The sequence below is a fragment of the Peromyscus eremicus genome, chromosome 1 (assembly GCF_949786415.1).
Source record: "Peromyscus eremicus chromosome 1, PerEre_H2_v1, whole genome shotgun sequence".
In the NCBI taxonomy this organism is placed as follows: Eukaryota; Metazoa; Chordata; class Mammalia; order Rodentia; family Cricetidae; genus Peromyscus; species Peromyscus eremicus.
In genome coordinates, this window is record NC_081416.1 from 78,512,629 (window position 1) to 78,584,717 (window position 72,089).

General features: G+C 43.9%; 1 protein-coding gene and 1 pseudogene across 1 annotated transcript; one reads left to right on the plus strand and one right to left on the minus strand.

Annotated features, from left to right (window-relative positions):
• Positions 1-8,651: 8,651 nt before the first annotated feature.
• On the minus strand, positions 8,652-33,340 carry Hs3st4 (heparan sulfate-glucosamine 3-sulfotransferase 4). The gene is made up of 4 exons (XM_059258514.1): positions 32,625-33,340; positions 11,117-11,217; positions 10,490-10,659; positions 8,652-8,705 (listed from the first exon to the last, which is right to left on the minus strand). Exons 1-4 carry the CDS (start codon positions 33,338-33,340, stop codon positions 8,652-8,654), a joined length of 1,041 nt encoding a protein of 346 aa, XP_059114497.1.
• Positions 33,341-67,332: 33,992 nt separating this feature from the next.
• LOC131903238 (U2 spliceosomal RNA) lies at positions 67,333-67,454 on the plus strand (annotated as a pseudogene).
• The last annotated feature ends 4,635 nt before the right edge of the window (positions 67,455-72,089 follow it).

Below are 72,089 nucleotides of genomic sequence, written 5' to 3' on the forward strand. Positions count from 1 at the left end.
ACTGAGAATAGAAGACAGAGATCTACAAAGCATCAAGAAGGGTTTTGTTTTTTTTTTTATGCATTTCTTCTTGGTGGCATTCATGGGAATTGTAAATGTCCAACATCTCCTGCAGAGCATGAAGCTTGAGATATCAACCTCTCTTGCAGGGCATGCAGCCTGGGATATCAACCTTTCCTGCAGGGCATGTGATCTGTGATATCAACCTCTCCTGCAGGGAATGTGGCATGGGTTATCAACCTTTCCTGCAGGGCATGTGGCCTGGGATATCAACCTCTCCTGCAGGGCATGTGGTCTGTGTGATGATATATTGTGCACCCCAATAAAACTTATCTAGGGATCAGAGGACAGAGCTAGCCACTAGATTAGACATAGAGGCCAGACAGTGATGGCACACACCCTTAATTCCATCACTTGGGAGACTCTGTGGGTTCAAGGCCACACTGGGAACAGAGCCAGGAGTGGTGGCACACACCATTAATTCCAACACTTGAGATCTCCTGCCTTTGTTTGTGAAGCACACACGCCTTTAATCCCAGGAAGTAAGATAGCAGGGCAGAAAAAAGTATATAAGGCATGAGGAAACAGGAAGTCCCTCTCTTTAGACTGAGGATTTCGTAGAAATAAGCTAGGGGCTAAAGCAGTTCAACTGAGACCCTCAGGGGTGAGGACTCAGAGGCTTTCAGTCTGGGGATTAATGGAAACAGGAGTTGGTGAGGTAAGGCTGGCTGTGGCTTGTTCTGCTTCTCTGATCTTTCAGCTTTCACCCCAATATCTGGCTGTGTTTTTTTTTTTTTTAATTAATAAGACCTTTGAAGATTCATGTTGGATTTCTGGGATATCAACCTCTCCTGCAGGGCATGTAACCTGGGATATCAACCTCTCCTGCAGAGCATGTGACCTGGGATATCACCCACTCCTGTAGGGCATATGACCTTGGATATTAACCTCTCCTGCAGGGCATATGACCTGGGATATCAATCTCTCCTGCAAGGCATGTAGCCTGAGCTATTAACACAGGGCTTTTAGACACAGTAGCAATTCTCATAGGAGATCAGGCAGAACACTGCTGAGTAATGCCAAAAATTCTCATTGTAACTGAGATTCTAAATTAACTAAAAGAACACAGTTTCTACATGTAAGAGCAAGGAGAACAGGACATCCCCAACTCACAACTGGCAAGAGTGAACAAATCTATACAAGCTTCCTGCAGAGAAATATAGTAAGATAAATCAAAAAGCCTTTAAATCATTTTGAATGTCCAAGTTTTGATTCTGTAATGTATGTCCAGGAAGTACAGGTGTTTATGTAGGGTTGGGTGTGCATGAGTATACGTGGGGGGAGAGGGAGCATGGTGGCACTGACTTGTGACTCCAACATTTGGAAACTTAAGAAAGAAGATCCTGAGTTCCAGGCCAGCCTGAACTCTGCAATGTGAAAACAAGGGAAAAAAAGGAGGAAGGGAGGGAGAGAGACCGAAAGAGAACGAGGAAAAGGGAGGAAATACACATACGTGTGTACATACATGAATAGGTGTGTTCTGTATGCGTTTGCTCACTGTAATGTTTGTTCTAACACTGAAAGCAATTCAAATGTCCATTTGCATGAAGCCAGTTAAATGCAGCCCACTAGACCCATATCATATTATAAACACGACACTGCCAATAAAATTCATGTGCTAATGGAGTAGTGTTCCAACTGTGGGTCACAAATCATTAGTGAGTCATAAAAGCAATTTAGAGAGTCATGGCCAGCTTTTTAAATAGAATAGAGAGTAAAATATTTAAGAATACACTGGATATAGTAAGAGTAAGTGGTTTCACGAAACTGTTTTATAAACACGTGTGCATTTATTCTAGGTAATTATACAAAGTACATTTTGTACCATTAGGGTATAGTAAAATAAATAAATAAAAGCTCCTGTAGTAATGGGAAATTCAGATACACAAGAATATGCAAATGGTCTGTTTAATTAGAAATAAACAGAGGTGGCTCAAGGGTGTAGTCAGTGGACTACCACTTGCCTGGTGCATATAAAACCCTGGGTTCAATGCCCAGCACAAGAAAGCAAAGTATCAGCATACACAGGGGCAGGAGCATAACTCAGTGTGGGCGAGATGATCCCCTGCTTCACACATACAAGATCCTAGGTTCAATCCCCAACACCAGATCAAAAACAAAGGAATTGTAAACTTTAATAAGACATAATCCCAAATTTGAGCTAACACGATCATCAAACACATATGAATGCACATGCTCAGAAAAAAAAAGGCCCTGGGGGCAGCAGGTGTAGAAAAATGCAATCTTTCTCTCTGTGTTTTAGCTGTTTTCTAAATTTCCTATCGTGAGTAATTATTACGTTAACAGCCAAAAGGGGGCTATTTTTCAAGGATGGTTGTGGTAAGTAAATCACAGTCTTAGACAATTCCTTAAAGCAGGTTGCTGATGACAGAACAGATAAATGCCAAGCTTGGGAAGCCATCCATTCCTCAGATGCCCTGCTAGGAAAGGTATCCTTAGGTAAGCTGCAGACCAGGACACTTAGGAGAGCAGCATGGGCCTATAAGATGGTGGATAAGGAAAACAAAATAGCTCAGAATTAAAAGTGTGCTGTGTCTCTTCTCATAATAACACCCACAGGTGATTGCTTCTATCAGAAAGAAAGAGGGAGAGACAGAACAAAACAGAGAAAGAGGAGATCACTCACAATGCAAAGTCCAAGGGGAACCCAGGGAAGCTTGCATTTGAGAGACAGTAGCAAAAGCCTGCTGAAGCAGCCATGCAGTGCAGCCACCAAAGCCTTCCGCAGTTATGTGAATTTTCAATGGCTGAGAATACGATGATAAACTCATGGCGTTCGCTCATAAAGAGCCAATGAGGTTACCAATGATTTGACCTCTTCGCAAAGCTGATGAGGATGTTTACACTCCAGCTCTACTTCAGGTTCAGGTGGTGGCTTTACACTCAGGAGAACATGTTATTTTCCTTTTGAAAAAGAATTTGGCAGATCCCATTCTCATATGGAAAACTAAGCAATGATGACTTCATTTAATCTGGCCCCACCTCCAGCAGTACCCCAGAGGGTTTGGCTGCTGGAGCTGCTCGGCAAAGACTAGTGTGACGCAACTTTGCTGTTTTCACTGTTCCTTGCCTCCCAGATCTTTCTCCACTGTCAATAGGATCGTGCTATCAAAAGGTTGGTGCTGTGCAAAGAGAGTCAAGGGCAGCTCCCGCTGTCTGTGTGGTGTGTGACTCAGAAAGAATTCCTGAAGAGAGAGTGCTCACTGGTGGGAAAGCCTGGGAGAATGCGAACCATCTGCTGTGAGGCAAGCCCATCAGAGACTCAAAAACGATTGATGGTAGCAGAATCTGACGACTCAGACAAACTAAGTCATTTCTTGGCTCTGGAAGAACTCCTGAGCCTCGTAAATAGTATGTCAGGGACAAGAGGTAACAAAAGGGAAAAAGGAGAGTTAAGAAAAGATCTTACTCATGTAGACAAACCATCCTTCTGGGTACTGCTGTGGAAGTCTGGGTTTAAACCAGGATGGTTTGAGAATGTGTGTGATTTCACTGGGGGTCCTCATCATGAATGTGACGTATGCACGCATTGCTCACTGTTCACAGACAATCACTCAAACAATCACCCAATATTAGTAAGTACAGCTCCCTAGCTGGAACCAGTGAGGGCTTGAGAAAAGATTATCTCCATGCCTAAGGAGCACAATGGGCAGAAACACCCTCCTGTCTGCACTCCTGCCTAGAGGTGGCTGGCTTCTCCTTTTTAAAAATGTCCACATCTCCTTCTCTGCCTTGCTAGTATTTATGTTCCAGAGCTTCCCATGTGTCACTCATTTGAACCTTGTAACCCCTTCATGAAGGATATAGTTAATTCCTTCATATTAGAAACAAGTAAACTGAGTCACACACAATTACCCAAGGCCACACAGCCAGCAGGTGGCACAGTAAATATTCAGAGTCAAGCAGTTGACTTAAGAGTCCATGTCATCTGACTGGCCCATAGTCTTAAGGACACAGGGAATATATCCTTAAGACAGAATCTCAGTCTCTCTCCCCAGAGCCACTTGAGTATGGTAAAACACTGTGACCTTCCTCTGGTCACTCTCTGCCCATATACCCTTGCCTTTTATTGTCTAAGAGATCAAGCCAGTTTCCCACAGGGCCAGCTTCATTTCTCACTGACTGAAAAGCAAAGTAAAATAAAAGAGAAGGAATGGGGGACTCTCCGGGCAAGTTGCGCATTGGATATATACAAATAAAATAGCTTTAATAAAGGAAGGGTGCGGGAGGACATATATCAGACACCTGGTGCCTTTGGTAAGCCAGCTAATCCTCTGCATGGAGTCCTAGGGATGGGGATGGCAGAACCCTAGATCCTGAGCTTTGTTTGAAGGCTGGGAATGAGAACAATTTGCCTTTTAAGGTGACCAAAGTAGCCAGTGACTTTTAGGACATAGTTAACATTGATTCTCCACAAAAGCCTGATTTTGCCAACCTACTTTCCGTAGAATCTCCCAGGGCGGTTATCTAATAAACTGGAATTTTAAATAAGCTGTATTCTGCTGCCACTCAACACTGTGAGGAAAGAATCACCCTTAGAACTGAAGAGAACGGAGCTCAGTGCAGAAGCCTGGCTGCAGAGGGGCTGTAAGTTCCTCCTGGTGTCCTTCTGCACTGCTAAGATTGGCCCCAGGACCCTGCACATGCTCGTCAGGCTCTCCATCTACCTGCCCTGGAGCTAGCTAGCCCCCTCCTCACATCTACCACGCCTTCCTGCTCCCTCGGTGAGTATGACAGTCAAAGTGACCATCGATCTGACAGGATCTAGAACCGTGTAGGAGACAAACCTCTGTGAGGGACTGTCTAGATTGAGTTCATGGAAGCGGGGAGATTCACCCCAAGTATAAGCAGCTGGAGCCCTGGACTGAGCAAAAAGGAGAAAATGAGCCGAGTGCCAGCATTCATCTCTTGCTGCTTCCTGACTACAGATAAAACGTGACCAGCCGCCTCATACTCCTGAGACCACAGCTACAGCAGGTCGGCCATTATGTCATCCCCCATCATGACGGACTGTACCCACAAACAGTGAGACAAAATAAAGTTTTCATATGTTGCTTTGGTCGGGTGTTTCATTAAGTTGCTTTGGTCATCACCGCAGTGAGAAAAGTAACAAATGCTGCCGATCTCCTTAAAAGACACCTCTAAGTATAAATATGCATTTAAATCATAAAACAAATGTACTCAGTGCTTCTCAAAAACAGAATGTCAGGACACATATCTGGGTAAATATACTCTGAAGTACTCTTCCACTTACTGGGGACAGTTACCCCCAAGTACACATAGGATGTCACTTGTCATTATGAACATGGAAGGAAAAATGACTGGACACCAGCCTCTCAAGACTGTCTACACTGTTTACACATGTAAACATCCTGATGGGCTCTGGTTTCCAAGGCAGGGGTCAGCAGGGGTCAACTCAGGGCACATCAAAGTCAAAGTGTGTCTGGTGACTTGAGAATGTTTGCTCACTTCAATGTGAGAAACAGCTTAGAGTGAAAGGGTATGTGGCTGTCACCTAGGCAGATGCCAACAAGGGAAAAAATAAGATTTTTTTAAGAAGCAAAAAGAGACCAAGGTTATTTGCCCTTTTTAAAGTTATGATTCAACATTACCCTCAACCAAGAATGTGTGGAATGCCCCACAAGCATCACCAAGGTTAGAGCTGAGTTACTGTGCTTCTACAGTTTGGATCGTAAACGTTCCCCAAAGACTCCAGTGCTGAAGCCTAGGTGTCCAGCCTGTGGTTCTGTAGATTATGCTTATTGTTAATTAAAAAAACCCTGATTGGCCAATAACAGGGCAAAAAGAGATTGGGAGAGACAGCCTGATGCAAAGAGAATGATGGGATGAAGAAGGGCAGAGTCAGGAGAGTCAGGAGTGATGCCAGCTAGCCACTGGGCAAGCAATGTGTATAAAAAATTATATAGCAAGCCATGAGCCATGTGGTGAAGCATAGATAAGAAATACGGGGTAGTTTAAGTGTAAGAGTTGGCTAGTAACAAGCCTGAGCTATTGGCCAAGCATTTATAATTCAAATTCATCCTCTGGGTCACTTATTTGAGACCAGGCAATCAGGACAGGAAATGTCCATTTACATTGTGGTACTTCTGGAGGAGGTGGAGCCTAGGAAGTTGTCACTTTTAAGCATGTTTCTGAAGGGGTACTAGGACTTCAGCTTCTCCTTCTCTCTCTCTCTCTCTCTCTCTCTCTCTCTCTCTCTCTCTCTCTCTCTCTCTGTCTTTCTTCCTTTCCTGGCTGTCCTGAGATAAGTTGTCTCCTCTGCCAAGGCAAGACTCCTGCCACCTCACAGCGGACCCAGACCAACAGGGCCAACTGACAATGATTTGGAAACTAAACTGTGAACCGAACACATCTTTTCTCTTTCAAGTTGATTTATCTCAGGCATTTCTTACAGCAATGGAAAGCTAATATTTCCCCAAGCTTCTTTTCAGGAATAAAGTTCACTGGGTACTTCAAAAAGAAGGGTGACTTTTATCTCACATGGAGAACACACATGTAGCACACTCTTTGCAAACATTACTCTTTTTGTGCCTGACATCTTTCCCATCTCCCCACCTACTCTTCATCTAAATGAAATGTATGTCCCTTCAGGTCCCTCGCTGCACAGAAGGCCACTTCCTTTAAGACACCATGGCCATACTGTCCCCTCCACCCAGTATGTTTTCCCCTCAGACTCCTGCTAACAGAACTGACCTTTTGTTTGGACACACAACAATGACTCAGACTGTTCTGATGGTCTGCTTTCCTTGGCAGCCTCTGAGTAGTCCAAGGGAAGACAGACACATATGTCCAACTGTCCTGTTGGAAATCTGATGAGCATCTCATGTCCTACATAGAAGTCTTGACCTCCAGTCTGATTTTTCTCAGTGTTCAGGATCTCCCTCCTCCAAGCTGCCCGGCCCTAAACCCAGGGCTCATCGTTGATTTCTCATTCTTTCTTACATCTCACAATCTGGATTTATGCAATTTTTACTGCCTATGCCCAACAATCAAGTCCAAATGATCAGCCCCTCTCTAGGAGCACTGCAGAAACCTCCTGAGTAATGTCCCTGCTTTCTTTGGTCCTTTTGCAACTGACTCTTCACCCTGACCAAACACACTAGTGCCCCCCCCCATCCACTTACAGGTCTTATATGGTCCAGCTCCCAGGTAGCTTGCTGACCTCATGTCTTAACCCTTCCCTATCTGTTTACAATGTCTCAGACTTGCCAATCACAGCCAGGAATGAAGTTTATTTCCTCTACCTAAAATATCCACCCAGGGGCTGGAAACCTGGCTTAACACTTAAGAGCCCTGGTTTGATTCCCAGCACCCATGCAGCAGCTCACAATGAGCTGTAACTACAGTTCCCAGGGGATCTAAAGCCCTCTTCTGGTCCATGAACACCAGGCACACACATGGTACACAGACTTAAATGCAGGCAAAACACCCATACATATAAAAAATTAATACCTTTAATCTTAAAATAAAGATAAAAATTCCACCCAAATCACTCACTCACTTCAGCATTTCAATCCAACTTGCATTCTCTAACTACCTTCTACTTATATCTGACTTACCTTCTCAAACTCTGTCACAATTGTTCTTTGACCACCTAATTCCTTTCACATGTTTAGGCTCTGCCACCCCCCAATTGGAACATAACTCTCATGATACTGTAAGTAACACTCACAGCTAGGACCCTTACCAAATCAGGCTCTAACCATTTTGTATGTGGGTATGTATCTGTATGTATGCACAGGTATATGCTGCCATACCCAGTGCTTTTACATGAGTGCTGGAAATCCAAACTCAGGTCCCCATGTGTATGAAGCCAGCACTTTAGCAAACAAACCATTTCCCAGGCCCCACTGTTTTTTGAACAGTGTCTCACTACGTTGCCCAAGCTAACCTTGAACTCCTAAGCTCAAGCTACCTTCTTACCTTGGCCTTGTTAGTAACTGAAACTATAGGTGGGCACCACTACTCTTGGCTTTCATATTAACTAGGAAGAGGGTTTCTCTTATACTCACTGCACTTACTTTATATCTGCAGTGGTGTCTAGAACACAGTGGTTTCTGATCAACAGATTTTATTTTTTTAATACACGGAAAATACAACAAATGGATACAACTAAGCCAGGTGTGGGGGGTCAAGGAAGTAAACTAGTATATTCTGAAATGAATATTTCTCTGTAAAATACTAAAGAGCAGACACCCTTTGCTACTCTCTCTTTGCCCTTCACATACTCTCATACGCATAAGAAGCTGAGACCTGCACCGGCCATCTCCACATCATGCTACAAGCTAGAGTCTAAACCCCGACAGGTGACATGACAGACTGGAAGGATATAAGCAGCCTGGCTCTGTCACACACTAGTAAGCCGCTAAATCTACTCCAGGACCACCTACCTGGATCTCTGGCTAAATGAATTCTAAATGTCCTAAGTCACTGTTCATTACGTTTTCTCTTGCTTACAGCCAGAAGGATCCAAAATGACACATTCCACATTTATTAACCTAAATTGTGCTTGTCATTTCCTTGTCTGTCATCTTACCTAGACTGAAGTTTCACAAGGTAGTGATGAACTCTTCGGAGCCCTTCCACTGCACTGAAGACAGCAGCTAAAGCATCATAAGATGTCTTAAATAGCAGCTAAAGGAGTGGTCCGTTTCCCCAAGTTCCTGAAACCTACACTAAACGTGGCCCTTGTGAGATGCTGCTGCAGTGGGATCTGGCATCTCAGCTCTCAGAACACTAAGATACAGCTTAAAAAGTCAACTCTTCCTCAAGCTGTATCTAAATCAAAGAGACTATTTTTAGACTTTGGTTTTAACATCTTCTAGTGACATTCAACACAATTCATCACTCCCTCCCTCCTTTTTAAAACTTAGTTCCATAAAAGTGCCTTTTTCTCATTTCCCTCCTGTATCTTTGCTTCCTTTACAAGTTAGACTTTCTAGATCCTCCAATTAGTTTCAACGCCCAATCCTAAACCCACTTCTCTTATTACAAAATAGTCTTTGCCTGGCCTTGATTGTACCTTTGTGCTGGATAACTCCTTGTGTTTCACCTCCACGCTTGCCTTCTATAAGCTCAGATACACACCTCCAGCAGCCAGTTTCATATCTATACATGGATATCCCAAAATCATCTGAAACTCGACACTTTGGGACTTAAACTTCTATTGTGCCTGGCTAATCTAAGGCCCAGTGAAAATGTCAGAAACCTACCCCCAAATTAGTTTAAAGCCCCAGAGAAAATACAGCAGCCTAAGTAGGTAGAAACAGAACTGGACTTGAGCATGCTTGGATTCTGGAACATAAGAACAAAGAAGGTTTTCACTCCATCTCTCATCTCTGCTTCTCTTCAACTAAGTCTTGGCTTTCCCAGGGCAAACCAGCTTTCTCGTGGCCAGGAACAGCCACAGCACCTCACCCTCGCAGTCCTCAACTCCAAAGGCAAGTCCTCTCACTCACCACAGGCCTGAGAGTCTGGGGAAGGAATCTATGAAAGCCAATCTTGTTGCCACACAGTGCGCAGCAGGTCAGAAGGAGCTCAGCAGGGAAATCTTAAACCACATGTGGCTGGGCTCTTACTTCTTCAGAGAGCATGCTGAACAGGCTGACTGAATAAAGGCCTCTACTCACCCCAAGCATCTCCCTCTCATGTTCTCTATGTTAGTGAAGAAAGCCAGCATACTCCCATACAGGCACACAAGCCAGAAACCTAGAATGTCCTGCTGACTTCCCTCTCTCCCATCCCCCAAGGCAACATCATGCCCTTTACACTTTACCTCCCAGGTGTCACTCAGAGTAACTGCCACCTTCCTAATCTAAGCCAGCAAAACCTCCTTCTGAACTACTGTGGGAATTTCCAGTGTGCGCCCTTGTCCCTCTAGTGCATTACACACGTAGCAACCAGGCTGGCCAACCTGAAACATACACCTGACCACATCACTCATCTGATGAAACTATTGAATTGCCCTTCATGGCTCCTAGAATGCACTCTCAAATCTGGGGCATGGCTTACAAATCCTTGCATGGCTCCCTCTCCAACTTCACATAATGGATTTCTCCCTCTTCTGTTCCTCTCCAGCACCATGCCCTTTTAGTTTTCCCAACATAATAATGCACATCCCAGCCATGATATCTTTGCAGCTGGGTTGCATGTGCACACACAGAGACATGTTCACCTATTCATCCTTAAGATCTCATTTCAAATGCTACTTTTTCAGTAGATGCTTCCCAAATCTTCCTTCCTGGAAAAGCCCTCATAGACACACCCAGAGGTGTGCTTCTACTGTGATTTTTAAGTCCTGTATCTATGAGTCCGTTGTATTCTCTGTCATACTCTCTTGTGGTTCTGGGTACTCTCCACCTATGCTTGTCATTTCAGCTTCACTTACCGTCTTCGACTCTTTCTTCCTACACTGGAAGACCCCAAGAGCAAGCACCCATTGGTTGTACTTGCCTTCCTCTTTCCAGAACCAATCACAGTGCCCGGCACAATAGGGAACGATCACACAGATGAAGCAGTAGATGTCAGAGTCATTCTGGGACAGATGGATATTAAAACCTGGTTTCAAACAGGTTAAATATAGGCTCATTTTTAGAGCACTGGCTTCACAGTGTTTTGTTTATAATCTTGGGTAAATCACTTGTAATTAATTCTCTTGTCTAAACTGTATCCTTCTTGAACTGCACACATATAAACTGTACTTTGATCACATTCCCTGTTATCCTCTCTTGTCCCCTTCCCCTTCCTATTGAACCCCTTCTCCCCAGTACCTCCCTCCTGCTTACATCTAGCTGTCTTTTGTTGTCTGTGTCACACTGCATTTAATTAGGGATGCCTACATTAACATGGACAACTTATTTGGCCAAGAACAACTTATCAGTGACTACACCACTAAGGAATATGATTCCACTCACCCAGCAACAATGGACTGCCACAGCTCCTCAGAGAGGGAGGAGCTCAGTCTTATAGCCTACTACAGGTACCCACAGCCTCTATGAGTCCATGGCTATATTACCCATGTCACGTCCAGAAGACAACTTTTCAAAGCACTCCTCCATCATCCAGCTTTCACGTTCTTTCTCCTTACACGTCCCCTTTTCTGCAATGTCCCTGAGTCTTGGAAGGAGCAATAATAGACTTAATAATAGAACAATAAGAGAGCTGAGCACTCGACAGTCACTGTCTCAGCAATGTGATGAGCTATGGGGCTTGGTGTTAACTCTCAGCCACTGCAAACAGCAGCTTCTCTGACCACTGCTATAAGTAGCGCTAATCTATGGGTATGAAACATTTCTATTGAGAAAGCAGTTTGACATTTTACTTGCACAGCAAAACAACAGTCACAGAGCCCCCCAAACCATACAAGCTCCTGCCATTGCTCTTGATTACCCACTAAAACTAGGTAATAACACCCTACTGTTCAAGATACCACAAAACAGAGAAATTAAGTGGTAATGGACCTGAGAGCTTCCTCCCCATGGCTAACTTTCACATTTCCAGAAGGTGCTATGCAGGCTCCTGGGACAGAAAACTCATCAAGTCTTACATAACTGTGAACCTATGTATGCGCTACAATACCAACCTGCCAGGAGAGATGTACCCACTGGTGACATAGTGGCATTCCTGTTATAGGGGTAACTAACTAAATTATAATTGGATTTTAGGCCAGATCCACAGGGAAAAAATCATGTCTAGTACTATAAATGTGGTCAAAAACCCATGGTTGGAGGGAAGAGGACATAGGCCCTTAGAGAAACCTACCATTGTTATTTTTGCTATCTGGACACAGTCCACTTGTTCTATACCTGTATCTTCATCCATAAAATGTAGATAATAACAAATGTTTTCCAGAGGGCTTCATAGGATGAGCTGCTAAAGCCTCAGCACAATGGTTGGAACAGAGAAGGCAGATGTATCTTCTCCAATTAGACTTAGCTAAGAGCAACTGAAAACCCAAAATAATACAGCTTAAGGAAAACAAAAATGTCTTCCTATCTTATCCAAAGGGCTCCCATTGGGCTCTTTCTGTCTTGCTGCCCCATAATTTTCAATATGTGGCTTTCTCTGTACAATGCCTCAAGACATTTCAAGGCTTAACCATCATATTCTCATTTTCACCAACAGCAAAGGAAACCACATCCTTGTAAGGCCAAGAAATTACACACAGCATCTATTGTTAAATCCCATTTGTCCAAACTCAACCTCATTAACCACACCAAGCAGATGGAAGACTAGGAAATACTGTTGTTATTCTATATTCTCATGTGCTCAACCAACATTGAAAAGACAAATAGCAGCTTCTATCACAGCCAGACACCAAAGGATAATCCTTCCATGAAAACAAGCATTCTTGTCAAGGAATATCTCCTTAAGAGAATATACAAGCAATGGAGCCCACCCACAGTAACTCATCTTAGTGAACCTCCAGGTAGATAAATTAGTCTGTTGGATTTGAAAGCTACAATCATCGTTGTATCAAATGAGCCATCATCATCTATAGAACTCAGCTTCACACACTCCTGTGATGCTGTTCAGCTCTGATCTTATTCATCCCTGTCCTCAGGCTTTATGGTAGAAGAGCGGCCTTGACAGGTCTATCCTGTACACACACACACACACACACACACACACACACACACACACACACACAGGAGGCCTGACTTGGGATTAGCTCTCTAAAAGGTACAAATCGGAACTCCTCAGAAAGCTACATGGCAATGTTCTGCTACAGAGCCCCTCCAGGTAGCAGACAGGGACATGGCTCAAGAGCTTTGCTATCTGCCACTAACCACCACCCCAGAAAACGAATCTTGTTCTAGAGCTAAATCCTTCCGGTTTTCATCGCTTAAACACACCTGGGGGAAGTTAGGTAAGAAAAGGAATCCTTGGCCTCCCCACAAATTCTTGACTTCATAGAAAAACTGACTCTGTAGCAGTTCAAAGTGGAATGGAAGCATTTACTTTTTCCTCCTTTCATGCAGAAGAGAAAGGAGCACAGAGTGTTATTTTGATAATAGAAACTAAACTCTAAATAAGAGCTTCTAAGAGCAATACTCATACTCAAACCACATGTTTCCTTTCATCTCATGGTAATCGTACAAGGAGTCAGCATCCTTATTATTAAAAGCTTTTATCAAGGGCCAGCAGGTACCTGGGGCACAAAGGGTGCCCATTTTTCCTAAATCTATATCATTTCTTGGTTATAACATGAAGGTCTCTCTCAGAAACTCAGAAGTAAGCATGTACTCTGACAACTTTTAATATGTATATAAAAAAAAACCTTAAATGCATACTCCTTCCATTTCCTCACTGACAAGAAGGCTCTAGGGGACACAGAAACCCATGCAGCTTTCTTTGTAAACATCAAGAGACGGAGACCAGAGAGATACCTGTCAAGAAAGGCGTGGCCAAATAAAGCATGACACACCCCTTTGGGTTAGAGTGATTAGCCAACAGTGAATCTTCCCACGCAGAGCCATAGAAACAGTCCACCATCCAATGACAGAGAAACAGCACACACAAAGTAGGGCAAGCAAAGCCAAGGAACAACAAAAGTAAAGCAGACCAACAGGAGACATGTAGTCAATGATGCCAATGGCTTTGACTCAAGTATCTCCCATCTCTGTAACTGTGGGCAAGTCATGAACCATTGTGAAACTGCAATTTCCAAGTTCCTGTAAAATGGGGTAATAACATGAGAGAGATGGCCTAGGTATCTGCTGGCTGCCGGCATCAACAGCAGCATTCAAGGTCCATAACTTCTCACCTGTGTTCTCTGAGTCTACCACTGACATCGCCCTGTATTAACCACTCGAAAGTAAGGAAACAGTCCCCGTAAGCTGTGACTCTCTTCTAGGAAATGAAGCTGGCAGTGCTAGAAGCAGGACATAAGCCACAGAGGAGATGTCTTTATCGTTGTGTTAATTGGTTAATGACACTAATTATATGAAGTAATGAATTTCCTTATGACATTTTCATACATGTGTGTGACATGCCATGGTCATACTCATTGCCTACTACTCTTTCTTACCCCTGCTTTCCCACATCACTAGTAATCCCCTTTGTACTTTCATATCTTTTTTTTGGTATTTTTTTACATCTGAGAGAGAATGTGCAATAATTGTCTTTGTAAGTCAAATATTATTTCACATAATGATCTCTTACTCCGTCCATTTCCCTGCAAATGATACAGTATCATTCTTCTTTACGGCTGATACTCCACTCTTTATATATAACACATTTTTTATCCATTCATCTGTTGATGGACAGCTAGGCTGATTCTATAACTTGGATATTGTGAATAGTGCTGCAGTAAACATGGGTGTGCAGCTGTCTATTACTGACTTTTATTTGCACACACACACACACACACACACACGCACACATACACACACACATAAATACACAAACAAACGAGTAGTATAAATGGATCATGTGATGGTTCTACTTTTGGGTTTTGGAAGGACTTTCATACCAATTTCTGCAGTGGCTACATTAATTATTATCCCTACCAACAATGTGATGGATCCTTTCTCTGCAAGCCCAATGCATGCTTTTTTTCATGTCCATGGTATGGGTTGTTTTGTTTCTTGATAATAGCCATTCTGACTAGGATGATATGACATCTCAGTGCAGTTTCTGTCTTCATTTCCCTAATGGCTAAAGATGTTGACTATTTTCCATGTATTTATTGGCCAGCCATCTGTACTCTTCATTTGAAAATCATTCTGTTCACTTGTCCATTCGTTGACTGAAATATTTGTCCTCTGTGGGGAGTAATCTTTTGCATTTTTTATATATTTTAGATATTACTATAAATCTATATCTAAAGAAAGACTCTGGCTCCATATGAGCTTGGAGGGGGTGTGCCACCTAGTCCTGACAGCTCAGGAGGAGTGAGGATAGCAGAAATGCCAGGGAAACCAAGGCTGGGACCTTCACCTCCTCATCTAGCTTCTGCTGAAATCCAAACACTATAACCTACCCCATACCTCAGAATGTGGCTGCATGTGGAGACAGTCTTAAAAGAGATAACTAAGTTAAAATGAAAGCAAGTGAAGGGGGTGAAGGTGTCCTAATCTAGCTGCCTGGTGTGATTCTATGAAGAGGGGATTAGGTCCAAGGATCCCCACCCAAACACTAAGATGAGGCTTAATTCCAAATATGAACATGAGCAGGAAAAGAATATGCCAACCTGAAAGAGGATTAGCAAGAAAGGAGAGAAAAAAATAGTGCTAAGAGTCAAGAAAGGATCCTGTCAGACAGCAGGAGCATCTCAAGCCTCAGACAAGTGGGATTCAACAGTGAGTGCACTTCAGGAGGCTGGAGGGTCCACACAAGCGGCACCACCTCAGCTGCCTCACTGCCGGCTCCCCCACAGCCACTTGGGGAAACCATTCATGTAAACACATCCCCAGGGAAGGCAGCTCAGGGGGTAAAGGGCCTGATGATCAGGCATGAGACTCTCATGTCAGCTCCCTACCATTCATGTAAAATTCTGGGCATGGCACCTGTAAACCCAATGATGACAGGGTGCAAGCAGCAAATCCTAAGGGTTCACTGACCAGTCAGTCTAGGCAGGATGGTAAATCCACAATCACTTAGAGACCCTATCTCAAAAACTCAGGGAGAGAGGAACAGAGGTGACACCCAACACCAACCTCTAGCCTCCATAACATTCCCTCAAAGGTACGTATACACACACACACACACACACACACACACACACACACACACACACACACTCACCCTCACACACCACCTTTCCAAAGGCAGCTATCAAAGGAGTCTCAAAGGCTAAAAAGTGCTGTGGAAGGAGAATAGGACAGAAATGTCATTGTATCAAAGAGTAAACTCCCGGATGATGCTGTCACCAGGCCCTCCCTTCAGAGCCATCACGAGGCCTGCAGAGGCAGCAGGGTCAAGGCGTGCCCACACAAGGCGACACCAAGACTTGTTTTCCACCATGTGCACTGCCTTGAAAGAGCTTGTGCAACAGGGATGCCTTTCAAGAAGATACAGCCCTGGGGAGTTTTCATCCCTCAGCTGCCCCACACAGGGAAGGGGCAGCTGAGTCTCCAAGTCTCTGAAATCAGTAGCACACAGCAGGTCCCAGAAAAATCAATATCTCTCGCTCTCTGAAGTTCTCCCAAATGCTGAGACCTTTAAACCAACAACAGTAGGAAGACATTCTCCATTCTTCTATATTCTTCCATAGCATAGAATATATGCCCTGACTTCTCCAGGAGCCAGGCATGGGCACTCGGATCAATTCATGAAGATGGGGACATGTTGGATTTGGCTGTGGAAAGGCACTCTGAGGAAATGCCCCCACCTGTCAAGAACAGACTGTGGATAGAATTTCTTTGGCATCTTTTCTTCCAAGGAAGTAGCCTCTTGTTATGACTCCCACCCAAACTGCACCAGTAGCAACCAGGGTGTATTTGGGAATCATTCTTCTCTCTCTATGCCTCACTTTCCCCTTAAAATGCAAAACCTGTCATCATTGGAGGTTGCTAGGAAGATTAACCAATGTTTAAGAAGGGATACAGTGAATGAAATGTTTGTCATGTAAGCATTAAGAACTGAGCTAGCATCCCCAGAACCCACATAAATCCAGACACGGTAGCTTACATACAGATGTACAGAATCCCAGGACTTCTTCTTCAGGAGGAAGGGAGGTGGAGATAAGAGAATCCTTGAAAGCTTTCTGGTCACCTAGCCTGGTTCATGTAGCTAACACAGAAACCTTGACTTAAGGCGGAAGGCAATGACCAACACTTGAGGTGGTCACCGACCTTAACATTCCAATGACGGCATGTACTCACTCATCATCACAAAGATGTGCAGGTATATACGAGCGTGCGCGCGCGCGCGCACACACACACACACACACACACACACACACACACACACACAATCCCCTGCTGGTTTTGTTTTGTTTTGTTTTGTTTTGTTTCAGTCTCCTAAAGAATTATGGAAGCTAGCTGTTGTTACTAAGAATGTACGAAAGCACAGTTGTAGTAAAGAGAAAACAAACCACTCAAAAGAAGTTCTTATCTGTCTTTAAATTTCACCTTTTTCTGAAATAAGAGAAATTTTAACAATTCTTCAGAATCTGAAAACAAGTCACAAGAAATAGATAAATGTTTTCTGAAAACAAGGGCTATGAAGCAATTTTGTTGCGACTCCTAATTCCTCCACTTAAAGGGAATGAGGAAAGAGCTTCTTGCGTTCCCCCATCAGGGCAGTGGGAACCATCCTGAGGAAAGCTGCTGCGGGTGGGTTTGGGGGGATCAGACAGCAGAGGGAACGTGGAGAGCAAATCCTAAAGTTGCCAAGAGGTCTAAAGACAGGCTACAGTGTGACTCAGCAGAAGGATGCTCACCTAGCACACACATGACCACAGGTTCCATCTCCAGTGCCAGCCCAGTTCTGTGACCTCTGTGAGGCTAGCCTGGTCTACAAAGCAAGTTCTGGGACAGCTAGGGCTACACAGAGAAACCCTGTCTCAAACAAATCCCCCCTAACAAAAAAAGAAGAATCTCCATACCTCGAAAGAGGGGAAAGGGGTGGAAAAGGATGGGAAGCAGGAAGAGGATGGGAAGAAGGAGGAGGGAAGGGAGGACTAGGAGAAGAAGGAAAAGGATGGAGGAGCAAGGAGAAGAGGAGGAAGAGGAGAGGAACAACGTAAGGATAGACAGAAAGTCAGAGGGAGGAAGAGAGGGAGGGAAGGAGGGAGGGAGGAAGGAAGAGAAGGAGAGAGGGAGGGAAGGAGAGAGGGAGGGAAAACGAAGATATTGTCTCAGCATCATACAGGAAATTAGCCTGTACCAACTGTACCTGACAAATTACCTAGGTCTTAGAAGACCCGAAGTCTTCAAATTTCCTAGTGAGTCTCTTCAGAAAGATCCCTGGAGATACTGTAAAACTGCTGCATGAACATGTTGAAATAGGAAGCACTGTTGCTGGATAAAAGCAGTCCCACACTCACAAGACATGTCTGTTTCATCAAAAACACCAAGACACCAGACTTGACTGTTTTCCTCAAAACAGGGGTTTTTAACTTCATTTTAAAAAAAAGAAAAGAAAAGAAAAGGTCTCACAAAAATCATAGAAAACCACATCTCACTTAATTCTTTACTGTAGGCTTTACCGTACATGAAAAGGATAAAAAAGCAGAGCCAGGGCTGTTCTGGAGTTCTGGACTATCTAGTTGTTATATTAAGGCTGATCAAACGCCAAGTCATTTCTCCCTCTCTACTGGAAGGGATCCTGGGCAGGAAGATTTAATGTGGTGAATGATTTACTTGCTATTTGAAGAATTCTCTTGCAAGATATACAATCCCTTTAGTTTTTCCCAGACAGTGCTATGCTAGGAGTTGCCAAGGAAGTGACAGAAATGGAAGATATTCTAAATAAATAATTAGTGATTTCTAGAAACAGGTTCTTTCGACTTCCCCCGGAATTTAACACCTTAAATGCAGAGACTGCACCAGTCTATCCATTCTGGCTTCTCCACCCTCTTCTCCTCTGCCTGTCTTGCTTCTTGGCAGAGCAACAGAAGAGGGAGAGAACCGAGAATCAGACCCAGACCTCTGCCTGCACACAAGCCAGTGGAACTCTGATTGACTCAGTTGGGTTGCACTGGAACACCGCTTTCCACAGAAGTCTAGAAGCAGACATCTGTCATATTGGCATCCACACACATTTTTTTCCCCTCTGAGAACCATATCCTGGTTTTACTCTAGGAAAAATCCCTGCATCCCACTACCATGTACCTCCAGAAGCACTGACCCCCAAGTCTGCTCATCAGAGGCAGGGGACTTTGGGGACAGGGACAGAGGCCTCTACTACCTGCAATTTAGGAAAAAGAATCAGGTGAACGCTCACTTCATAGCCATGAAGTGGAAAGTTTTATGAATGTGGCTAACCACTTCGGCAGCAGAAACTAAAAGTTGATCTGGTGGCATTATTTAGCCCTGATTAAGCCAGACCCTGAAAACTATAGATCCCTGGGAAAAGTTGGGGAAAGAGTTGAGGGTAAATTTGTTCAAAATACACTGCATGCACATGTGAAGTTCTCAAAAAATTAATAAAAAGTATTATATTGATTGTTTAAAGATCCCCATTCCCCTACCCTGGACTTCTCAGATACTTGAGCTATTTATTAAATTCCTTTTTGGTTCATACTTAGTTCAGATCTTACCTGGGATTAATGTATGCTATAACCAAAAGGATCCTGGCCACTCCAGTTCTGAGCCTAAACGTGAATACACAACCACTGGAAATGGTTTTCTTTAAGGGCATTCGACCAGACAGTGATTTGAGGTTTTCGAATGGGCTGTGACTCAGGGAAATGTCCTATCCTTGATGAATGAGATATGGAGGAAGAAGAAAATATAATCGTAAGGGAAGCAAGAAGCCTTCCACGAGGACAATCCAGGAATGAATGACAGCCAGCTTGCAGAGAACAAGCTCACTGCTGTCCTAAATAAGGAACTCAGTGGTTTCAGTGAGATCATGGGGTTCACTGGCTGAAATGGCTGTGTACTTTTCAGAGAGTCTAAGTGGATAATGCCCATTCAACACCCAGTATATGTACTATAACATTTTCTAATATTAAACGCCTTAACTTATATTTAGGTTAGCACAATGTGTTCACTGTTTGTCCACTGGGAGTCATGGGAATGCTAATATGGAAAAAAAAATTTAAAAAAAGCTACCTGCCAGTATTCTTTGTCATCTGAGCACAAATGAAGAAACTGTCTAGGAAGGGAGTGGGGAAGGACACCCAACTGTGAGTTTGTTCTAAACACGGTTGTACACATTTGTCTCAATACCTGTTAATTGTTTCCCCAATGTGAACCTTTTAAAATGCCTCTCGATTTATGACTTAGGAGCAAAAGATGCAGGAGTAAAGCCAGTGGGGAGAGTAAGTGCAGTACATCATACAACCACTGCCCGGTGGCAGAGGATTTAACTAGCAGGGATCGCTTCAGAGGGACATAAATGGCTTTTAACTTTCCCCCAGCAATGATAAGGTCATCTTGTGGTTCCACAAATTCCCAGGACAATGGAATTAAAATAGGGAAAATCAACACAACAAAAACTTGGAGGATGAAGGGATTAACTGTGGAGTACAGTATGGTCAATTAGCAGCCACGGTGGCATCTCCCAATGAGTGAAGCCCTTAGCACCAGCAATGTCAGGTAAGCCAAGTGCCACACAACAGGCCACAGTGAGGATAAAACGGTTTAGTGAAGACATGAGTGAAGGAAAGATGTCAGACGCACAGTTGACTGATGGAAAGAATTCCAGGCAGAGAGCAGCTAGTGTAAAGGCCCTGTGGCCAGGTCATGTTTAGATTCTCGGGGAAAGCAGGAAGCTAGTGCAGTACAAACAGGAACAGAGAGAAGAGGTGAGTGGACGTGATTGCAATGGAAAGAATAAATCAGCCTTGTCGGGCCTTACAGGTCCCAGCCAGGCTTGGAATTTCTTCTACATGGACTCATTTGGAAATTAAAGGGAAATAAGAAGTATGATACACTTCATACTCTAAAATGGTCATTTACTGTGGTTACTTCATGAAAATCAGACGACAGCTAGGCAAATGGACAAGGGATAAGGGTTGAACCATGGCAAACGGTGCCACATAGATGCACGCATGCATACATGCATACGTATAGACATGTAGGTAAGAACACACACAGGTACAAAGATACATGGGTGACAGAGATATGAGAATATCTAGAAATATGTGTGTATATATGTCTGTATATAAATACACACAACATATTTGCACATGTACACTTAAATATACACATATATAAATATGCTTATCAAACACAGGTGTTCCATTAAATAGTCTTTACAAACATTTAAGAAACTTATTTTTCTTCTTGTGAAAAAAAAAATCATTGTGTGAAGATTTACACAAGTACTGAGTTTTCAAAACCTTGTTGGCACAGAGTAGGCACAAATCTAAAAGGGAAAGCCCATGCGCACTGGGTGGGTAGATACACCTCTAAGACAACCTCCCTGCAAGATCAATGCTGATGCCTCATGTTCAGAAGACTTTGGGATCCTTGATGTAAAAACATACATACAAATTAAATAAATGTTATGTGTTCTCTAAAATATCTTGTGATTTCCACTGGTTCTGTGACACACACACACACACACACACACACACACACACGTCCCCTTGAGCTTCATTTCAAACTCAGGTTTCTGAGTGGCTGGTGCCTGTGCAACGACACACTCCGAGGATCAACGTTCCCTGCCTACAGGAGAGCGAACCCTCCAGCTTATATCAGCCACTTGTATTTTTACATTCTGGAAATACTGTTTATACACCGCTCCACTCCATCTGTTTGGGAAGGGAACCAGAGGGCCCTGAAGATGATATTTTTCCAGAGAAGAAGAAAAAAAAATAGAGAGAAAAAGAAAGAATCAAAGTGTTTTGGCAACTGCTAGGCACACCTGACGAAAGCATATTCATTTCCTGCAGCTACTGTAAATAAGTCACCGTGAGTTGGAGGCTGAACACAATATAAATATATTATCTGCAGTTCGCATGACCAAAGTCTGAGACAGATCTCAGTGGCAGTGTCACTGTGCTGCCTTTCTCCTGAAGATGCTAAGCCGCGGCCGCCTTGCTTTTTCTCTGACTCAAGAAGCTGCATAGACTCCTTGGCTCGTGGCCCTTCCCTCTGTCTTCAAAGCCTTCAGATAGAGCTGACTGGATCCCTCCCATGCTTCTCTGCCTCTGGTTCTCTCACCGCCTCCCCTTCCATTTGTAAGGTTTCTTGTAATTAATTGGGTTCATACAAAAAAATACCAGACAATCTGTCACTCAGTTAGCTAGTTAGCACTTAATCTTAATTCCGTCTGAAATGCAATTGTCCTTTGCCACGAAATCTAATGTATCCTGTGAATTGGGATAAAGATATTTCAAGGGACTATTGCTCTGCCTACCGCTTAGAAAGCAGGATGGAGCGGCAACCAGAAGGTGATATATGGATATACCAGCCTGGGAAACACAGCCGAGGTGTGCAGAGAGTGGAAAAGACGACAGGCCAAATGAGAACAAAATAAGAGAATCTTCTGGTCACTTCTGGAGTTGATTAACGGCAGGGTAGTCTGACAAAGGAAGCATGCCCCATTACTCTTTATGTTGTTTCAGTATAAGACACCAGTGGTCATAAGACAGAGGGAGAGAGTTATGCAGAGTAAGGCTATCCAAGAGTTCTCTGGCACTCTCTGCAGTCTGCACTCAGAACATTTGATATCCATGCTGGATAATAGTTTCTGTAAATTAAACTTCTTAATCTAACTTTATGATAAGAGGGCTTGTCCTGTACTTCAGGCATTCCCTGGAGCGCAACATCCCAGAAAACCAATTACCTGGAGGAATTCAGAAAACGTGCACGGACTAACAACAAACAGGTGTAGGCAAGGTAGCTCCCTGCTTAGAACCCTTGCCCTACTTCTGCAAAATCACTGTGGTTTGAGAAGAGGCTGTTAGACCCATTTTAAAGATGTAAAATACAAGGATCAAGGGTTAAGTTCCAATCTGTGTATAAGGGAAGCATATGAGGAACTCTGACTCAAAACTGTAACCTCTGATTTCAAGTCCACCTTTTTAAAAAAAAAAAAACTACTTATTTTTCTTTTTCATTTATTTCCCCTTTTAACTTATGTGTGTGTTTATACACAATGTGTATATGTGAGTTTGCAGAGCCACATGTGTAAGAGTGTACACGTATGTGTCAGTGTACATGTGGCAGCAGTTAAGAGAATCCTAAGGTGTTCGGTCCTAGGCTTCCACCTTGTCTGAAAGAGTGTTTCTTTGCTGTTCTGTCTCTGTGGATGCCAGAGGAGCTGGCCTGCGAACTCCCAGGAACTCACCTGCCTCTACCTCCCTCTCTTCAAGGGAGCATAGGGATTACAAACAGTCGCACTCCATGTCCGCCTTTCCCACGGTTTCTGGAGGTTCAAACTCAAGCTTTCCACATTTGCACAGCAAGCTCTTTTATGCACCAAGACATCTCCTCAGCCCCAGGTTCACATTCTTTATCAAAATGCCAGGTGACCGTAAAATTCAAAGTCCCCTGGGGTAGGGTGGAGCCATGATTTAACTCAAATATTTCCTCAGCTCCAGCAACTCTCGAGATTCTCACCTCCAGCAGAGGCTTTCATGGGTTAGCACAAGGAAGGAAGGCACCCACCTGTAGAGTGAGCAAACCAAAGCAAGTGCGGGACCCTTTTGCAGCTGATTATTAAATGGCAATTATGCAGAAATAGTTTGGAGACAAGAGCTTGCTATCTAGTTTCGGCTAGCCCTGAACTCAGGGCCCTCCAGCCTTGGCTTGGGTTCTAGGATTATGAGTGTGTTCCAGCACACCCAGTGGCAATGACATTGATGATGCATTTAATCCCAATGACTCTTGAAGCAAAACGGTCCATGAGAAAGAACCAGCACTATTCTCCTAGAACATCACCATAGCCACAGAGGCCAGGAAACAAGTCATTTGTCTCAGTGGAAATTCACCTGGCTCCTGACAGCCTGCTGTATGTCCTTGGAAACGCCGCTTGCTCTCCCAGTTTCATCCTCATCTATCTGTAAAAGAGGAGTGGGAAGATCCACCTGAGAGGCTAGGTGAGTGGGAACCTGTCTGCTTGCACACATTTGAAGTTTGTCCTCCTGGCACCCAACGTGGTCCTGTGGAATTAGCATGTGAAAGCACTTACAACAATTTATAACCCAAGTTCCCAAGAGACAGGAACGTTCTTTGTTCTCAGAAGTCAGGAGTCTTAACACACAGAAGGCCCCCCTTTGCCCCATTAGTCTGTTGAGTCTTTATTGGCAGCTAAGACATCATCGCCTTTTGAGTGTCTATCATATGCCAGAGCGCTGGTAAGGAATGAGATAGACAAGGTCCTTGTTTCTTTGTAGCTTACCATCCAATGAGGGAGTGAGTGACCAGGGTAACCTCAAAGAGTAATATGTACTGTGATGAGAATAATGCATCTGAGCAGGGCAGAACTGGAAGATCTTTGTATAGATGGGGATGGTCTATTGGAAGGGTCTAACTCCAGCCAACACCTGAAGACTTGATAAGGAGACACCAGCAACCTAGGGATTGGAGACAAAGTATCCCAGGAAGAAGAAGTATGACTGAAAAGGTCCTGCAGAGGGCGATAGTGTGGCCTGGTCCCAGAACAGAAACTATGCCTCCAGTATCTGTAACATATAGCACATAAATTTGCACATTTGTTAAAATTAAAAATAAATCACATTGTCAAGGACTGAACCATCTTTCCATTCTTAGAGTGAATCCTATTCAGTCAAGGCCTATGTTCCTTTATCATATAATACTTTATATATTCATTTCTCTACTTGATGGCCATGTTTAAACCCAGCAAATGGCACACAGTTGGTATTATATGTTTAATGAATAAATGAATGAGTGAATGAACGAATGAGAAGTGCAACTCAGCCTGACCTCAAACTAATCCTTTAAGCCTCTTGCCAGTTAAAATGCTGGATGAGAGATCATGGACCACCCCAGAGAGGGCTTTTATGTTTCATGGGCATCTGGTATAACTGACTCTCATTTTTCTAGCAGTCGACCCCATAAAACCCTCTTCCTCTTTCAACAAAGTATTTCCTGTGACTTTGGTGGGACTAGCTCTGCTTCCCCGCTCCCACCACCATTTCAAGTCAGAGAAGTGTCTACATATCATCACCTTGGCCTATCAAGAGCTCACCCAATCCCTGCTTTAGGAAGGGGCATGTGTCACAGCTTTGAACAAGGGTGTCTCCAGGCACACTGCATAGACACTCTTAAAAGGCATCCCCAAAACAGGGGGGGGGGGCTGTTATTTACCACCTGAAATAAAATCTGATGAGACACACCTGAGAAGAAAGCAAGCCGAGACAAGCATGACAGAAGGAAGAATGCAGAAGCCTCTCCCCTCTCCCCTCTCCCCTCTCCCCTCTCCCCTCTCCCCTCTCCCCTCTCCCCTCTCCCCTCTCCCCTCTCCCCTCTCCCCTCTCCCCTCTCCCCTCTCCCCTCTCCCCTCTCCCTTCTCCTCCTTTGAGCCTGACATGGCTTTCCCTGAAGCCCATGACCCAACAAACTTGCTTGTAACATATGCCAATAAATCATCCTTTGGTTTAAAATTAAGTTCAACTTTTCTCACTTGAAGCCCCCACATATGTGAAATGTATACTATATATACATGCACATGTACATGAATTAATATGCGTGTTACTTCATTCCCCTGTATATATGCTTTGTTTACTCTTCCTTTTTCCTTCTTCAAAAGTGTCTCACCACATAGACCAGGTTAGCCTCACATTCACTATGAAGACCAGGCTGGCTTCCCACTCACAGAAATCTGCCCACCTCTGCCTCCTGAATGCTGGGATTAAAGGTGTGTGCCATGATACCTGTATAGTAGACTCTTAAAGGTTGAAAATCATTTAAGGCAGGCAATCCTAACTAGTGAGTGCTTTGTGGGAAAACAAAATCAACCTTCTGCTTTTAATTAATGGCAAGATCAGCACAAAGTCTCTGTGGTGAATGATAATTTCAGACTTAAAACCCCAAGTCAGGTGAAGAGTCGCTTGTTAGACCACAGAAACCAATGGTCTCCAGAGTTGCCCTCAGCAGGGTTGTGGTTCAATACCTTCCAGAGGCATCACCCACTATGAAAAACCCAGAGCTTTCAAGCTTCCGAGCATACAACCCTAGCAGTCTCCCATTCACCTGGAGTCCCGAGGCTTCCACACTGACTCAATTTAAAAGTAAAATGGCCCTGGTACAGCTTACAAAAGTAAAAAATAAGTCGTGTTCAGATGGCTGGAGCCCCCGCGTGACTTCGCCAGAGCTCAGGCAGGAATGTGGCAGGGTGTCCTGGGTTCTGTCGGGAAGATGAAGACAAGATGTGTTTCCACCAGAGGCTCAAGAGCGTGGCAACCCAGAGAACTGGACCATTTTTTTTTCCTCCAGGTCTTCTGGGTGGAGAGCATGACCAGGGTGACCTCAGGAAACCAGACTCATCTCCCACTCGGTGCCAACAGGCCGACTTCTAGAACCCTCTGCTTGTTCCCTGGAGAACTATGTTAGAGCTGCTGAGGACTTGCAATCCCTCTTTCAGACATGGTCTTGAAATAAAAGACCATATTCAAATGAGTGACAGCTGAGTAATGGCTTTCTTCTTAGGATCCTCCACGCTGACGGGCAGAATAAAAGCGAGGCACTGAAAGAAAATGAATAAGCCAAGCAAGGTACCTTGTGTCACCAACTCTACACAAAGCATTTGAAACGGCACTGTAGTTCACCATCATACAGTGTTTTGGAAGGAAGCAATACTGAGCCCATTCTGCAGATGGAGAAACTGAGGTTTCCTGACATCAACGTATCCAAGATCACCCAATGAGCATGCTGTGGCTCCTGGCTGAGAGATGAAGGGCCTGCCCCACACCGCATCACTTCAGTCTCCTACAGTCTCCATCTCTGTGAAGAGCCTGCTACAGAAATGCATTTGAGGACCGGAGTATTTCAGACAAAGAATGGGCTTTATTAATATAAGCAAGCTGGTACCAGGCATAACAAAGTAAAACAGAGAACCCATTTGACCTACCTTTTAGATCTCCATCCTCTCTTACAGGAATATATCTTATAAATCCAAGTCATCTATATACAGATCAATTGTGGGCACTTCAGATCAATAAGTTAAGAATTTTCCTGCTGGGAATATAGCTCAGTGGTTGAGCACTTGGCTACCATGCATAAGGTCCTGAATTCCATCCCTAGCTTTGAAAAACAAAAGAAAACAAAACAAAACAAAAAACCAAACAGCTGGCCTGGCAGGGCACATCTGTGATCCCTGCACTCTGGAGGCTGAGGCAGGGGGAGCTGGGCCTACCTGCAGGGAATGTTAATTGGGAAGAAAGGGGTATTTTATCTGTGAAGCTTCTTTTTCTGCCTCAATGTTTGTATCAGGCTCTGTTGGTGCTTGCTGCCATGAACCTGGGAAGTATTTCCCTCTCGCTGTTGCAAAAAGCTAGAAAAGGGAGAAACACTAACCCAAACAGCACAATTCTGGCCGCTGCACACCAGTTCTTTTCCGAGATCAGTTTAGCCCAGAGGTCACAAACTGGTAGCAAGTTGGCTGCATCCAGCCCACAGATGGGTTTCATTTGCTCTGCGGTATTGGCCTACACAGTGTTTTTTAAGGAACCAAAATCCGTGGCCAGTGCTAAAACTCAGAAGATTTTGCATCAAAACCTGGTTTCCCAGTTTCTCTTACAGAGTAAAGCTCTGATGATCCCAGGGTCGTGTGTAGCCAGACAGGGCTGCAGCTGCCCCCAGCTCCAGGGAAGTGAGCTCGCTGGAGACCAACCCCTCCTAGCAGTGTGCTGCTTTCATTTTTCTGACCCACAGGGGCCTGATGTCACCTGAGTTTGTTTACAATGAGAAAGAGATGCAGGCCACAAAGGCCTCCTTATCCAGCTCTTCCTAAACCGATCCAAATGAGACAAAGTCATCACATACTTGGTAAAGGCGAAGGACAAGAAAGCAAATGGAGGATGATGCTTCAGAAAGGAGGACGAACACGCCTCAGCCTCATTTAGACTTCTGCCTCGGACACTCACTTTGTTGATAAACGTGTCCACTTTTATTATCTCATTTATCCCCCCAACAAGCCTATCAGGAAGAAATTACTGTCAGCCAAACTGAACCTGAGTGATGTTATATAAGCTATGCACTGGAGGATCATTCAGCTGGTACATTGTGATGTCTGGTGTGAACTCAATTGCATCCAGAGTGATGAATGAACGCCACACCACCAATTCCACCTCAGGACTTTTGCACTCACTCTTCCTGCTGCTGGGAACCTCTCCAACTGGATCTTTATATGTGTGTGTGTGGGGGGGGGGGGGGGTTGGGGATCTTATCCTTTCACTGTATTTATGTAATTTCCATCACGTGATCATATCAAAATAACGCCCTTAAATGCACACATACATATATGTGAGCACATGCACACACACACACACACACACACACACACACACGTACTGGCACATGCACGTACACTAACACATTCACACATCATGAGCTTCAGCTTAAAGGAAACTCTAAGCAGCTCAGTAGCGACAATGGCACCTAGGGCATCTTAGAAACCCAGAAGCCCAGAGTGCCACCCACTCCCCCAGACCTGCAGTATCAGAACCCAGGTGGACCAAGATGTCTGAGCATGCTCCACATTCAAAAGCTGGAAACTGCACAAGGGCCACCCAATTTTCCAAGAGCCACTTTTAAAAGGTGGAAATAAGTGATACTGAGGGGTTGAGCTGTAGCTCGGGGGTAGAACACGCACAGAAGACCATGGCTTCCGTCTCTAGAAGTGCCAACAACAACAACAACAAAAAGCACAGAATTCATTTAATAATGTACATTATTTAGCTCAACATGAACGCTAGGATTTCTATATGCCATGAATAGAAAGTTACTATTGAGCAACTTTTCATTCTGTCTCTTTCCTGCTTCTGGCATACTCCAGTTTGGCCACTTCAGCTGTACCAGTCACACTGGGCAGAGGAGCTCTGGGTCTTTAGTTAGCTGAGTTTTCCTTACATCGCTCACCAAAGCCAAACATTCACTACACACTGTTTGGTTTGCTTGTTTGCTGCCGCCGTCCCCCCCCCCCCTCCACACACACACACCTTCTTACTAAACTGACGGTTTCGGGAGAACGGACCCTCCATCCATTTCACGTTTCACTTTACCCTCCATTCCTAAAATAGTACTTAGTACTAAGTGTACAGTTAGCAGGTATTAATCATTTTTTGTTTGTTTGTTTGTTTTTGTTTTTTGAAGGAAAGAATTGAAAGGGGCGCTTCTCTTTTAGTATTAATGAGCGGCAATGTGGTGTAGGCAAAGAAACAGAGCCACCTGCCCCTGGACAGATGCAGCTTCAATCTCAGCTAGGGCAGCCACCAGACCTAGGACCTTGAGCCAGTCACTCACTTCCACGAAAAAAGGAAATGTGGTCACAAAACAAAATTGCTGCTGTTTAGCTCACAGCATAATCTCAACGCTGCCATGAATAACACTTCTATAGAGTGCCAGCCCATACGATGGCTGGCATTCCATAAATACCAGCATGTCCTGTCCTCAGTATTCTCTCCAGACACCAACGGAGATTGCTGCTGCCAACCACTGGCCCCTCTCCACGAGGAAGCAAAAGCTGGGCACTCCTCAGCGTGCAGCGGGTTCTTGGGGTTACTCCACTCTCCCAATAGGACATAAGACCAAGGAACGTCACCTTGGAGCTAAGTGGCTTCTAAAGCAAAAGGCCATGGTCACTATACATGTGAGTCACAGGAGAGGCAAGTACTCCTATCCCTCTGTCATTGTGATGAGTTCTGCAGTGGCAGCCAGGGGTCTGCCCTGAGGTCCCATCCCTTAGAAGGGTTCAAGGTCTCTGCCGGGACCACTGTATCAGCTCCTGTAGAATTTGCACGTGGCTTTGCCCTTTTGGAGAGAGGTATAGAAAGGCAGAGGAGGAGGGCTTGATCCACCAAGCTTATTAACCATTGACTGGGTCAATCTACCACAGAGGCTAAGCATCTCCGCAGCCTGAATATACACACCCTTATCCACTAGTCTGGTGCTGCCCTGAAAATTGAATGTACATATTCTAATCTCCGATGTGTTTTCACATCCCATTCGATCAACAGTATAGGCGCAAAGCAAAACCCGGATTTAGGGACAACTGGAGTGACACCACAGGAGTGGACCTGCTAAGGCTGATTTGTTAGGTAGGAGGGAAGCCCAGACCAGCTGCATTGACAGCAGGCTGTTTCCTCTCAGCTCTTCCTGCTCAAAGCACAAAATCCAGGGCCACTTGCAGAAACTGTGGGCAACTGGGAGCACATTTAAGACAATAAATAAGTAAAGGGATAAATGGTTAGATAAATAAATAATGAAATGTTGAAGTTTTTAATTAACCTGTGCTTCTTCAATGAAGCCACCAGATTACAGACAGCAGACATGGCGCAGGGAAGTTCAGGTTCTGCCATTTAAGGAGTCCAGAGTTGCTCAGGGAACCAAGAGGAAAGGTTTCTGCCACTGGTTTGAACTGAAGCCACTATTCACGTTTCTACATTAGGGTGTAGCTGTCATCCCTTCTTCCTAGGTAGGAGAGAGGCTTAGGGCAAGCATGGAAAGACAAGACTAATGAAGTCTCACAAATGTCCTCAAAGCATGGCTGTCACCAATGAGGCTGGGAAGCACACCGGGCTCCTGGGAGCCTCAGGAGCTTCCCGGAGTCTTTCCATCAGCCACGTTTCAGTGGCTAATGAATCCCTCCTTGTGAGACAGCCACACACTTCCATGAAGCTTGCTCTTGAGAGAGAGTCCCCTCCTCACTTGGCAATCAGCACCATTCGGCCTTGTGCAAGAGATCCATATGGCAAGAGGTTAAGGGCCAGGGATTGAGGAACAGGAGATACCAAATGGTTCTCTTATCTGGGATCAAGTGGACCTTGTTCTAGACCTACCATTTGTATTTAGTGGTTCTACTAAGGACTATCAAATACTAGCACCATGCCACCCATGCCACAAGTATTGGCTCGGATCGGGAGGCTGGGAGTATCACCACACCACATACCTTTAGTAGCCATGTTGTGATAGTGAGGTAGCTTATGTATCCTCCCCTCCCAGTTTCACTATAAAAGAACCTAAGAAATCTGTCTCGTCCTCTTCCCATTCATATAGAAAACCCTCCAGATCCCAGGATGGGATTTCCTAGCTCAAGCACTCCCCATCAACTTTATTCGTCGTCCAAATAAGGAACTCTTTTCTGTAGCTCTACTGCAGCAAAGCCACCCCAAACACACGCTGCAAGATTTGATCTTTATGCTCTCTCTTAAAGGGCATGTGACACCTCCCACAAGAGGCACAGCTTTAAAATTAGAACAAGGGGGAGCCCACAGTTCCCCTCTATGCCTAAAGCCACCCCACAGAAGAAATCAGGACATGCCTGCAGCTAGCCAGTAACGCCTGAACCCTTCCCAGACATCTTCCCCTGTCTTTATTTTCCTGTTGTTGCATTAATCATCCTAACACCTTTTTAATTATAATCACAAACTGGAAGCCATGGCTTGTGATGTTATAAATACGGATTTTTTCCAGTTAAATTAGGCACTTGCTGTTTTATGTTTTGATAGGAAGGGACTGTTTGAAGCCTCCTAAAATATCCCAATTAGTTCTTGCTGTTGAAACAGACAAGACATTAACAGACATATTCCCCGTCTCAGTGTGATGTGCTGGAATGTTTATGCCTGGGTGTACTTCTACCCAGCTTTTAAAGCACAAGGCAAATTAAAAAAAAAAAAAAAGTGGGAGAAATCAATCACAACACACATGCTTATTACATACTCCCAAAGTTAGAGGCAAAACTTTTCCCAGGCTGTAACTTAAACCCAGAAAACACGTCTCTCTGACAGGAAGGCAACTCTGTCATAGGCCAATTGTACCCACTGGCTCTGTGGAACTGATAGCATCGCTTCAGCTGACAAAGGCTGTGTTTCTGTTTGACAGCTGCAATTAATTATTGAAATGTGATCGAGATGGGGCCACCCAACCAGATCAGTTTTCCAGAAAGATATGTAGAGGGAGGGGAGAGGGAGGGTGGACAAGAGAGAGAGGAGGCCTGCATGTTCGGCATGTGCACCGATGGTCACAGCTGGCAAGAAGGGTAGATTATGAGCTACCTGACCTGCACTTAACTTTCTCCTGCTCCCTTCCTCCTACCAACATCTGGTGATGAGAAAGAGGTGTGTAACTCCTAGCAGAAGTAACGGCAATCTGGCTCCAAGGATGCTCAGACTAGAAAGGGCTCTGCTCAGGGCACAGACACTCTTAGAGCACCAACTGGCATCTAGAAACCTAGGCTCCTGGTGCTAAATCAGCCCAGTGTTCATTCAGCCAAGAGGGACAGAAAGTCACAGAAGTAGGAAATACCCCGCCTTTACTAGAAAGCCAAAGCGCCTACACCGTCTGGTTTTTAAACTGTTCCTTTTTCTCTGACCTTAAAACACTGAAGTTGGATTCCAGCCACACAAATGCTTTTGAGGGCGCTTTTGATTGATTCCTGGGGATCTCAAAGCCCCGTTGTCAATTCAGCTCTTCTGTCTCATTCCTCGGCATGTACCCAACCTAGAAGCTCAGAGCCCTGTAGCAACCTGGTCTGGGAAACACCCCGCAGGCAGCAGGCGTGAGGGCTGGGGATTCCCAGATTTTGGAGCCTGGTAGATCCCGAGGCACCAGCTCCTCCTCTCGCCCCGAAATAAAGTGATCTTTTAGCTCTACTCCTGCCCTCTCCTCTGCACCTGGACCCTGCGCAACCCGGCCATGGTTCCCACCGACCTCCCCAGGCTGCCCAGGCTATAGGCTCTCGGGACCCCCTCAAGCGTCCCGCGCCCCGCAGCCTCCTACCTGTACCATTCCAGCCCCTTCTCGTAGTTCCTGTCGAAGAAGTGCGGCTCTACACCCACCGCCCGCACGTCCGGGTGGACGCGGATAGCCTCGAGCAGCGCGCGCGTCCCTCCTTTCTTGACCCCGATGATCAACGCCTGGGGCAGCTTCTTCTCCCCGTAATCAGGGGTGCTGGCGGGGCCCCGCTCCGCGCTCGCGTTGGTCGCCCTCGGGCCTGCCAGGTCCTCGGTGGTGCCCGGCTCCTGCGCCCCGCGCCCCAGCAGCGCGCCCTGCGCTGTGACCACGTCTCCTGGGGCCGGTGGACTCCGGGACCATGCGTCCCGGGCGCCGCCGCCGCTCGCCAGTCCCCAGCCGTCGGCCGCGGGTGCCGTGAAGCGCTCGGGGGGCTCGGGCGGCGGCTCGTGGCTCGCGTTGTCCAGTGGTGGCAAGGAGGCGCCGGGGCGCACACGGGGTGGCGGCGACGGCGAAGAAGGCGGCGGGCTCGGCGGGGGCTCCGCGGCGGCTCCCGGGGACTCCTGCAGCGCCAGCGGGAACTGCAGCGATCCCGAGCCGCCCAGCAGGCTGTAGCACAGGTAGGTGACGGACAGGGACAGGGTGCACATGAAGAGCAGCTTGCGCGCCGGCGGCCCCTTAGCGGAGGCGCCGGGCAGCGGCGGCGGCGCGGCGAGCGGCGGCGGCGGCGGCGGAGGCGGAGGCGGTGCGGGCCACCGGGCCATCACGGCTCCCGGCTCGCGGCGGCGGCGGCCCCCGGCGCTGCCCGGACATGGTTTCAGCCGCCGCCCCCGCCGCCGCCGCCGCCGCCGCCCAGCCGCCCCGGCTGCATGGAGCGACGCCGCTGCGCCCCCGGCCCTGGCTGCCGTCCCGCTGCGCCGGGGACAAGCCCGGCCGCATGGCCCCCTCCCCGCGCGGGCCCCCGCCGCCCCCCTCAACCTCAGGCCAGGAGCCCGAGGGGGGCGCCGAGCCGCAGCGGCACCTGCTCCGTGCGCAGCGTCCGGTTCTCCCCGCGCCGCCGCCGCTGCCGCTCCAGCAGCCCCGAGTTCCTTCCCCGCTGCTAACTTTCTGCCGGAGAGAGGACTGGCGCCGAGGGGCGGAGGCGTGGGGGCCGGGCGCGTGCCCGCCGCCGCCCGGGGAAGGAGGGGTGCGCCTCGCGCGTGCCTGCAGAGGGGGTGCGCGGGAGCGGAGACGTGCGCCAAGGCTGGGGCGCCCAGGAGAGCTGAGATCCTGGCCCCTGCCAGCCACCGCCAAGCGCGCGCGGAGGACCCCGCCCCGCCCTGGCGCTGCGCTCCCACGGGAATCCGAGGTGCCCGCGCGCTCGCCAGCGTTCGCCCGCGCTCGCCAGACTCTTGGAGGGAATTGGAGCCCAGCGCCTGCCCGGGCACTCGTTCACTGGGGAGCTGCAACCTGGCAGTGGCTAGTTCGCCCCTAGTCTGCTCCGGTGGGACTCTGATCAAACTCAGACCATTCCAGACCCTCTCTTCCATCGCCCCTGTCCTGCCTCGCTTTCTGGAGCAGTTCCTTCCCCACCCCAACTTCCACCTCTCCAGCCTTGTCTTGAAGCTCCCAATGGGTGGAGCTTTGTCACAGACCCCCCAAGGTTTCCCAGACTTTTGCTTCTGCCCGATCACCTAGTGGGAGGTGGCGCTGTCCCCTACCTGGTCACCTTAACCACAGGTGCACCCACCTGTGCCCTGTGGGAGGCACTGCGGCCTAGGAGAGCTTGGGGTTCCCTGAGCTGATACAGACTGGGAACCCCATCCCTTCAAACAGCGAATAAGCAGAGGGATGTCTGCGTGTCCCTTCTCTGGTTATTTTTAGGTGTCTGTGCTCTACAGAGAGATACCCACCCCTGCCCTCACGGGGTGGTGTCAGAACCGCTTTGGGAGACTCTAAAGTGGACTGTTTGCTGTTGCCTTTAGCTCAGGAAAGAGGGGGATGGAAGGTAGAACTCGGAGGGAGCCCATCTAGGGAGGCACTCTGGGGAACCCTTCTTCCTGAGAACACGGCCTGGCTGCTAGGCACAGCTTGCTAGGTTCCCAGACTGTCAGCTTCCTCCTCTCCTGCTGGTGAGGCTGGCTTCTCCTGTTCTGTTTGAGCTCATAATGGGAACAATAGTTGAAAGAAAATGTATATAATGTCTAAATATTAACAAGATACCTAGTGCCAAAAAGAGGAAAAATGTTAATCAAATATGATGAAGAACGGGGACTTTTCCCTGGGTGAACAAAAGCTCACTGCTGCTCCCAGCTGGACATGAGTTTTCTACACCGCAGCTTTAGTTCAGATAAAGATTATTCCTTTATAATATATTTTTTATGGTACACAGGAGACTCTGAAATGTGGAGTCTGGTGTCCTGTAAATCACTCCCTGTAACTAGGGATGCTTTTTCAACCACCACACAACTACATTACTGTGATGTTAATGGGAAGCACCAGCTGAAGCTGCCAGAAACACCAGCTTCTCCAGCCCTCCTTCAACTCCAAGCCCAGCTTTGAGATTGTCAGCCAGGAAGTCCGGGTGTCCTGCAATGTTGTTTGCCTTGGGTCGGTCTCATTTTCCTAGCTAGGGCACTAGAATGCTGTAGCCAGTGACTTCCTGCTGTTGACCGCCAGCTCTCAGGCTCTCCATCCAGGCTCTCAGCAGTCAAAACAGATCAGACCTGTGGGCAGTTTTTAACTAAAGATGTGTTGTTCTCAGACTTGGAAATTTTTTGCTGTTAGATGGTGTTAAAATGTAGCCCAGAAAAGGCAAGCTGATAGCAGATATCTGGCATGCCGCAGCAGAAAGATGCGAAACATTTACATCAACTCCAACAGTTGAAAACTGCAGACCTTGCCTAAAGAATCAGTGCACTCCCTGAAAGTCCGAACACACAGCTAATGCTGACGACTCAGATCTAGAACTCAGGCCTTCAGGGAGACCCAAGCAGCTGCTGCCCCTCCAGAGGAGCCTGCAGGCTCCATTTTTCACGTGGCTGTCTGGGTTGTCCCTGAACATTCCCAATACTTATCTGGATATTGTCAGTAAGATTTCTCAGAATCCCTTCTCTTTCTGATGCACAAATAGCCACACTCAAAAGCATGGCATCTCATTGGTGAAAAGCTGTGCCCAAGAAGTGATAAGGAAGAGGCATGCACTCTCCTTGCCCGTGTGTGTGTGTGTGTGTGTGTGTGTGTGTGTGTGTGTGTGTGTGTTTGGGGTTTTTGTTCTGTTTCTTAGAAGCTCTGAGCATTCCATACGGAGGTTGTTGTATGCTTCTCTCTACTATACATGAAAGAGTTCCCTAAGAATACATCCTCAAGAAACTTACAATAAAGAGATGCTCTCTATGTAGAGAGAACGCCCACTCCAAGCTGCAATGCCCACTGGGTCTGGAGACGAGAAGTAATATTGTTTTCTGCTTCCACTGCTAACACCCGTGCTCACTCAGGCCTATCTGAGTTTTCACAGTTTTCTCCCAACACATCTCCAGGCCTCCAAACACCTCATTTCTATTCATCCTAGGCAGCAAAAGCAAGTGGATCAATGCTTCTGAGGAATGCTTCTTGCTTCTGCTAATGCCCTTTCTGGATCTTTCCCTTCCTAATAAACTTCGACCTCCTTCTGTTGGAAGCCCCACCTTTCATGCATCCGACAGCCCTGCCAGACAGATGTGATCTCAGGACACATGAGGTTACTGTGTTCTGCTTCTGCACCTTCAGATGGCAGAGTCAAGACACTCCTGTCAGTTACTAGCTAAGGGCTTTCAAGCAGATCATTTTTTCATAGTTTCTATGTAGTTAAATAAAGGGTAATAAGAATTATCTGAAATTCTTTTTGTAAAGGAGTAAATTGAATTAGCTAACATATGCTAAAGATACCTGGCTCTCTGCCTGACGTGTGGTGGCCAGCAATAATTACTTGGATCTAAATTTTGGCTCAGACCCTGACTGCTTCTTTTCCTATTAAACTGTTGTCCCTGAAAAATGTATATGTGTCCTTTCTTCAAACTCAGCCCACCAAGTTCACTGAAGTTTAACTTCCTCAACTGCTCAGAATATGTACAAACTATCTCTGAATTGCCTCAATTGTAGTTCTTTTTTTTTTTTTTTGACATTTTAAAGAAAATTACCAGAAGGAATTTGAGGATTTGTTTATCTGAAAGGAAATTTTTTGAAATAAAGAAATAAGCAAAAATAGGTTTCAGGGAAGTCAGCAAAATGTATCGAAGCCAATATCCACGCCCCCACACCAAACAAACAAACAAACAAACAAACTGCCCAGCCTCATGGGCACATGGGAATGAGATTTCTGCATTCCTTCCAGAACGTGTGGCTGTGGAATGTTCCAGCTACTGAAACAATCTGAACAGAAAGAAGGAAGAAGCTTGGAGAGACACTGTCATGCTGAGCAACTGTGGAAGAAAGGAATGGAGTTCCTCAAGGAAAATACAGACCCAGAGACATGCATACAACTGAGAAATAACCCTGCTTTCGTTTTAGCATGAAAGACTTGTGCTTGGTTCTTAGCACAGCTCAACCTACACTGTGACTGATTATAGTCCACATGCTGACTTTGATTTCCATTTCATTTGATCTAGTTAAGGAGGAATCTGAGTCAACACGCCTAGAGATAGCTGCACATGCATGCTTATTGCTGCACGGTTCCCAACAGCCGAGGCATGGAACCAGCCTTGATGTCCACCCACAGATGAAGAGCTAAGGAAATCTGATGGATGAAATTACATCATTTTCAGGAAAATGGAAGGAGCTGAAGGTCACTGTGGTGATTAAAATAAGCCAGAAAGACTATCACATCTTTCTTATGCAAAATCTAGACTGCACACGTGTCTCTGTACATGACATGAAAGTAGAAGGATGTTATTTGGGAAGAGGAAAGGAACCACCAAGAAGGGCACAAAAACAGAATAAAAGAACTAAATATGAACAAAGTAAGACAGATGTATGAAATGTAATAATGAAACACACTGTTTTGTACAATGAATACACACTAATAAACACATTGACAAAAACCCACACATAGAATTAATTCATGTGTGCTGACCTGAGTGTTTTATCCATCAAGTATTAGAATTCTGTTTTATAAATTTGAATAAATAACAAATTAGAAACTGCAGCAATTTTTTTAACGTTTCCAAGCAATATAGAAGAACACTTTTCTCAAATACAACAGCCAATGAAGATGCACATCTGGAGAAATCTGGAGGTAAATTGAGTAGACTTTGCAGGAGAACTAAAATGATGAACATAGGGGATAAGACATTGTTGGGCAAGAAGCAGATCAATACTGGAATATTGGGCCAGGAACAGCAGGACCCAGCCCTGGCAAAGAACTGGGAAATCTGGAGCAGCTTTGAGCTGAAAGTATCACGTGACCAAATCTGGGGACCAGCAATCTTAATCTTAAATCTCTCCAGCTTGCCAAACAGATGATAGGTTCAACAGTACATCTTAAAACAGATTAAACATGAAAATCAAGTGATCTGTACTCTGGACTAAGGAAGCTAGAAAAAAAAAGTGTGTTGGTTAGAGTTTCTGTTGCTTGATATAAACACCATGACCAAAAGCAACGTGGGGAGGAAAGGGTTTATTTCATCTTACAGCTTATACTCCATCATCCAGGGAAGTCAGGGTAGGAACTCAAGGCAGGAAGTGTTGCAAAAGCCATGGAGGACTGTCACTTGCTGGCTTGACTTCATGGATGCTCATCCTGATTTCTTATAGCACCCAGGACCACCAGCCCAGGGGTAGCATCATCCCCAGTGAGCTGAGCCCTCACACATCAATCATTAAATGTGCCACAGGCTTGTCCACAGACTAGTCTGGTGGGGACATTTTCTCAACTGAGGGTCTCTCTTCCAAAATGACTCTAGCTTGTGCCAGGTTCACATAAAGACCAGCCATCACAGGAAGTTAAAAGTCAGTAAGTCATATTTGCATCCCCCTAAGAATATATTCACCTATACTTTTTCCTAGTACATGCAAATGAGAGCATTCATGTATGTTTGTTTGCTGTTCACTTATGACTATGCAGTGCACTGTAGACCTGCCCCCACACCATGAGAATATATTTGGAGACAGGTTCTTTGAAAACAAATAGGCAGCTGCTAACACTATAGGACTGTGGTCCTATGGTGGGCTTATAGAATATCCTCTCTCTCTGTCTCTGTCTCTCTGTCTCTCCCTGTCTGTCTCTGTCTCTCTCTCTCTCTCTCTCTCTCTCTCTCTCTCTCTCTCTCTCTCTCTCTCTCTCTCACACACACACACACACACACAGAGTTTTCCGTGTGAACGCTCCACAAGAAAGTGACTGTCTACAGGCCAGGCAGAGAGTTTTCACCTGAACCCAGTCCAGCTGGCACCCTGATTTCAGACTTCTCATCTCTCCAGCTGTTGGTGGAGCCTCACACAGTCAACTGAGTTTTGCATGGCAGGTCAGACTAGCTGAGACATTCATCCTTCATGCCTCGTATGTTTTATGCATTTGATTTGTTTATTTACTTACTTGAGATAGAGCCCCACTATCCCAGCTCAGGCTAATCCTCCCAGCCCAGCCCTTGGGGGCTGGGATTACAGGTGTGTGCCCCACTGTGCTCGGCTGCTATTTTGCATTTTTATATGTTTACTGTTCCCTTGTTGCCATTTCTTACTGATTCATAAAAGCTTCTTATTTATTAGGGCCATCGGGGCCCTGTCACTCGGTCACGTTTCTTCCAGTTACTGAGTTCCTAGCTCTCTAGATTTCAGTGTTTTTGATGCTCCACCTCCTTCATGGTGGCATGGTCAGTCTCTCGGTCACAAATCCCCCCAAGGATATAAAAGTATTCACTTGTCATTTTCCAGGTATATTTTACAATTTATTTTTCTACACACAACTGTGTAAAACATTTACACAAATTAAGTTTGGTTTTCAGCTTTCCACAGTAGTCTAAATGTCCCGCCTCTGTTTTCCTAGCGCTAATTATTACTCAACAGCTTGACAACCCAACATTGTACAATGAAACTATAATATTGCAACCCTCCGATCCAGAATACAGAAAACACCCCAACTCATGCAAATTTTCTCTTGTTCTGGACTCATGCAATTATATTGATAGAAATGCCGTGAAAACCTTTATCTGGATCTGTGTGCGATCTTATCAAAGATTCTTACTGCCCTTTCTCTTCAGGCTTTCCCTCCTTCTTTCAACTGTCATTTTTAGCTAATACATTCTGGACCCTGGATGAGACTAGAGGCTAAATTAATGAAACACATGGCACGTTTCTTGGTTTGTTTTGTTTGAGTTTTATTTTTCTTTCTTTCTTTTTTTTTTTTGTTTTTTGTTTTTGTTTTGTTTTTCAGAAGCCATTAAGAAAGTTTCATAAAGTGAGCCACAGACTAAAGAGGAATGAAAGGAATGCCAGGAAGCTGTAAAAACCCGTAGCAGGTGCTCCGATCCTAGTGCTTGCTGGAGAAAGCCTCACAGACGGTGAGACAATTCATTTCTGTATAAAAGAAAAATTGAATTGAGCTGGGTCAAATGGGTTATTCTTAGTATGTTTAATGTCTCGGAATTACACAAATATTGTAATTAAACATGATGAAACATAAAAACTAGACCTTTCAAAGTCTGGGGCTTTACAAAGATGCTTCCTGTCCCTGCTTCTGTTCAGCATTATAGAAGCTCTACCAGCTAATGCAGTAAGTTAGGAAAAATAATAAAGTGCATGAGTGTTAGGAAATATTAAATCAAGTAGAGTTGCTGTCTTCAGGTTTCTATGGCTGTCATAAAACACCACAACCAAAAGCAACTTGGGGAGGAAAGGGTTTGTTTCATCTTAAGGCCTGTAGTCCATCATGAAAGAAAGTCAAGGCAGGAACCTGGAGGAAAGAACTAAAGCAGGCCATGGAAGGGTGCTGCTTCCTGGCTTGCTTCTTATGGCTTGTTCAGCCTGATTTCTTATAAACCCAGGACCACCAGCCCAGGGGTGGTACTGCCCACAGTGGGATACCCCACCCCACTGCCACATCAATCAGTAATTAAGAAAATACCACACAGGCTCACCCACAGGCCAATCTGGTAAGGACATTTTCTCAACTGAGGTTCTCTCTTTTCAAATGACTCCAACTTGTGTCAAGTTGACATAAGAATTAGCCAGCACAATTGAGCCCCTGTCAAGTTGACACACAAGCACAGCACTATTCATCTATAGCCTTTCCTTTCTTGCTCACCCCCAAGATCTCATATTAATATCTTGTCCAAATATAAAACATTCTAACTTTTTAAAAGTTCTACAGTTTTAAGAATTCAAATATTTTGAAAGCTTAGTCTCTTTAAAATATCCAAATTCTTTAAAAGTCAAACACCTCTCTAAATTTAGAAGAGGGGGAAGAAAGACTGTAGGAGTCAGAGGAGATAGAGGACACCAGGAGAACATGGTCAGCTGGATGACTCAGCCAAGCAGGGCTCACATGAGCTCACAGAAACTGAAACAGCAAGTGCAGGGCCTGCATGGGTCTGCACCAGGTCCTCTGTGTATATGTTATGGCCATTAGTTAGCTTGGTGTTCTTGTGAGACCCCTAACAGTGGGAGCAGATATGTACCTCTGACTCTCATGCCTGCTCTTGTGACTCTATTCCTCCTATTGGCTTGCCTTGTCCAGCCTCAATATGAGGGCTTTCACCTTGTCTTGTTGTATCTTGTTTAGTCCTGTTTGGCTGTTGTCTCTTGGAGCCCAGCTCTTTTTCTGAAGAGGAAATGGAAGGGGAATGGATTTGGGGGAGAGAGAAGGTGGAGGAGCAACTAGAAGGAGTGGAGGGAGGGGAAACTGGTTGGGATGTATTGTATGAGAGAAGAATCTGTTTTCCAAAAAGAAGAAAAAAGTCTCTCTAACATATACAAAGTCTCTCTAAAATTTCAAGGTCTCTTAACTATGGATGCCTATAAAATTAAAAATATGTAAAATACTTTCTTATTCCAAGAGATAAGAACCAAGGCACAACCACCATCTAATAACAGCAAAACCAAAGTCCAACAGGGTGAAAAGTTCAGTGCTTGACATCTGGGGCCCGCTCACAATCTTCTGGACTCCCAAGAGCCCAAGCAGTGTCACTTTTCCAGCTCTGACATCCACTCCACACAGTTTGTCTCCTAGGCTCAGGTTGGCTCTTTGCCATGATGGCAGCTGTCCATGGTAGCCATCCCCTGGTCCTGACATCTCCAAAACGCTAGAGTTTCTGCTGCAACTAGGTCTCACTTTAACCAATAACTTCTCTTGGCTCTCTTCAAGGACTCTGACCCCTGACACATAGTACCAAGCTTTAACTGTTTTGATTCTGAAGCTTCAACAGCACCTGAGACATCTAACCCATGACTTCTCACAGTGCCAAGCCTCACCTTTGTCCAGACCCCTTCATGCCTTCAAAGCCAACTCCACCTGGAGAACTCTTACACATCATCAAGTTTGACTGTCAGTATGAGGTACATGCTTGGCCACATCTAGACCATGGCCTCTGTGTGTTGACCCAGAGGAAACACTTTTCAGACTATTTATCCTTGATGATGCTAGTCTCTTCTTAATCACAGCTGATTCTTCACCCCCAGCTGACCAGTATCAATTTTCCCAGCAAAGCAAAGGTTTCACTTTAGTGATTCTTAATTCTAAACATCACATAAATGGCCCTGATAGAGTCTTTGCTTCCCTCTGAGTCTTCACAAGCCAGGCCTCTGTTGTTTGCTTTGCTCTTAGCGTTTTCCTTCAAGTTCCCACAGTAGCCCACCAAGCTTTGAACACTCAATGGCTTTTCTAGCCCAAAGTTCCAGAGTCCTTCCATAATGCTGCCCAAACCACACAGTCAGGTCTATGACAGCAATACCTCACAATGTGGTACCAATTTCTGTCTTAGTTAGGGTTTCTATTGCTGTGGTTATAACACCATGACCGAAAGCAGCTTGGGAAGGAAAGGATTTGTTTCAGTATATAGTTTATAAGCCCTGTCAACTCCTTCATCTCAGACTTTAAGCCTCCAAAATTGTGAACAAATAAATAAAATATATATTGTTTAAGCCACCCAGCAACTAGTGTTTTATTATAGTGACGTTACAAAACTCTCACAACATTTTTAAAGAGTATGGCAAAATGTAACAGCAGCCTACACACTGGGAACAGAGACCACAAACAATTTTGCGTATTCAAAGTATCAGGATGTTAGCTACAAAAATAACAAGCAGATCCCCAAAAAAGGATGAACGTATGCAAAAGAGAATTATCTTTGATAACCTTATAGGCCATTTGGTCACCACCAGGGGTCAGTAATTCAGAACCTTCCACCCTGTGAATCTGTCACCTTTAGGGTTTTATCATTGCTGAAACCAGATTGCGCAGGGGAAGAGCATCACAGAGAAGACAGTGCAGGCATTCGGTGGCTCCCACCTAAGAGTATGCACATCACTTCCAGTCCTGCTCCACTCTCTGCAGCAGCCTAGTGTCCCACCTGTCCACTGGTGGCTGAACAGCCTGGCACAGCTGTGCACCAAGGACCAGGAAGCCCCTGGGTTTGCATAAACAGCTCTCCCCTGAGCCATGACTACAGATTTCAAGCAGAGAAATAGTACTAGCTCATCTGCTGTTCGTCAGGCCTGTAAAGAACCATGGTCGGGATGATATGAAGAGATCCATGAAGAAGGTGCCCAGCAGCTTTGGAGACTGGCAGGACAGCTTCAACATCTACAGTGCACAGGTGAAGGTACAGGAGTGCTCACGATGTAGCTCTGGTCCAAACCCAAAGGTCTGAGAACCAAGTGAGCTGACCTTGCAGTTCCAGTCTGAAAGCAGGGAAAATCTCTCTCCCTGGAGTGCAGGTCAGCCTCTTCATTTCTCTCAGGTGTCTGGTAGATAGGAGGGATCTGCTCACTTTCTGCTTACTTCGTCTACCCACTCGCATGTCAGTTTCACCCTACAGGCATTCTCACAGACCATCCAGTGTGTTTCTGGGAACCACATAGCCAAGTCAAGGAGGTACATAAATTACCCATCATGCCTGTCATAGAGAAGAAACTCTCAGATTAGTGAAAACAGGTTAATTTAAGTTACAAGAACTAGTTGGAAAAAGACTAAGCTAAAGCCAAGCTTAGGCCATCCTGATGAGAAAGCACTACTACATTTGGAGTCCAACATGGAGCTTTAACCCACGACCCTGAGATTAAGAGTAATATGCTCTACTGACTGAGCTTTCTGGACAATTAATTAATTTTTTTAAAAAGTCAGGTCCAGGACAAGAAAACCTCTGAACAGGTTACAGAGTGCTTTAAAATGTGCTTAAGTGCTAAAGAATGAAAGAAAAAAAATGGGTATAGATAGTCATAAACAATAAATAAATAAATAAATAAATAAATAAATAAATAAATAAATGAATGAATGAATGAATAAATAAATAAATAGGTTAAAAATAATAAAGTAAAGTTTTTAAAGAAAGAGTGAAATAATATTTTAAAAAAAGAATAAGCCACATAAAGACAGGAAATACACAGGACATCTAGATCCTGTATGTTGCTTTGTTGACTTTAAAATTTTTTAGTGCTGATGAGCAAAGGGCAAATGCTGCTGAGAGACACTGAACTGTAGAAAAAAACTGCTAAATTAAACCAACCTATATATATATATATTAAGAATATCTCAACTTCAGAATAGAAGTCAGGAAACATGTTGCATTGGGGGGGAGGTTATACCTTCGTTTCCACAGGAAACAAAAGGCTATGGATTTTCAAAATTGATGAAGATCAGATTTGATTGGGGGAGACCTGAAAATCTTTGCTACAGACATGAAGGAAGAAACCAAGAAAAACCACAAGGCAGGTGACATATAAGACGATCCCTGGACATGGGAACAGCTCTGGGACTGGATGAGACATGATAAACCTTGTTGGATAGAGTCTTCATGACAGTTTGACTATACAGTCTGAACAGATTTATGAAGTTGACAGATGCCTTTTATCTGCTCAAACACAGAACAAAAAAAAATCATCTTTAGCTGATGTGTACACACGAACATTCCATACTTGGGTTAATACAGATATGTATATTACCTTTAAAAGTGTGTGTGTTTTCAGAACAAAAGGACCAGATATCAATAAAGATAAGTAGCCCAGGTAATCCAGCCTCTCAGAATGCCTCTGTTGCAGTTTCCTCAAAATTCTACATCCAGAACAACTTCAAAGCTGATAACGGAGATGATCCAGCCTCACAGACTACTACAGTCAAGACTTCAGATAAGCTCTACACTTTCCCATCACACAAAAAAATAATACAGCTAGCTCTCCCAAGATTTGACCATTATCCCAATTTTATCAGGGTCCCCTAAATATACTACTGCCCCCGGACATCAGGAAGGAATTTCAGGAACATCATGGCCACATGTGGGTGGGATGAGTTTTTGATCATTTGATGGGCTATAGATGTTTGTCATCATTTATGATGTTTTGGTTTCAAATTGATACTGGTCATGATAAGGGAGGCAACTAAGCAAGGGAGGTTGGATTTAAGGATCTCTTTCTGAAAAGAAAAAGGGGGGTTATAGGAATGATGGGATAAAAAGGTAGACTATTGAATCTACTTTAAACTAAAAAGTAGTTATTAATCTCAAATATTTTACATTGGTATGGATTTTTGTACATTGATACAAATTTAAGATTATTTTTGTTACAACATACTGTATATTGCTGTGGATATCACTCTGTATAAATAAAATGCTGATTGGCCAGTGGCCAGACAGGAAGTATAGGCGGGACAAGCAGAGAAGAGAATTCTGGGAAGTGAAAGGCTGAGGCAGGGAGACACTGCCAGCCGCCGCCATGACAAGAAGCATGTGAAGATGCCGGTAAGCCACAAGCCACGTTGCAAGGTATAGATTTATAGAAATGGATTAATTTAAGATGTAAGAACTAGATAGCTAGAAGCCTGAGCCATTAGGCCAGTTTAAATAATATAAGCGTCTGTGTGTTTATTTTATAAGTGGGCTGTCAGACTGCCGGGGCTTGGCGAGACCTGGAGAGAAAAAACTCCAGCTACAGTATATATATATATATTTCTACTCTTGTTTGAGGTATTGTGCCTATGCAGCTCATTCATAAATGTAATGTAACGTTCTAGTCCTTGAAAGCTATTATTACAAACCATTTAGGATAATTAAGAAATGCAGTCAAACTGCATTTCTTAATTATATTTCTATAACAGTCAAACTGATAATCATGTTAGGTATGTTTTCAAGGTTAAACAGATATATTTTGGATAGATCAGTGGTCTTCACTTCAGAGATCTACAGAATATGGCATTTAAGATGTTTTAGTAACATAAGGCTTTTCATGACAATGAGACAGGTCTGCTCCTGACAGCACCATTCTACTTCAGAGAAGATGATGGTCACTGAAGAAACTCCATGTGGAGTTTGCTTTCTATGTGGCAAAGCTAGCCAGTGGGCAAGCGGCTGCCCTTGCCTCAAATGCTAACAGTATGCTGTCCAAATTGGACAAGCAGGACACAAAAGAAGGCAACTGCTTAACTTTGCCAAAACAAGGTAGGACAGTCCTTCAAAATTCCTGCTTCACAGAAAAGTCTGTCAGATATCCTAGGCCTGTAGATATAAGATGAATGTGTTGTGAGAATTTGTTCCATTCAACCAATGACCTTTGGGCTCTCTGGCCCAATGGGCATGGCCCTTTTTGAATATATAAATATTAAAAACTGAGGAGGGGACACACTTGCTCTCCCTTGGGTGGTCAGAGACTAGACAGTTGGTTCCCTTCACCCCTGGGCAGAATGGAGGACAATAACAGCTGTTTACTTTGTTCTGTATCCATGAGTGTATTAGCCCCATTTTATATCTTAATAAATTCTTAATATCTGTTAACAGATTCCTGCGGATTCATAAAACATGAATGCCCCAACATTACAGAGGAACTTTGGAAGACTGTTAAAGCAGCCAGCTGACCCTGTCATTTCTATAGTTTTGGAGGTTGTTTGCTCTGTACATCCTGTTTACTCAGATAAAATTTATCCTTCTTGGGTCTCTGATAAGGATGAAGAATAGATATAGTTACAGTTTTCCTTGTACCAAATTCAGAAAAGAAACTCACAAAAACAGGTGTAAAGTATATAAGGTTGAGAGACATACAAGCTTAAGTGGTTTATCTAGGAAAATGTTTTGAGGTCTAAAAAGATAATTTTGGGTTGGTATTACAAGTTAGGACAGAAAGTGAATTCGGTACAAAACTTTGACATCACTAGGATATGGTAGATAATGAAGGGTTTTCTCTGAATTTGCCAAATGCAAATGGACTGGACATTGTGAATGTAATTCTTACTTGATAATTGTTCTTATTGTATAAAATTTTACTGTGTTAGAGTAAAAATCTTTCCTTTTTTATTTAGACAAAAAGAGGGAAATGTTGTAGAATATTTGTTTATAATTTGTGAAGATGTGTCACTGTGATTGGTTTAGTAAAGAGCTGAATGGCCAATAGCTAGGTAGGAGAGAATAGGCAGGACTTCTGGGCAGAGAGAAGAACTCAGAAGGTTAGAATCTAGATGAAGGAAATGCCAGCAAGACACTGAAGAAAGCCCAACATACAGTACAGTGGAGAGGTAACCAAGCCATGTGGTAGAATGTAGATTAATTTTTTAAAAAAAGGTTAATTTAAGTTATAAGAGCTAGTTGGGAAAAGGCCTAAGCTAAGGCCAAACTTTCATAACTAATAATAAGTCTCCATGTCATTATTTGCAACCTGGCAATTCCGATGAGAAAGTACTACTACAGATAAGCTCTCCCTAGCTGGCCTCAACCTCAAGATTAACCTTTTTGTCTCAGCCTCCCCAGTGTTAGGATTACAAGCATGCACCTCCAAACTCTCTCAGTCACTTATTCCTAAGGCATTCTTCATTCAACTCCTTCAGCTGTTCATTGAGACCTTTCATGCCCTCTACACTTGAGCTGTTTTAATTTGATATCATTTGTGGCACATATTCTGAGACTCCAATTAAATAGTATGCCTTTACATAAAATAAGAGACTATTGTTTTTCTGGGCCCAAGGAATTTTTCAGCCATGATTTGATCAACACAAGCAAACAAATAAACCCAAAACATTTTCATAAGGAAATAAACATGTTCAGAAATGTAATTCTCTCTGCCAGTAAATACCACAATTATAAGATATCTTCCTTTTTTATTATTTTTGTTTTTGTAATTATAAAATAAAATATGAATACATATTCTTAAGTTAAACAAAAATAAATCCAAGATTACAGATGTAATTGGAGGCTTCTCTATTAACAAATATTGAGTTTACAAATTCTCAGAGATATAATGAAAGCTACTCTTCAAATTAAAATTACATCAGGTCTGCTGCTGACACATAAAGTGGCCATGTTTGCCTGGTGCTTTGTGCCACTGCTCATGTTACTGAGATTTTAAAGCAAAATCTCTGGCTCTTAACTCCAACAGGCTAGGTCTGTCCCCAGTACCCTAATTAAAGAGACAAATAATGGGGCAAACACACAAAGGATCTATTCAGTTTGGCCACATGGGGAAGAGGAACTATAGAAGGGTCCAGTATCCCCAAGTCTGTCTTCAAGTTTAAACAGTGGACAAGAGGTGTACATGACTCAGCAGTCCTGGTCAGGATGTTGTCTTTCTCGTCTTCCATCCATCTTTGCCTCAGCTCTGGTCCTACGAGGCTGTCCATTAGGGTGTTGATCTGTTAAGTTCTTACATTGCTGAAGGTGCATCCTCACCCTCACAGGTGACAGTCCCCATCTAAGTCTGGAGTCTGTTCTAAATAGGTTTTGCTCCTCCTACAACTGAGGAGACTAAAAAAAAATGACCAAGGACAATACTATATCTCTGTGCCCACAGCTGAAGTCCAGACATGAAATAAAAGCAGAGACACCAGGCTTCACCCTGCTTTTACTTATCTCATAAGCCTGTGTGGGGAGTCAATGCATTTTTTTAAGCAATGCAGCATCCAAGTGTCTGTTTCTTTGTATCTGTGGTGCATCTACCACAACTCTTTAAGGTTTAGACACACCATGGAAGATACTGACACCATCATACAGGATATAAGCAAAAACAGTAAGAATACTAAAAACATCAGTAAGACAGGACACCTGGGATGGGAGTGAAAAGACATCAGCAGGGAGATTTACAGAGATGAAAGTAAGAATGCAGAGCCAGGCATTGCGCCCTTTGAACTACTGGAGAGTACGAATGGTTTAAAGAATGGATCAGATGAGAAGACAGTAATGGCGCCCATGAAATAAGCTGTATCCATCACAAAGTTGGGAGAAATTATTTGACTAAGTGAGAAGAATGAAAAAAAATTGAGTCAGTGGCAATAGGATTAAGATGAAAGTCATATTCCCCATGGCCCAGCATTAGCTGACAGTGTGAGGAGAGATGAGGCTGTAGACACCCTGGACCCTAGTCCCCAGGCTCAATCCTACCAGAGTCTCAGACACCTCTTAACCACCATCTCCTCGATGCAGATGGCAAATCAGCACAGATCAACTGCAAACTGCTACTGAATAACACCAGACACCCCCAATCTCCCCTTCACCAAGCCAACCACCCCCTGCAGCAAGAGTGACCACCAGAGCCATACCCCCACACTACACTGCTTGGGAGCAGGTAAGGCCGCATCTTAGGACTGATCAGCCCAGTTCTCTAACTCCTAGGCCCTGAGGGCACATTCAGTGCCCCTCCCCCCAGCCAGTGCAGCCCCAGAGACCAGACAGAAGCCTCCTCCCACCATCCCACCCCCCTAAGCCCCCCCCCACCTGACAGGAAATAATCAAACTGAGGGCTGAAATTAATAAAATAGAAACAAAGAGAACAATACAAAGAATCAATGAAACAAAAAGCTGGTTCTTTGAGAAAATCAACAAGATAGACAAACACTTATCCAAACTAACCAAAAAGCAGAGAGAGAATATCCAAATTAACAAAATCAGAAATGAAAAGAGGAACATAATAACAGAGAATCATTAGGTCATACTTCGAAAACCTGTACTCCACAAAATTGGAAAATGTAAAAAAAATGGACAATTTTTTTGAATAGGTACCACATACCAAAATTAAATCAAGATCCAATAAACAATTTAAATAGACCTATAACCCCCAAGGAAATAGAAGCAGTCATCAAAAGTATCCCAACCAAAAAAAAAAAAAAAGCCCAGGGCTATAGGGTTTCAGCACAGAATTCTACCAGAATTTCAAAGAACTAATACCAACACTCCTGAAATTGTTCCAAACAATAGAAACTGAAGGACCATTGCTAAATTCTTTTTACAAGAATACAGTTATCCTGATACTCAAACCTCACAAAGACACAACTAGGAAAGAGAATTACAGACCAATCTCCCTCATGAACATTGATGCAAAAATTCTCAATAAAATACTAGCAAACCTGTTTCAAGAACACATCAAAACATCATCTACCATGATCAGGTAGATTTCATCCCAGAGATGCGGGGATGGTTCAACATATGAAAATCTGTCAATGTAATCCACCATAAAAGCAAACTGAAAGAAAAAAAAACCACATGATCATCTTATTAGATGCTGAAAAAAGCCTTTGACAAAGTTCAACATCTCTTCATGATAAAGGTCTTGGAGAGATCAGGGATACAAGGAATGTATGTAAACATAATAAAGGCAATTTACAGCAAGCCAACGGCCAACATCAAATTAAATGGAGAGAAACTCAAAGAAATTCCACTAAAATCAGGAACAAGACAAGGCTGTCCACTCTCTCCATACCTATTCAATATAGTACTCAAAGTTCTAGCTAGAGCAATAACACAACAAAAGGAGATCAAGGGGATACAAATTGGAAAGGAAGAAGTCAAACTTTCACTATTTGCAGATGATATGATAGTATACATAAGTGACCCCAAAAATTCTACCAAGGTGATAAACACCTTCAGTAATGTGGCAGGATACAAGATTAACTCAAAAAAAAATCAATAGCTCTCCTATATACAAATGATCAATGACCTGAGAAAGAAATCAGAGAAACATCACCCTTTACAACAGCCACAAATAACATAAAATATCTTGGGGTAACTCTAATCAAACACATGAAAAACCTGTATGACAAAACTTTAAGTCTTTGAAGAAAGAAATTGACAATATCAGGAAATGGAAAATCTCACATGTCCTTGGATAGGTAGAATCAACATAGTTAAAATGGTAATCTTACCAAAAGCAATCTACAGATTCAATGAAACCCCCATCAAAATTCCAATGCAGTTCTTCACAGACCTTGAAAGAACAATACTCAACTTCATATGGAAAAACAAAAAACCCAGGATAGCCAAAACAATCCTACACAATAAAGGAAATTCGGAGGCATCACCATCCCTCACTTCAAGCTCTACTATAGAGCTATAATAATAAAAATAGCTTGGTATTGGCATAAAAACAGACACGTTGATCAATGGAATCAAATCAAAGACCCTGACATTAATATATTTTTTCATACAATATATTCTGTTCACACTTTTCCCCTTCCCCAACTCCTTCCTAGACCCTCCCCTTATTCTGTTGGGCAGGACCCCCCAAGGATCTTCCAAGGTTTATTCTTCCCAGATGTGAGTCCTTCTGTGACTTTCTGTTTACCACCTGAGGTTTCCGAGCCTCTCTTTCCTGCAAGGGCAAATGTTTCACTTTGTCAGGACTGCTGCTGTTGAGAGGAGCACAACACACCATTGTAACTGTAACTTCGAAGCCTTCACTCACAAACCATCTTCCTGGTCCCCAGTGCTAGCAACAGTCTCCATGTCCTCTGAGAGCTTTGTGTCTGTGTGAGTACAGGGAAAGGCTCTAGATTATATTATCATTTGGAGTTATGATAATAAGTAGGTTCTCATAAGTCCCACTCAGCGCACAACATTCAGAAAGGACTCCAGATTCTCTGTGATGTAAGGCATGAGCCTCTCAGAACACAACAATGTGCAAGTCTTCTGTAACTAAGCTCTTATGCCAATTTCATGTTCATTTCTTGCCGTATATCTCAAAGGCATTCCAAATTAATCACTTTCTCCTACTTTCTAATTCTCCTACTTCTTTCCATCTGCCTGAAAAACCCAGAAAGCTGGGGAGCAGAGCCAAGGAAACTCCACTTCTCTGTAATAATCCAAGACACCCCAAGCAATACCAATGCTGCCACTATCTGGCCCACGGAACAGCACACAAAACGTCATTATCCTGATATGTCTTAGTAATATGGGTCTGTGTTTCCCTCTACTGCTCCATCTCACAGTGTTGACATACTCTGTGCATACAGTGAATCTTATCTTCATATCTTCACAGCAACTATCACAGGCTTTCCATAGGGCTCTTTGCCTTTTAATGATACAGAAAATTACAAACATCAGGGGTGTTTATTCAAATAAATATTTTGAATATTTACTTTCAGATTTCTTTCTTCTATCACAACAGCTACTAAACTTGACATTTTCCTTTAAAAATTTTTTGCTGAGGTTTTTGGGTTTATTTTATTTTTGACAGAGTTTTGCTAGTCTGAAAGTCATGACCCCAACACCTAATCCTAACCTTTTGTTATTCTAACTGGTTCGAAACTACTGTGTTTTCACTAAACTGTTAATAAAGTCTATGATGTGTAAGGTTAATTTATCACTTTGATTTCTATTTCCTTAAGTAACTTTTAATTAAAGTAATACTTGCATATAGCAAAAAAAAATTAAACCCCACTTTAAATTTTATGAGTATATTTCCTTTTTAGATTTGTCTACTCAAAGGAGACAGGAGAAAGAGTCAAGTGCACTGGTACAGGCCTATTATCCCAGCATATCAGAGGCTCAGGAAGGAGAATAGCCAAGTTTGAGGCCAGTCTTGGCTACAAAGGGATACTGTTTCAAACAACCAAGCAAGCAGAGCAAGGTGGCCTGTAGATGTAACCAACCTTCTTATTAAATAAGAAACACAGAACCAATGTAAAGAAGAAAGCCAAGAGATCAGAGCTAAGAGCCTTACCCGCCTGCTGCAGCTAGCCTCTTGAGCCAAGAGACCTCTCCGAAAAAAACCTACTTTCTGTCTGTTTGTCTTTATATAGACTTTCTGTTCTGCCTTCTCATTGGTTGTAAAACCAACCACATGACTGCCTCGTCACTGTCTGTTGGCTGTATCCTTGAACACACAGAGATCTACCTAGCTCTGCCTACCAAGTGCTGGGATTAAAGGCATGAGCCACCACTGCCCAGCTCTGCTATGGCTTGCTATTAGCTCTGACCCCCAGGCAACTTTATTTATTAACATACAAATAAAATCACATTTCAGTACAAATAAAATACCACCATAGTGGCCTCTTAGTCAGGTGCTTTAACATTAGTCTCTCTCTAGATTCACCAGTGTGGACCTTACAGAGAGCCCCCAACCATTTTCATAAGCATTAAGGAAGCTGGATAAGAGACCATAGTGCCAGATCTTAGTACAATCAAATGACCCATTGAAGAAGACAGGAAGGAGTTGCCCACATTTCCCTTCCCAATCAAGCAGCTCTTATGGGAGGGTGACTTCAGCTGGGGGAGAGAGAAGGAATTAAACCCAGGTCTTGAACTTGAAACTCAGTACTAGGTCCCTCACAATAAAACCCAATACAGACAGAGGCCCCTGACCTCTATTCCCAGACCCAGAGGATATATGATACTGGAATTATGCTAACCAGAGAGCTGTCTAGCTACCCCATCCTCTGGCCTTCAACCATTGACAACAGAGAGGGCATTGACACTCCACCTTCAGGATATTAAAGCATGATCACTGCCAGAGGCCTTGTCCTGAAGTTCAGTACAGTGATGTTGTGAGACCCAGAACCAAGCAAACAACAAAGACTCATATACCCGGGGAATAGTTTATGGCTGGAGCTTCTAGACTGACCTACATAGGCAGAGCAGACTTGACTTTCTGCTTGCATCAACACCAGTGTTAGAGAGGGCCCCAAAACATCAGTCCCAAGACTGTGCAGGTCCCTGTGGCTATAAAACTCAGGTATAAACCAGCTTTGTTTAAATCAAAGCACTGTCTCCATCCACCCATTCTCAGCCTTGGACTTCACAGCTGTCCAGGCTAATGATCACAGGTGGAAGCTCTAGGCTTACACTGAGATGCAGTGGACACTATACTCTTATAGGACAAGTACATGATTTGGTCAGCTGTGTGGGGGGGGGGCCTGAATGTACCCCTGAGGCCATGACATGCAGGAATAATACAGCTTGGTGTCAGCTCTAATGGCCAATGGCTTACTTTTACCTATACTTTAACCTCAGGTATAGTAGCATACAGCAAGAACCACTCTGCTGGGGATAGGATCAGACAGTAAACCTGGAGCTTTGCTTTAGAACTCAAAGTTGGGCAGGTAAAAGCAATGCTGGGTGGACCCTACTGGGCTTTTATTCGCACACCTGCTGCAGAAAAAACCTCAGGAGCAGCCTGAGTGCTGTGGGGAGAGAAACAGCCCAGCTCTCAGACTTCTGTCAGCCCCCATCGTCTATGGCTGTTTGCAATGGGACATGCATTCTCCTCAGCAGTAGGCATCCCATAGCACTGTGGGTCTTGGTCCTACATATGCCATTGTTGTGTCATTCTCAGTAGGCTGTGGGCTCAGAGTGCAACCCAGCTGTGCAGCATTGGTGGCCACAGCATGCATTGGAAGCTGGAGCTGATCCCAAAGAGGTGATTCTCTCCAGCTGCAGGCTAGTGAGTGTAGATGGTGTCTAGCCCTGCCCTACCCCGGGGAGAGGCTTTGGGGGACAGATTATCCTCACTAGGGGCTCTTCCAGTAAAAAACAGACCAACTGCAGATTTAGAACAACCCTGGGCTAGGATTGCCCTCTAGTGCTGAAATAATGACCACATGCCAACAGCCCACTTACATCATACCTGTATCTAGGGCACCATGTAGCTGAAAGTTTTTCTGTGTCCTGCCTGGTCTGCAGCTGCTCAGACCCAAGTAAACACACAGAGGTTTATATTAATTAAAACTGCTTGGCCATTAGCTCAGGCCTACCATTGACTAGCTCTTACACCCAAACTCAGCCCATTTCTGTTAATCTATATGTTGCCATGTGTTCTGTGGCTTTACCTGTGTGCTATTACATGCTGCTCCCTGGATGGTGGGTTGGCATCTCCTGACTCAACCTTCCTCTTACCAGAATTCTCCTCTCTGCTTGCCCTGCCTATACTTCCTGCCTGGCTACTGGCCAATCTGCATTTTATTTATCAACCAATCAGAGCAGCACATATTCATAGCATACAGAAAGACATCCAAAGCAGCACCATCCATTGTTTCAATAAGAAACGTGACTATAGGGCTCAGAAGAAACAATTGGCCTGCTTAGAATTTCTGTAAAGGCAGGCGTAAAGATGGGAACAAGTACCTAGTTCCCAGACAATATTGCATCAGGAGCTTTTAGGGAGTGACAACTTCACCTAACAGTGAGGATGCACTCAATATGCAGACTGCTTGCATGGAGAATTGAATTATTGCCTCCAGATAGCCCTCTTGACCCCTTCCCATAACCACCAGCATCTTCTCCACGGCAAGTTTCATTAACTCTTCAGCTTTTACACTGACTAGCTTATGACTTTCATGTTCTTTTCTATAAATCTAACTATTCTATTTATTACTTGGGCATTGATACTAAAAATTCAACAAGCAGTAAAAAGTAGTAACTTGAAAGATTGTAATCGTATAAACATTATCATTCAGTAACATGAAGAGATCCGCTGAGGAGATAGTATGTAATGTCATTAGGAATTTTACTACCTGAGAGTTTCCTCAATTCTATGGTTTAAGTCTTCCCTCTTAAGTTCTTTTTAACTTACATGCATTTTCTGCACAGTCCCAGATCACCAGTTTTGTGTATTCCTTGTTTTGTGTTTCTGGGGCATCTCCCTGTGCTGATGTACTTGTATGCTTTATTTTAGTGAAGCCTGTAAAAGATAACCCCGAGCCTCACATTTTGGAATGTGCCTTTAAATTATTCTTTTAGAGTTTGATTGAGTGCTGGATCCTAGGTTCAAAACTGCATACACTCGGAGATTTGAAGGTACTGTGTCACCATCTCCCAACATCCAGGGCTGCTGATGAGAATTCAGACTGACTCCCTTGTCATTGCGAGTGAATTTTCTCTTCACATGGGAAGCTTTTGATGTTTCTTCTTTCTCCTTGAAGTTTTGAGCTTTCTCTAGGGGTGGGGTTTTTTAAATGCACATGATTTCTCTTTGGGCCTCATTTCAAACCAAGCTCTTCTACCTTTGTCTCAGGAAAATTATCTTCTAATAGGCTGTTGAAATGTCTTTCCTTTTGTTGACTTCATTCTCTGTCTCTAGAACCACAGGAAAATAACTGAGAGACATCCATGCCACTTAGCATTTCCCTCACACTCTCTTTGGGTCGGCTTGATTCCTTCCTCCCAACATTACTGGCACGGTCATTAACTAGAGTCATTCCCTTATGCATTCTGTCTGCTGGATTTTATTTCCAGTGGCAGCAAGTACTTTTAATTACCGGGTTCACTTTCCTTCCCTACTTGTTCCACAGCCACAGCCACAGCCTGATCTTGTATATACACTATACTTCTGAGCCTCACTGAAATAATTCAGGGTTGTCTTCATTATTTGGTTTCCTGGATGACCTTTATTTCCTAAAAGCACAATTGTCTGATTTGTTATTCTTGAGGATTCTCGAGTGTGATTTCTTTTCCTCCTGTTTCTTAGCTGTCTGCTCATTCACAAATACAGGTAAGATTGCTTGCACATTCCTATGGAAGAGCTCAAGCTTGCCTGCTACATAACCAGGTTACGTGGTGTGGGCTGCCTCTGCTGCTTCAACAAGCTGTTAGACTAGACATGAAAATGACATTGGCAACATTATGTATCTACCACCAGCCTAGCAGCTAGATGAGTTCATACAGGGAAGAGCTGCCTACCTGGTCCAAACCATATACCAAATGAATGGCTGCTGTTTGAAGTCATTAAATTTTGCAGTTTGCAGCAAAAGGTAACTGATACAAGCGCTAGGATATAATAATATATTAGTTGCTGTGGGCATTGTGGTCTATGAGAAAGATAAGGCCTTTACTCTTATATGATAATAATGGTACAGTTGTATAGGCTAACACTGTGAAGGAAGGGAATTAAGATCATATGTGAAAGCCAGGGTTATACCATATCTAATTTAGATGCTATGGTCAGAGGAGATGTCCGTGAGTGGGTGAAATCTAAGCTGAGATTTTAATGACAGTGTAATGGTTCAGAGACAGAGTCTTTCAGAATGAGGAGTAAGTGCAAAGTCACTGAGGAAATGAACATCACCTGAAAAGACACAAAGACTCATTGGAATGGAGCACATGAGAATGAGTAGAATGTACAGTCAGCACAACAGAGTACCCCAAAGGACTCAGACTATGATTAACATATTAATTACCTCCACATTTGCAGCATCCCTGTCCTTTGTGGAACAGGAGTTTTGGAAGGCATCTACTAGGGATGGCCCTTCTCCTACTGACATTTTGGAGTTACAATTTGTCATAATAAGTTCTCTTAATCAACCAGAGCCCATCTGTTTCTGTATTCTAGGACTTCAAAAATGTTCTTCTAAATCATTCACTGTACTGGTTAGTCTATGTCAACTTGACACAGGCTAGTCACTGGAGAAGAAGGAGCGTTGGTTGAGAAAATGCCTCCATAAGATAGGGCTGTAGGTGAGCCTGTAGGGCATTTTCTTAATTAGTGATTGATGAGATGGCCCAGTCCATTGTGGGTGTGGCCAACCCTGGGCTGGTGATCCTGGGTGCTATAAGAAAGCAGGTTGAGCAAGCCATAGGTAGCAAGCCAGTAAGCAGCACTCCTCCATGGCCCCTGCATCAGCTGCAGCCTCCAGGTTCCTGCCCCACTTGAGTTTCTGGCCTGACTTCCTTCAGTGATGAATAGTGATGTAGAAATATAAGCCAAATAAACCCTTTTGTCCCCAAGTTGCTTTGGCCATGGTGTTTCACTGGAGCAATTGTAACCCTACTAGGATACTTGCCTTTCTGGTTTCCTAGCCCTGTCATCACCATGCGCCTTTAAAGGCATAGGCTGGCTTCACATGTGGAAACAGAGTGGAGTTCACCTGGCCTCAGTTCACCACCTTGAATTGAACTTCTCTGGTCTTGTTTTTAAAATCTGTAGCTCTAAATTCATCTTACTGTGTCATCTGTCATCATTATCCTGGACTTTTCTCTTTGAGTCTCCTCATTTACAACCTATATTTATAGTGGCTAGTAAGAGGTGAGGCCTCAATAGAACATTTATTTACCACCCAATAAATATTTATTGAGTGCCTTCTGCAATCAAATTGGAGGCTTTATTCCTACCTACTTGTTTTTTTTTTGTTGTTGCTGCTGTTGTTCTAGTTGAGGTGAATATGTGTAGTTAAAAAGCCTCACACAAAAGACACAGAGGATGTACAAGGGCTAATTAATCTCTGTCCCTTAAATTTCAGTAGGTACATAATGCATCGTTTGGTGTGTGTGTGTGTGTGTGTGTGTGTGTGTGTGCGTGTGCGCGCGCGCGCGCGCGCATGTGTGTGTGTGTGTAAAACTAAATCTTACTCTGGAACTCTGTATCCCTGGTCAACTTAGAATGTGGACTGTAAACCAGGTTGGTCTTGAACTTGTGATGATCCTCCTGTCTCAGTCTCGGAGATGCAGGGATTATAGGCATTCACCACCATAGCTAGATATTTGTTTGTAGATGAATTTCTAAGCGGTCTCATTAAATAAAAAACTTAGAACCAAATATAGGGGTGAAAGCCTTAGAGATCAGGGAAACAGTAATAGCCACCAGCTAACCTTACCTCACCACGCCACAGCTTCCAAAGTGCGAAGACTTCCGGTCTACCCAGGCTTTTATTGCCTTGCTGTTCTGCTCTCTCATTGGCTCTTAGGCCAGCTACCTGGTCCTCATGCCTTATATACCTCTCTGCTTCCTACCATCACTTCCTGGGATTAAAGGCATATGTCACCATGCCTGGTTGTTTCCAGTGTGGCTTTGAACTCACAGAGATCTGGATGTATCTCTCTGCCTCAGGAATGCTAGAGTTAAAGGTTTATGTGCCACCATTTTCTGGCCTCTGTGTATGTCAATCTAGTGGCTATTCTGTTCTCTGACCCCAGACAAGTTTATTAGTTGCACAATATATTGGGGGACACAATATCATCACATTTGTTTCTTTCTTTTTGGTTTTTGTTCGTTTGTTTTTTCAAGACAGGTTTTCTCTGTGTTGTTTTGGTGCCTGTCCTGGATCTTGCTCTGTAGACAGAGATCTGCCTGGCTCTGCCTCCTGAGTGCTGGGATTAAAGGCATGCGCCACCACTGCCTGACTATTTGTTTCTTTGGATATCAGAATTCATGCAAACTTTTGCATTGGTGAGTCCCTGGTTGTTGGATTATTTGTACAACTTGGTGGTTAATCTTGACTATCCACTGGACTAGATTAAGGAGTTTCTAACAGACTAACAAAACATACTTCTGGTGTGTCTGTGAGGCTGTTTCAAAAATGACAAAGTAAACGGGGCCAGTGCTTCCTGAACACCACAGTCCTGTAGGCCGGAACTGGATGGAATGAGACACGGAGGGAGGAGATATTGTCACTGAGGCACTTCCTCTCTGCCTCCAGGCAGCCACCATGCAAGCTGCTCTCTGTGCTCTCCTCACATGAGGGGCTGCATGCTGGAAACTGAGAACCAGGATTAATAAAACGTTGGTTTAAGTCACACACACACACACACACACACACCACACACACACACACATCCTAGTTAGCACTCTGTCACTGTGATAAGCACCATGACCAAAGGCAACTTGAAGAAAGGGATTATTTGGTTTACAGGTCCCAGTCACGGGCCGTTATGAAGGAAAGTCTGGGGAAGGAAACTTAGGCATGAGAAGTGAAGCAGAGGCCTTGGGAGAATGCTGCCACTGCTTTGCTCAGCCTGCTTTCTGATACAGTGGAGGACCATGTGCCCAGAGGTGGCACCACGCACAATAAGCTGGGCCCTCCCACATCAATCATAGACATGGCTACAAGCCAATCAGGTGGTAACAGTTTCTCAGCAGAGGTTCCTTCTTCCCACACTACACTAGCTTGTGTTAAACTGACAAAAACCTAACAAGCGCACCCCACCTCAGGGAAAATCTGACTGACCTGTTTACTTCATTGATCTTAGAGGCATAAACTAAGGGGCTAGAGCACACAGATGTCATACATGTGAGGGACAGACCAAGCTGCACTACTGAGAACAGGAGATGTCTATGCTCCAGAAGGACATGGCTTGGGAGGCTTTAATAATGTTTCTAGCCACGTGACCACCACGCATCCCTCTAAACTAGATCAATGCACTTCCATACAGAGACTAGGACACATGGAAGGAGATGTGAGCACTCTTCGTGGTCCAATACAGACGCATGATATTTTCTTTCATAAATCAGTTGGACCTTCCTAAAAGGTACAAAACTCTTCACGCCATCTTTTCCTGTTGCTTCATTGTTACATTATCATACCTCTCCCCTCAATCCTGGGATCAGGCCAGAAAGTCCCAAACAAAGAAACAAAGGCTATAATTCACTGTTCTACCCATGAGCCATTGCCTGCCCTGTTCCCTTTGCTGCTTCCCCACACATCCTGCATTTCCCATGAGTCTCTCTTTTAACCTCACTCTTATTTATCATTGGCTGTATCTTATATACTGCTTATGCAGAGCAGCCTCCCTGTGTCTCCAATCATCTCCGCCCTTCCTAGTATAGTGGGTGCTGTTGGGGCCCTGCCGGCTCTCTACTGTTTGTATACCCATTCCTCCCGGGCTCTGTCACTGGCGGCTGTGGTTGGAACTACTATCTAGGAGGTGAGTCTCTACCCCAGTGGGAAGTCAGTAAGGAAGGACTGATTTTACCACAAAAAGTCAGCTGCCTCTCGATTGCTTTCCTTCTCCTGTCTCTCTCTCCCACCCTTTCACCACAGAGCCCTCCTTCATCCGAACACTCTCTGCAAACATTGCTGTCTCATCCCTGGACATATCAACCAGCATGCCAAGCGACTAGACTGGAGAGACTGCCCACACACACATTTAAAACTGGAACAAATCTCCTTCCTGATCCCTGAACCTCCAACTGAGATGAAGATCCACATGGCCAGACTCAGATGCAAGTGATGCCCGTGAAACTGTCCATCGCAGAGCCCTGGGTGAGCAGAAGCACAAAAGAAATAGCTTTGCTGTGCAGTCATCCACTCTGAGGGGTGTGCTGGAGCGTCTGCAGCAAAGCTCTCTGTCTGACATGATAAAAAAGGCTTTAATAAAATCATTTAATCTAAAATCCAATATAAACACGACTCTGTGTTAATCTTCAGTAGCCAACAAATCAATTGCAGATCTGTTCTTTTTCCTTTAGTAAAAGTAATTTGGTTATGCTGGGATTCTGTGTATATAAGGGGCAGTTCTCGAAAAGTTCAAAGTTCAAAGCTGTGTGTTTGTTTGTTTTTTGTTTATCTTTTACTAAACGTAACCTCTTGAGAAAAGTGGACCCAGCAGTAACAAAGAAATGAGACAGAATGAAATTATGTGTGGACAGCCTACAAAGATGTTAACTAATGATCTGTGACTCACAGGGCAGTTTAGGAACAGTTCGCATGCAAATATATTGCAACACCAATGATTTGTCGCTTACACCTCCAACCCTCACCCTCTGACTATTTCAAAGTGACTCTGAGATGAATGAATTGTGAAACTGGAGGCAGGAGCCCTGCACATACAGGTGAAGTAGAAATGCCACAGTTGTTAGATGGGGAATGATCAGCCCCCACTGGCCAGGGGTCCAGTAACTCACATGGAGGCATTTATCATTTTTCCACCTGTTGATGTTGCTAATGGAAGTGCAGAAGCTGACAAAAGCGATGTCAAGCGTGGATTGAAGATATCTACTGTGGTTTAGACCAGGACTGAACGTGTCCTCAGAAGGTTTCCATACTGAACAATGCCATTCTCAGTGGGGTGATGTTAAGAGGTGGTAGGAGCTGTAAGAGATAGAGCCTAGTTGGGGATCACAAGGGGTACTGTTCTTGGAAGGAATTGATGTAGTTCTCATGGGACCCTGGCAAGTTCTCCTAAGATGGCTTTCAAGGACGACTAGCCCCTCTCCAGTCTCTGACTTCTTGACTTCCATGTGATGACTCCCTCTTATAGGTGCTCCAGCCACAATGCCATTTTCCATGAAGCCTTCACCAGAACCCAAACAATGCTGGCTCCATGCCTCTGAACCTCCAGAAGTGTTAGTTAAATAAACTTCTTTTCTTTATAAAGCATTTCATTGCAGTAACTGAAAATAGACTGATACCTCATTAATACAAAAGCTCCCGCACTGTCAGGTGTTTCCCATCATCCATCCATGTTAGCCACTACGATGTCTAATTTAAGAATCAATTTTCTGACTCAGGCCAGGGAAGCCGATCCGCATTAGTGGCTTGTTCAGCCATCATCAGAGAAGCCCCTCCTTCAGCAGATGGGAACCAATGCGGAGACCGACGGCCGGAGTGGGAGACCTTGGACACTCAGCCGTAAACAGGGTGTCTCAATCAAATCCCACCCCTCGTGGCTCGGTGAACCCTGCAGAAGAGGAGGTGGAAAGAGTGTGGGGGCCAGAAAGGATGGAGAACACCAAGAAAACAGGGCCTTCTGAACCAACAGGATCAATGCACATATGAACGCACAGAGACTGAGGCAGCATGCACAGGGCCTGCATGATCTACACCAGATCTAGTCCTAAGGCTGAAAGGAAAAGTGGACACATGTCCTCATCCCTAACCCAGAAGCAATCTCCAACTGATAACCCCTTGCAAATGAAAATTAAGTTTTCTCCAAGGGAGTCTCACTGGGGAAACAAATTATTCTTAAGCCAGCAGTAGATGGTTAACAGAAAATGAACTTAATGGCATCTTTGGAAATTCCGTGTCTCATAATGTTGTGTTAGAGCTTATTTTTTAATATTTTTTATTTTATTTATATATTCTTCCTCTACTTTTGCCCTATGGGTCCTTTGTGGATATAGTATGACTTCCAGTTTTGTGCTTTTATGGAATTCCTGAGTGTGCAGAGGAGTGGGTCTCTACACACTCTCTGTTTCATGTGCCTTTTCTTGATCTCTTTTCCTTCTGTCTCTTTTCTTTCCGTTTGTTTGTTTGTTTGTTTGTTTGTTTGTTTTAGGCAGTCCCAATGTGTTGGGGTCTTTTTTAAATCTTATTATATTATATTTTATTATTATCCCATAGAAGGCTTGTGCTTTCTAATGAGAGACAGAAAAAGGATGGATTTGATGAAAGGATGGATTTGATGAGAGGGAAGGTGGGGAGGAGCTGGGAGGAATAGGGGGAGAGGAAACTGTAATCAGGATATATTGTGTGAGAGAAAGATCTATTTTCAATAAAAGGGAAAAAAATCAATTTTCCAGGCTGGGACAACAGCTTAACCACTGGAGTGCTTCCGCGCAAGCATGAGGACCTGACTTGAGATTCCCAGCACCTATGTAAAAAGCTGAATGCAGCCCCACTTGCCCCCAATTCCAGCACTAACAAGAAGACCTCTGGGACTTCTTGGCCTGGCAGTCTTGTTGAAATGGTGAGCTCCAGGTTCAGTGAGAGACTCTGTCTAAAATATGAGATGGAGAGTGACTAAGATACCAGAGGTCAACCTCTGGCCTCCACACAGGAGCTTGTGCACTCATACATACATACAAGCTATACACATATGTGTGTGCACACATGCACATGTGCATGCACACACACACGAATCTAGTTTTCAAATAATGTATGTGAAGAATTGGAGACACTGCTGGAGTCTTAATGAAGAAGGTGGAACATGGGCTTCTGTTAAGTTGGATTTGAAGGTGCTCAAAGTGCCCTTGTTCTTCCACATGCAGTTCAAGAAATAATCTTCGACCTCTCTGGCAGGCAAAGTCCCCCAAGCTCTCTTGCACACTGTAGGTTGGCTTCACCTTCAGTATCTTTTTGCTGTGGCGTCACCGCCCTCTTGTTGCTGATGCTCGACCCTACACTTCTCTCTTTTTCTGTCCTTTCTCCTGCCCATCCTGGGGGCCATGTGTTTCAGATATGATTCCTTGTCCTCACTGGACGTGGCCACATTTCTACGTTGCTCAAGGTCCTGGCCACATCTTAGATCTTCACAGCACATTGAGTGTCTCATATTCCTAGACCATCACTTAAAAGACCCTTTGGGAAAATCCTCTCAGTTGGCTTTGTGCTCAACGTCTCCTCCTACACCAGTTGTGCTCATGTTTCTCTATCACATGAAGCATGTGAGTTGACATATTTCAATTCCCTTCTCTTGTTTTAGAGCAGCAGTTCTCAACTTGTGGCTCACGACCCTTGGAGGGGGCCACTTATAAGATATCCTGCATATCAGATATTAACATTGCAATTCATAACAGTAGCAAACTTACAGTTATGAAGTAGCAATGAAAATAATTTTATGGTTGGGGGTCACCCCAATATGAGGAGTTAGTTCTATTAAAGGAGTAGCAGCATTAGAAAGGTTGGGAACTGTTTTAGAAGAATGTGATCTGTATTCTTCCACCCCAGAAAGATAGAAATCTGCTACAAGTAAGGGGAAATGTGTCTGCACATGTATCCTGCAGCCCCAGGTCTTTAGAAATCTTTCTTGTTTCTCTTTTACAGTCCTATGGGACTCCTTCAAAATCATATTTTTGGCACCAAGCCCAATAAACGTAAGTTTTCCCAAATCCTCTCTTATTTACTTCAAATTAAAGATTATTTTACTCCCTCTTTTTCTTATCTCTCACCCCAAAGAATGTCATCTCCATTGGCATTACCTAACAACCTTAACAACGTATATGTGTGTCACCATTTCTTTTTCTAGGTGTCTTCTTGTGACCTGTGCTTGTTTGTAGTTTTTTGTTTTTTGGGTTTTTTTTTCACTCTTTGGGGGGCCTGCCACTCAGCTCCCAAATAAACACATGTAGGCCTATTCTTACTTATGAATTCCTGGGCTTAGGTTGGCTTCTTGTTTCTAGCCAGCTTTTCTAACTTCAATGAACCCATTTGTCTTCTTCTATGTTTTGCCTCTGGACTTTTTACCTTTCTTTACTCTATATGTCTTTCTTCCCTTCTTACTCCGTGGCTGATTGTGTGGCTAGGTGGCTGGCCCCTGGTGACCTCCTCTCTTTCTCCTTTTCTCTCTCCTCGCTCCTTCTAGCCTGGATTTCTCCTCCTATTTTTTCTTTCTGCCTGGCAGCTCCAACTATTTCTCTTTCCTGCCTAGCTACTGGCTGTTCAGCTCTTTATTAGAACAAGTAGGTGTTTTAGACAGGCACAGTAACACAGGTTTACTGTGTTACAACATAAAAGAATGCAATGCATCTTTGCATCATTAAATAAATATTCCACAGCATAAACAAATGTAACACATCTTAAACCAATATTCCACAACATTTGTATTCTACAGAATTCCAAGGAGATGAAAGAAGTGTGGAAGCACCTCCCCATGCCACTTCTGAGGGAAGCCTAGATACAGGTTAAGATGTCATTGTCACCAGCTCATGGATGCCCTGACTAGTGGAGAACTTTAACCAGAAGACAGAAACAGCGCAAATGTTAGTACTGGAGTAGTTCTTGGCATTGGACTTGATAGATATCTAAGATCTTGGTAAATCCTTTAACTAGTTTATGTTTTTAGTGTCCCATTATTTCATTTCATTTCTATCAAATGGGGTACAAGCATTGTTTTAGTTCGTGAGAGGTTATAAGCCTGATATTGGCCTTCCTTGGATCTAGAAAACTTCTGAAATTCCACTAGATACATTAACTTCTCCTTCTACTCCGTCATCACCATTTTCCCACAGAATCTGTTGCTGGTTAGCTCAGGGACTCCATTGTCACACATCTCTAGGCTGTAGAAAATCCTTTGCTGACTCTCAAGTGTATCCTTGATCCCCTTCCTCAAATACACAGTCTTTCCCTTCCCAGTTCACAACCGCACCATCAGTCACCTGAGCACCACAGGCTGGGTATTTTATAAGGAACAGAAATTTATTTGGCACCTGGTTCTGGAGGCTGAGAAATCCAAGAACATTGTTCCACATCTGTGCAGCATGTATGAAAGCTTTGTGCTGAGGCCATACGGGACATCAAGACAACATGGTGTGCTAACTTGTACCTCTCTTCTTTCAAAGCCACTTCTGTAATTGTGAGGATTCCATCTTCATTACCTCACATATCTCTAATTAACCCCCAAAGAACTATGATTTTCAAGATTATATTTTACTGTGTGTTTTTAAGCTTCCAGACCTTAGAACCTTTGGCCATCCAATGGAAGTGTCCTCAACAGCTGTCTCATCCATGTTAAATTTATATTTAAGTTTGTTTCCTCCCCTTTTTCTTTTAGTTTCAAAAGAAAAATATTTCCGTCGGCATTCCATAACATTGTATGTGACCCAGTTATTTTTGTTTGTTCGTCTCCTTGTCCATTTTCCTATTTACTTACTCTGCTTTTTAAACAAGAGACTTTTCTTCCTTTGTCATAGGGATGAGACTTTAGAGAGACCCAGGCTAATTACTAATGGCCTTTCCTCCAAAATAGAAACCTCCTGAGAAACAGACGTAAAGGTCATTCACCATTGTGTGAGGTTCAGACTTCATGGGGAAAGAGGAACATAAGTGCTATCATAGAGGTCAACTCAAGGGGCAGTCATGGGACTAAGCTCTAGGTTAACTCCTTAGGGAATGGAAGCAGGACACATGCATGAGGTACAGTGAAGCCAAGTCACAAAGATTGTGTACTTCAGTAGACAAGAGGACAAGGTATTCACTGAATATGTGCTACATGTGAGGAGGAAGGGCATATCAGTGGGGAACACTATGCATTCAAAAAAACCTCAAAGTTGAAACAGCTTAGACCCTTGAGGAAAGTGCAGATTCGATAGCGCTAAATCAGGTATGCAGAAGGTAAAAAATGAGGCTGGCAGTTCAAAAAATGAATAAAGAGCATGATGAAAGCAATAATAAAATTGAGAAAACAGGAATTGTTGGCTAGGAAATCATAAAATATAGGGCTGAGGAGATGTTTCAGTCGGTTGTTTTGGGTTATAGTATTTCATCCCAGCAACAGAAAGTAACTAATGCAGATTCTCAGAACTCAGGTAATAAATAGGCTTGAATGCAGTGGCATCTGCAATTCTGGTCTCGTAGAAATGGAGACAAGAGGATCCCTGATGCTCACTAGTCAGCCACCCTAGCTCAGTGAGGGGGTTCTAAGTTAAATAAGAGACCCTGTGCCTAAAAATGATGGAGAATGATCAGAGAAGACCATTGTTGACCCCAATATTGACCTCTTACCTCCACAAGCATGCATATACCTACATCTATGAATATGCACACACACATACACACACAAACACACACCCCCATACACACACATACGCACGCGCGCGCACACACACACACACGCGCACACACACACACACACACACACACACATCACAGGCAAGTTCCAGCCCTGCCAGGGCCATATAGTGAGTCTGTTTCTTAAAACAATAATACCAAAAATCTGCTTGCTGGGTTGACAAATAGTTCCAAGAATTGTTTTTTCCAAAGAAAGGTGTCTCTGCTTTTTGGCTAAGATCAAGCGCAGTGTCTGTCCTCATCAGTTTAATATCTGATACGTCCTCTATCCAAGAAATAACAACAAGGGAAGATGAATGGAAGAGAGATGCAATGGGAAAAAGTGAAGAAGGGAAGAAAGACAAAGCACTTACAAAGGAAAACTAAAAGTATATAAGAATATTGGGAATAGCTGGGTGATGGTGGTGCACACCTTTAATCCCAGTACTTGGGAGGCAGGGCTAGGTGAGTCTCTGTGAGTTCGAGGCCAGCCTGGTCTACAGAGCAAAATCCAGGACAAGCACCAAAACTACACAGAGAAACCCTGTCTCGAAAAACCAAAAAAAAAAAATAAAAAATAAAAAGAATATTTCAGATATATTTGCAGAGTGCTCAACACTTTCAGGTTTAGAGAAGGCAATGGAGATAAACAGCTGTATAAAAGACATGGCCTCCACCCACTAGGAATAGAAGTCCTAATGAAGCATTTCTATTTTGCATATATAACTTCAAGGTAACGTATAACACAAATTGAGAGTGGCATAGCAACAAAGAGTCAAACGAGGGGTAATAGCAAGGTCAAGAAACAAGTTGGGACTGGGTATAGAATTGTGAAAGTATTTTTTAAGATATGGCACCCAGATCAAAACCCAGAAGAGGAATTTTCTAGGCAGGATGTTTGGAAAAGCAGCTGAGTAGAAAGGTCAACTTATATAAGGACCTCAAGCTAAGAAAGAGGATGTTCAGGCTCATGTAAATAGGTCAGCAGGGCTAGAGCAAACAAGGGAAGCAGAGGTGCAAGGCTATCAGGCAGAGTGACCAATGGTCCCCATTTGGCTAGGACATTGAAGGTGGGTCCTGGAATGCTGGTTTTGCAATTTTAAAACTAAAGTTCGCTTGGGTAAACCTTATTGGTTTGGTCACTGTGTTGGTGAGACTTTTCACCACAGATATGATCAATATCTGAGAAAACAAGTTAGAAAAGGAAAGGGGTATTTTGGAGCATGAATTAGAACGTTTTAGTCCATGGTCTATTGGCTCCATGGTCAGGCCAGCAGTGAGCTTTTGGGATGTGAACTTTTCATATTCAAATTTTAGAAATAATTCTATTGACAGACCTGAGAAGAACAAGATGGAACCCTCAGGAGGGAAAGCGTGGTAAAGATGGAGGAAAATGGATGGGTCCAAGAAATATTCAGAGGGCTCGGCTTGATAGTATTAATGGTATTTGCCTGAAATCTCAGGATTCAGGAGACCAAGAGAAGAGAATCAGAAATTCAATTAGTCTACATGAAATCAGGTTTGTTTAAGAAACCTCAAAACATAAAAACAAATATCAATTGATAGATATCAATGACTAAATGATAGGTGGGGAAAAGAAGTAAGGCCAGAAAAACAACCAAGAATGTTTGCAGTTTTCCCTGGATTTGGGAACTGAGGAGAAAAGCATTAAAAAATGAACTTAAAATTTAAAAATTAAAAGTACTTAAATGGTGTGGGATTTGTTCTTTTGGCATAACTGTCAAAGCTCTAGAGTTGATTACTATTAGTCATGTGGGAATAAAGCCGTGTTGCTGTTTTTTCCTCCTTCATTGGAATGCAAATGGAAACTGGGTCTGGTGGTAACTTAAACACATTCAAGAAAGTATTTGGAAGTCAGGTTCAGACCTCTGAAAGGGGTATTCCTCTGATGAATAGAGTTAGGACTCTACATAATGAGAATAAAAGAAAAACAGGGAGGCTGTGTTACTTGTGGCATCCATCCTGCATTCAAAAGAGATGTCCAGAAATGTGTTGTTCTTGCCCCCCAACTCTCAGACTGCAATATTTAACCCAGAGGAAAACATGACTGAATTATGAAGTTCTTTCAAAACTAGACATTTGACACATCTGTTATAGAAGCCTTATAAAAAGCACACTGGCGGCCTGTAAATTTTATAATTATGTTAATTCAAACTCAAAGACACTCCCATGAATTTTTTAAGAAGTGTTTCCAACTCAGATCACAGAGCTGGTTCTGCCTGCCATTGAGATATGGGGAATATTTGCTGTACGCACTAAATTCTCTTCTTTAACTGCCCATGTCAGGAGAGCTGAGGTCTAGAATGAAGATGAGCATGGGAAAGAGAATATGAAATCTCATTAAACATTGTATCCTTAATTCAGGGGGACCTCAGCCAGGCATCTAGACAGTCGAGAGCTTGCTCTCTAACTACCCCAGCTCAAATGGATAGCTTCAGCATGGACCACTGAAATCAATCAACCCATAGATGTTTTTCCAAGATCCATCCATCCATTCACTCAACAAATTCTTATTGAGCAATACTGTGAGCAAGGCATTTTTCATAGAAATTTGGGATATATCAGTTAACAGAACAGACGCAAGCCCCTCTAACTGCTGACTTTACATCCTAAACAGGAATGACAAGTGATAATAAAATAAACAATAAGCACAAACACACAAATATACAGCATCATGAATTTTCAGATGAAGGCAGAGGAAAAGGAATGGCAGAGCAAAGCAGCCCCACACTCTGGGGAAAGGTGTGGTCTGCAATTTCAGCAAGATGGCTGGAGAGCTCTGTGGAGATGATTTGAGACAGGCAGGAATGTGAGCATAGGAATCTCTAGAATGGAAGGCGGACTGGTTGCAGTTTATAATTCCTTCCAAATAATCCAGATTCATCTAAACTGGCACCTTCAGCAAGGCACACTACCAAGTTCAGAAACTGGGTGCTTTGCTTGTTGCCCACTGATAGGCTCTGCGCTGCAATCCATTCGCTCTCTAATATTCTGCGAAAAATCTGCACACTCTACTAGCCATCCCGTGACCTTGGAACCTTCCCCAGAGGGGTCTTACCAAAGCACGGCATCAAAGGCATTGTGGAATTGTAGGCTGGTACCTTTCTTCACCTTACATAATGGTCTCTATTGACAGACTGTCATGTGACCGCTGTTGATCACTGGACAAATGACATCTGCGAATCTCAGGGTTCTTATCTGTGAAGTAGATGAAGGTAACAATAATTGAATAGGATTCTCATCATTATTTTCAGAGAAGTCCTATGTAGAATACAGCATTGTGTTTGGCATACAGTAAGCACTTAAAGTTAGTCGTGGATGATGCACACTTCAGTGCCATATGTTTGTCATTCATTCTGGTTTACCGATGCTTTATGGAGAGCATAGCACATGTAAATAGGGCTTTAGGTAATGAAAGGTAGTTTGTCCAAGAATATTCAGGGAGATGTACCCAAACAGGACTGGAAAATTCCTTGTCTAGCTGGGAAGTAACCACCATCCGTTCACCAGGATGAAAAATTAAGTCTCTCTCTCTCTCTCTCCTTCCCTCCCTCCCTCCCTATTCTTTCACACACACACACACACACACGTACACACACACAATATCTGACACTATGCTGAACAAGTCTGCTACTTATACAGATTATTTGCTGACCCCCTTCTTTCAAAACATTTTCCTACTGTAAAATTAAGACATTATAGTTGCAACAATTGTCAATCTGACTATATTGAGAAGCAGCCAGATTATTTGAAGCACACATCTTGGTGTGTCTGAGGACGTTTCCAAAGATGATTAGATGACAAGGGCTTTGACCTACTGAACGGATTCATCCACTGGCAGATTCAAAATTTGCAAAGACAGGGTCAGTGAGATGGCTCAGGAGGTAATGGTGCTTGCTGCCAAGCCTGACAACCTGAGTTAATTCCCTAGAATCCACATGATAGGAGACAACCAACTTCCATGAGTTGTCCTCTGACCTCCATATGCACGTCAAGGAGCATGTGCAAGGGAATACACACACACACACACACACACACACACACACACACACACAGAGAGAGAGAGAGAGAGAGACAGAGACAGAGACAGAGACAGAGACAGAGACAGAGACAGAGACAGAGAAATACTAAAATTTTTGCATTGGGGTTGGTAGAACTGTGGAAAGTGGAGCATAGCTGCAGAAAGTAGGCCAAGTAGGTGTGTCTTTGGAGGGCTAAATTTTAACCTCATCTCTTAGGTCTGCTCTCTACTTCCTGTCTTACAGGAGGTGAAGAATCTCCTGGGCCACATTCTCCATCCACAATGACACCTGGGGCCAAGTGATTCCACGATCCACCCTCTCAAACAAGAGCCTAAACACTGCCCACCCCCAAGTTGTTTCTGCCAGGCATTCAATCACAGTGGTGCAAAAGTAATTAGCAGGTGTAACAGTAATAAAATCAACTCTCTGCTGTGTGTGGCTGTAACAGAAGAGTGGAGTGTGAGTCTATGTCCAGAATGGCTTCACAAAAAGAATCAAACCTGTTTCCAAATACTTTGCCATGTGGATAAAAAGCCAGGTACCGGTTTGAAAAGGTGATCCTCAAATCTCCTTGTTTATGATGTTATGGGCTTGAAGACCCGTAACCCTCGTGATACTGAGGTTTTGCTAGTGTGCATTTGTCCCTGGTAGTTAACGCCCAAAATCTGTAGCTACGCAGGCTTGCTGACATTCCGTCAAGACCTGTGTGAGCTGTGAGCCACTCCAAGCTGCATAAAGTTGAAGAACGGTAAGTGGAAGCCACACTTCAGTGCAAGGGCAACTGGTGACATGGGCATTCTTGCTACGAGCTGCTCTGGGTACAGGTGCTAAGTGAAGAGGCTAGCTCATTTTATTTTACTCAAGGTCAGTAACTACAGTCTGTGAAGCAATTCCAGCCCATTCCCTTTTTGTAGACAAATTTTGTAA

Excerpts from the sequence above, each read along its gene's own strand:
- Hs3st4 (XM_059258514.1), bottom strand. The coding sequence starts at position 33,340 with ATGGCCCGGTGGCCCGCACCGCCTCCGCCTCCGCCGCCGCCGCCGCCG. Across the intron at positions 11,218-32,624 it reads AAGGGGCTGGAATGGTACAG|ACTCAGGGACATTGCAGAAA; the intron begins GTAGGAGGCTGC and ends GCTCCTTCCAAG. Across the intron at positions 8,706-10,489 it reads GGAAGAAAGAGTCGAAGACG|CTGCTGTCTTCAGTGCAGTG; the intron begins GTAAGTGAAGCT and ends ATGATGCTTTAG.